Source organism: Indicator indicator, chromosome 34 (genome assembly GCF_027791375.1).
Source record: "Indicator indicator isolate 239-I01 chromosome 34, UM_Iind_1.1, whole genome shotgun sequence".
Lineage (NCBI taxonomy): Eukaryota > Metazoa > Chordata > Aves > Piciformes > Indicatoridae > Indicator > Indicator indicator.
The window spans coordinates 2757409-2824300 of NC_072043.1; the positions used below are offsets into that span (position 1 = coordinate 2757409).

The window sequence follows — 66892 nt, forward strand, 5'->3', positions numbered from 1 at the left end:
GTGATGCTCATTGGTTTATGTACATAGCTGCTGTTCTTTAAAAGCTGCTTGTACCTCAGGTTGTGTCTGATGTGCCAGAGCTGTCTGCATCTCTGCTCTTGGAGATCTCTGTTTTGTGTAACTGAAGCAATGAGCTTGACCTGTCTTGCCATTCCTGTCTGTTTCTGGACTGATGCCCTGTTCCTGTCTCTCCTGTATTCTTCCCTCTGTTGTACTGTACCGGTTTCTTTCAGTGCTCTGTGATTATCTAGGAGGATAAGGTTTTGGACTGATGCCTAGCTTGTGTCTCTTTGTATTTCTCTCCTTCTCTTTCTTCTGCTCTCTCCCCACCTTTCTCATCCAGGTCTCGTTCAGCGGTGTGTTGTTATCCAACGGGATGAGAACGGATTTGGGCTGACAGTCAGCGGAGACAATCCGGTCTTCGTGCAGTCCGTCAAGGAAGGTGAGCAGAGAGCAGCCTTTGCTAAGTGTGGTGCCAGGGAGCAGCCTGCACAGCTTTCATGGGAGTCCAAGAACCATGTGTGAGCTGGAGGAGAAAACTGCTCCTGCCTTCCTCACACATAGTGTGGCTAGAGCTCTAGGATAGATGTGCAAGCACAGTGTGCTGCGCTGCTGGGATGCAGTCATCTGGTGGATTTGGAAACTGACCTCTTGTGTCTGAGAGGAAGTCTTGTTTGGGACCTGGTGGGATTGTGGGTTGATGTAGCCACTGCAATATGAGAACAGAGCTGCTCTAGTCTAGATACTTAGAGATTTTTATCTGGTAGAAACAGAGGAAGCTTGAGCGAGTGCAGGAAGTAGCTTTGTGTGGAACTGCAGAAGTGCTTTAAACCATTTTTTTGCTTTGAATAGTTCTGTTGAAATTGGAACTAAATCATTTCTTGCTTCTCTAGATGGAGCAGCCATGCGGGCTGGAGTGCAAACGGGTGATAGAATTATCAAGGTAAGGGCATTCAAATCATCAGAGAAATAGATCCTTTGTATTGAATGCTGCCTTTCCCTGAAAGAGTGTCCTTGAGCTGTCTGCTGTGATGTTTGTATTTGCCTATGGGATAGGGGAAGGGGCTAAGTTTCCATGTTCAGGGGATCCCAGAACAGCAACCACTGAAAACCGACTGCTGAATGTTAGTTTTTGTTGTGGAGATCACTTTATGGGCAAGTTCAGCATCCTATAAAGTTCAGGTATTACACATAGAATAAATACAGAGGTGGGATGGGAGAGAAGGAGCAGAAATTTCTTGATAATTAGCTGTAAATCAGTAGTCTTTGGGGCTATATTTTTGTCCCCTAACTGCCCTCAGAGCTGTGTTCTCTCTTTCAAACAGCTAAGAAATCAAATCAGTAACTAAAGCCACAACTTGTCTGAACTATTGCTACAAAATGCTGTTGTGTTTTTGCAGCTGCTGACAGAGAAAGAGAATATATTTCAAGTAGGCATTTAAAGAAATGAATTTAAATAGCTACCCTCATTTTTTTTCCGCTCAATCAGAGGTGGATTGCTTTTTTGTGTCCATTTGCTTGGTTTCCTTTGGTCTGTTTGTATAGTTTTATTCTTTGCAGAGCTCTTCTCACCTAGATAAACTTAGAAGGAGCAAATGTTTATCTGAAAGACATGGTGATGGAGATGGAGGGGGAAGGATAATATTCCTCATGTGGTTATTCTTTAGTGTTTGGGTACCTTGGGTTGGAAATCAGGAGTAAACACTGTTAACTTTTGCTTCCTCCCTGTCCCCAGGTGAATGGCACTCTTGTAACACACTCAAACCATTTGGAGGTGGTAAAGCTGATCAAGTGTAAGTAAGGGCAGGTTACTATTTTTGTCACTGTGCTCCTTTAAAGCATGAAAGACATCATTTTAAAGGACCAGTGACCAATTCAGCAATCAAGTGACAACAATGAGGTTTAACCAGGGCCCATGCTGAGAGATAAAGGGTGTGTATGAAACAGTGAAGTGAAACTTCACTGACATCCCAACCTTGAGCTGACACATGCTTCTGGAGTTTCTCCTTAGCTTCATGTTTGAAGTCACCATCAAACCGTGCCTGTGTGTCTTCCCATCTTTTGATTCCACCATAGCTATTCAGACATTCTTAACGCAGGTTACTGTATGATGCTTGCAAAATGCTGGCATTCTTGGTTGATATTTTCTGTACCAAGAAGGTGGTAGTGGTGGTTCCATCCACCCTAGCTCAGTTTATTTTGTGGCATGAGCATGTGTGTACTGTAAAAACAACCTGATAGTTGTAACCTGATAGACTAGAAACTGCATTGCCTGCAAGGCTGATTCTAGGATCATAGCAAAGGATGAGTATAGAATCCTAGAATGGCTCAGCTTGGAAGGGACCTCAGAGATCATCTACTCCACCTCCCTACCATGGGATGGATACCTCTCAACTAGGCTTGGTTGCTCAAGGCCTCATCCAGCCTGGCTGTATTCAAGGCCAAGTTTTTGGATTACCTGAAATTTCAAGAGAGTTCTCTAAAACAGACCTGACAGTGTTCTCTGAAGAATGAATGGCTCAAGAATGGCCTGAGCTTTGTCTCTGGGATGAAAGGACAACCATAGAAATCTGTCAGTGTGTCTGAAGTGTGACTTCTTCTTCTCCTTCTCCCTGCAGCGGGCTCCTATGTAGCTCTCACCGTTCAGGGGCGCCCACCAGGGTCGCCTCAGATTCCATTAGTTGATTCTGAAGTGGATCTGGCAGCGTTTGGGCATATGTCTCCCATCATGACATCTCCCCATTCTCCTGGCACAGCAGGAAGTGCAGAAAGGATCACTAGCCCAGTGCTTGTGGGGGTAAGATTTAAAGCTCTTTGGAAAAAGAACCAATCTAGCAGTGGAAAAAATGTGGGCTTGGATCTCTTTTTTTTCTTGAATTGTTTTGCACAGCTCAACAAATTTGAATTGGAATATTTATCCTGCTACCCAGTGGGGGGAAAACCATTTTGCCAGTAAAAATATCCAGCCCCATCTGAGGTAACAGAAATACAGTTGAGGGGGTCAACCACAGGTTGTCTTGGACAGCATTTTGCATGATGTGAGGCTGTGTGTTGGTTTGGTCCGAGTCAGGCATGCTGAAACTTCTGTTAAAAAGTAGAGATAGCAAAGAAGAGTTGAGAAAGCAATTAAGCAAACACTTGTGGTCTGACTATTTTTATGTATTGATTTGTTTAATGTTGATAGCTGTGTTCCCAAATTAGGAAAGAATGCATAGGACAGGATTTGGAAACTTCAGTTGTTTCTTACAGGGCTTCAGAGCACAGATTAGGAAGTAGCTGAAAAGTTGAGCATATCCATTCCATTATCTTTAATTCCAGCTCCACCCAAATAACCCAACCCTTAATCTCTCCATGTTTTCTAGGAGGAAAATAATATTGTCCATAACCAGAAGGTGGAGATTTTGAGAAAGATGCTACAGAAAGAGCAGGAGCGGCTGCAGGTACTGGAGTTGCATGAGCTTAAGAGAGGTGGAGGAAAGCAGTGATGCACATACAAAGACTGATTGTTGAATCCCTGCTTAGCAGCACCTTCACCATGCTTTTGCAGAGCTTGTTGTTGCAGCTTAGCTTTTCTATATACTAGCCTAACACCAGAGATCTAGTCACACAAAGTCAGAGAATGACTTAGGTTGGAAGAGACCTTGGAGATCATCTATTCCAACCCCCCTGCCATGGGCAGGGATGCCTCTCAACTAGGCTCAGCTGCTCAAGGTCTCATCCAGCCTGGCATCCACAGGGAAGAGGCATCCACAACATCCCTGGGAAGCCCATTCCAGAGTCTCACCACCCTTACATATTGAAGAACTTCTTCCTCAGCTCCAGTCTAACCCTGCTGTCCCTCAGCCTCAAACCATTCCCCCTTGTCCTGTCTCTAGACACCCTATGAAAAGTCCCTCTGCAGCCTTCCTGTAGGATCCCTTCAGCTATTGCAAGGCAGCTCTAAGTTTTCCCCAGAGTCTTCTCTTTAGGCTGGCATCTACTTGCAAGGTGTGCTAATGTGCTGTTTATTGTTGAAAACGTGGAAATGGAATGCAGATTAGTAGTAGGTTGTAGTTTTCAGCTTTGATATTGAGGAGATACTGAGTTGAAAGCTCCTGAATTGTTTTTCAGTCTCTGCAAGAAGAGTACAGCCGGTCACATACCACAAGGCTGCTCAAGGAGATACAGGAAACAAAGAAACACATTCCCCAGCTGCAGGAGCAGCTGTCCAAAGCCACAGGCTCTGCTCAGGTAACAGAATGTGTCAGGCTGCTCTGTGCTGAGTTCCGGGTGAAAATTCCTGGGAGATGATGATGTTCTGGGCAACGAGGAGTTCCCTGCCCTGCTCTTCTCTGCTTCTACAGGCGAATTGCACCCTCTAGAGTTGAGTCTGGCAATTAGGCTTGCAGAGCTTGTCAGGCAATAAATACAGGGCAGTGTGTGGAGTAGACCTGACAGTGGACTTTCAGTTCTTAGTTTCATAGAATGGTTTGCATTGGAAGGAACCTTAAAGGTCTTTTAGATCCGAGCCCCCTGCCATGGCCAGGGACACCTTCCACTAGATGAAGTTGCTCAAGGCTTCTTCCAACCTGGCTTTGAACACCTCCAAGGAGGGAGCATCCACAACCTCCCTGGGCAACCTGTTCCAGTGTCTCCCTACCCACACTGTCAAGAATTTCTTCCTAATCTCCAGTCTAAATCTCCCCTCCTCCAACTTCAATCCATTCCCTCTCATCCTAACACTACAAACCCTTACATAAAAAATGTTTTACATGTAATCTGAACTACCTGGATTTGGAAACACCTAATGTTCAAGGATGTCTCCCAATATCTCCTAACCCCCTTTTTCTTTTTAGGATGGAGTCTTGTCCTCCAGGTCTGTTACGGAATCGCTGCAGATTAGCGAAGTGGAGGCAGAGAGCGGGGACTGTGTGAGCAAACTGGATTACAGTGGGGACAGCCCCTCCCGACCAAACAGTGACATTGCTGATGTGAGCTCCAGGACTTTGCTTAGATACCTTTTGGATTTGATTTTCTTCTGTAGATTCTTTGTTTCTGGTGCCCTGTGTGTCATCCATTGAGTCTCAGTAGCGCTGTGTATTGCTAGAACAGGCTTCTCTGTACGCATCCAAAATAGTTCCTGCAGAAGCACATTTTATTGTGCTTCCATTAGGGACTGGGAAAGAAATAATGAGGGGTTTGGGGTTTTTTTTTATCCAGATTTAGATTTTTCCTGGCACAATTCCTTTAACCAAACAAAGAAAGATTGATGCCAGCATCTTCTTCAGAACGTGGAGATGCCAATTAGAGCATCTTTTAAGAGTGTGGTAATGTTCTGGTGGTGGCAGCTGTGACTCAGATCCAGCCAGTGGGCAAACTGCCATCCATGTAAGTGGGGAAGAGCCTCACTTCTACCAACTCAGCTTCAATTATTGCCAACAGTAAAGCTCTTAGTCTGTTCACTCATTAGTTAGCAATCTGTGGGCTCATATGATTTCCCTATTGGAGTCTCTAGGCACCTAATCATTAGTGAAGTCATTATCTGATTAGCGCAGGGGAACGGAGACTCTCTGCTCTGGTTTTGGCCTAACTTTTTGTTTGAAGTTAAGCATGTAGGAGCTAAATTTTTGCTAGGAGGTGGAAGTGAAAGGGAGGTGGGTCAGATACACCTCCAGAATGTGAGCATACTTGGCTATTTTGAAGCCTTCCTCCTCCAGCTCTAAATCTGACTAGATAGCACTCGTGTTTGTGTATAAAATGCAGAACAAAATTCACAGCTCTCTTCCTGATAGAGTCATAGAATGGCTTGTTTTGGAAGGGGCCTCAGAGATCATCTGCTCCAGCTTCCCTGCCATGGGCAGGGATACCTTTCATCTGGACTTGGTTGCTCAAGGCCTCATCAAACCTGGCCTTGAACACCTCCAGGGAGGGGGCATCCACAATCACTCAGAGCAACCTATTGCAGTCCCACCACCCTCCTCCTTCCTAAGATCCAATCTAACCTACTCTCCCTCAGCTTCAAACTATTCCCCCTTGTCCTATTGCTAGACACCCTTATGAAAAGTCCCTCTGCAGCCTTCCTGTAGGCTGGAAATCAAGAGGCTGAGTTAGCAGCTGGCTGGGAAGACCCTGAGTGTTGTTGTGGATGCACTGAAGATGAACCAGCAGCACTTTGGTTTTGCACATCAAGCTGTGTCTACTGGGCCAAATGAGGAAGAGGTTGCCCAGCAGGTGGAGGGAAGTTACTGGCTTCTGCTATTCTGTCTCACTAGGGTTTTTGTTTTACCAAAACTGCTTCTGCATGTGGTTGGTTGGGGTGGGGTTTTTTGTGTTGGAAAGTGTGCATATGATGTGTTTTAGTTTGGTTGTTCATCCCTCAGCTATTTAGCAGTTCTCTCTGTGAGAAAGAAGTTTTGGCTATTGTGGCTGGCAAATTTCTTGTGCAGTTCTCATTTTCCTGCCTTTGCTGGCACTCACCAAAACTTCCTTCTTCCCCAGAGTCCTCGCAGTGGCTTGAAGGAACAGATTTATCCAGATGAGAGCCCAGAGAAGACTGAGGTTCAAGATACTGTGAGTACAAAACATAAAGTCTTACAACAGCATCTCCTGTAGTGCACTCATTAAAATCTTGCTGATTTCCCCCACTTCATAGATGGAGCATGCACAAACTTTGCTTTAGAAAATAAAATGCAATTATAGTTGTGCAAGGAAAGTTAATTAGCTGAGTAAATGTTTATGGAGCTTAAGAGCAGGCTCATTTAGAGGCAAGAAATACATAATCAGCAATAAAACAGCTGGACATAAAATAGGTAGAGCAGTTGTACACATTTTATTCCTTGAGGCCAGCAGTAAAGGAAAGAGCCTTTAGGATATTTTGTCATGAGGGATGGCTTCAAGATTAGGTAAAAGTGAAACACAGCAGAAAGTACAGACCAGTCTGAGTGTATTGTTTTCATCCTTAGGATGACTTCTAAAGTATTTTCCACCTCATCTGCTTGACTTCTCAAAGTCATAGTTCTCCTTTTGTAGTAAGATGGCATTTGTCATCTTAATGATGAAAACATGCCACATGCTTAGTATGCTTCTACCTGTGGGTGATGTGGTTGAGTTTGAGTGATCTGATTTAATGTTTCTGAATGCTTGCAACTTGGGAGAAGCATTTGTAAGGAATGCAGCTTGGGCACAGCTGCAGTTCACAACTGCAAACTTGGACAAGGCTGAGTAAAGACACATGGGTTTCCACTGAGGTTTGAGGAGGAGAAAAAAGCATAAAGTAACATCTCTAGCTTGGTGAAGGTTTACTGTGCCAAGAGAATAACAGCACTGTGCATTTCTTCCTTCCCTTCCTGCCCTTTCTCTTCCCTCACTTCCAACTCACCCCAGGATTGCCAGTCCGGTGTTGGAAGTCCTTTATCCCGAGTGGGGCCTCAGATCATTGGAGCAGAGGATGATGACTTTGACACTGAACAGGAGCAGGTGGGACTGTTTTAGCCTCAGCCACACCTTTTTCTTCCCTCAATCAGAATTCTGTTCCTCTGTGCCTGAACTGCATGTGCTTTATCACTTGTTTTTATTAAGCAGTTCTTGTGTGGTGAATGAGGAACTGGAGAATGTGATCCCTAGCGGTGCTGATTTTGCCAGATGAAATAATTTTGGGAATTTGTGGCAATATGTCATCTTTTGTTCTTTCTGATACTCTTTCTTCTCTTAATTTCAAGCTTTCTAGACATTCTTTTTGACTGATTTCATTTTCCTTAGCTTATTTATTTTCTATTAAGTTCATAGATTCATAGAATGGTTTGGATTGGAAGGAATCTTAAAGATCATCCAGTTCCAATCCTCCTGTCATGTGCAGGGACAGCTTCCCACTAGCCCAGGTTGCTCAAGGCCTCATCCAGCCTGGCCTTGAACACCTCTAGGCCAGGTTCTGTATTATTGCCACAGCAGTATAGCTACCATGGCTTTTGATTTATTAATCCTGTGTTATTTTAGCTGTCCTTTGCTGTTAATTGTGTTACATTACTTTGTGTTCAGGAGAATATTTTAAAGGAGTGTTATCTTTGTAAGCTCTTCCTGGGATGTTAGAATGGCATTGCAGAGGTTCTGGAATCGATAAGTTTTTATTCTAATTAAAGAAATGAGGAGCTAAGCTGTTGGAACAAAGCCTCTTGGTGGTTTGGTTGGGTTTTTGGTTTGTGTTTTTTTTGTTGTTGTTTTTTGTTTTGTTTTGTTTCTCACAGTAACTTTGTTGAATAATTCAAACAGTTTCTTTGCATCTCTGCAGATTAATGGACAGTGCAGCTGTTTCCAAAACATTGAGCTCCTCAAATCTCGCCCAGCTCACCTGGCTGTTCTTTTGCATCATGTGGTGTCCCAGTTTGACCCTGCAGCATTGGTAAGACGTTTTGGGGTTGTTTCCCTGGCCCAAATTGGTAGTCTTAACTGGAGTGTGTCAAGATCTCCTTGTTCTTGTGTAACTGGCAGTGCCATGGCTGGATTGGCAAGGAGAGAAATGCACATCCTGTGCAGGCATGAGGGTGTTTCAGACAGGTGAAGAGAAGCACACAGAGAACTGTCTCTTTGTGCTTACACTTCACTGTTGACAAACAAGTTCTTAGCTCTTGAAAGCATTTAATTCCACCTTGAGGGGATTAGTTGTCTGTGGAGAAGTTCTGATCTCTCTCTTCCTCCCCTCTCCCCAACCTCCCCTGCTTTCCCTTCACCTGGGCAGCCTAGCAGGGCAGTCTAGGTGGCTGAAGGTAGCTAAGAAGAATTTCAACTCAACAATGCTGAATTCCTTGAAATATTTGAAAGAAAACTTGGAGTTGGGATGTTAGAAGAGTTCTCTTGGTATCCTTTAATTTGTTGTCCTTTCTCCCACAGCTCTGCTACCTTTACACAGACTTGTACAAGCAAACCAACTCCAAAGAGACTCGGCGTGTCTTCCTTGAGTTTTATCAGTTCTTCTTGGACCGAGCTGCAGTAGGTTCCAGCCACTCCTCAGATTTCCAAGCATGTCCAGCAAGTTGACTTTCTCCACTCTCCTAAAGTGGAAAAAAAAAAAAAACCCACAAAGCAATTATTTAACTCCTCCAAAGCAAAAAGTTCCCAGTGACTATGGCAGAATGAATGGTGTATAGTCTGGGGTGCCTGGGTAACTCAATAAATCATGGGGAGTGCTTTATGTGATAGGAGAAATAATGTTGTGATCCATAAGCAAGCCCAAACTGTTACACATTGCCTTTTAGTTAATAATTGCTGCTATATTGATGTACTGGGAAACTTGATGTTTGAATACCTGAGAAACTTCCTCACTGTTATGTATTGGACTCTTAGGTGGTGTAGGAGAGGCTGGTACCACAGGTTTAGTTTAAATAAACCTTGGGTAATAAATATTCAGGGTGAGAGTCACCTCAGGTGTGTTCAGGTTGTGTGACTATGGCTATGGAGGGGATTTTCTTGTACTCTTTGTTTTATTGCAGGGCTGTCTGATGTGTATTTCTTTAGCATTTCTTTTCTTTTCTTTTGCAGAATCTAAAAGTTCCAGTTCCAGAAGAAATCTCCTTAGAACTAGGTAGGGTGCTCTTGCCTTGGGTATCTACTTCTGCAGTTTCTGCTCTCTGAAGCAGTCCAAGCAAGTTTGAAATGTGCTTGGAGTTAATTCAAGCACACACTGTCATGTGTTACAGGGAGAGACAAATAAATCTTAGTAGATTTCTTGAGGAGGACATAATGCATGCTCTGATGCATGTGTATCATAGAATGACTTAGGGTGGAAGGGAGCTCAGAGCTCATCTACTCCAAGCTCCCTGCCATGGGACAGGGACACCTCTCAACTAGATTTGGCTGCTCAAGGCCTCATCCAACCTGGCCTTGAATAATCTATTAACTTTTGTCTTGTGAATTACAGACAGAAGACGACCAGAACTCCTTCCTGAAGAGCTTCATCGTCAGTTTATTCAGACCATGCAAGATAAAGTTTGTCCAGAAGTTCAGAGGAATCTGGAAGACTTCAGGTAACAGCAGGGCCTGTCCTCAGTCAATGTCCAATACAGGGGAAGTCCAAACTTGAGGGGCAAAGTAATTAATCTTGGACTGAACAGGAAGATGCCCCTGGAGAGGGCCTCCTTGAATGTTTTTTGACAGTGTTCCAAGTAATCAATTGCAAGATTATTTTTAGAGTTTCAGTTCTTCATTCCTTGAAGCTGTTTGAGGCAGTTTCAGAATATGGTTTCTTAGGTGATGTCCTATAAATCCTTCTTACTAGTTGTGTTTATAATCAGCTTAGGTCTTTCTTTTTTTCCCTTTCTTTTTTCCTTCCCTTTCCCCTTCGGGCATGGAATAATCCACTTTAGAGAGCTGTCATGGGCATATAGTAGAATTTCATCATTAATATGCCCATTCATGTGAAGTCACAAGAGTTCTGTGCCAACATGAGATATTATATACCAAGACAAGTGTTCAGTAATGGACTTTTTCAGACCCCAGACTGTCTCAGTTCAAGGATGTTCTTCCAACATCCAACCTGGAATGCTGCTAAAACAGTAACTTCTTTTCCTTGACCCTCACAGTGGCTGCCTCTCTTGATAAATACCACACAGCTTTGTCCCTCCCAAGCCTGTCTTAGCTGTGCTTTGCAGGGATTGCAAATGTTACAGGGAAATGTTGTGACTGCTCTGTTTTCAAAGAAATAATGGAGGTTTCTTTTTCACACAGAATCATAGAATGTTAGGGCTTGGAAGGGACCTCAAAGATCAAGTCCAATTCCCTGCCAGAGCAGGATCACCTAGGACAGGTTACACAGGAACGCATCCAGGCAGGTTTGGAAGGAGACTCCACAACCTCTCTGGGCAGCCTGCTCCAGAGCTCTGTCACCATCACAGTAAAAAAGTTTTTCCTTCTGTTCCTATGGAACCTCCTCTGCTCCTGCTTGCCCCCAGTGCCCCTTGTCCTGTCATTAGACATCACTGAGCAGAGCCTGGCTCTATCCTCCCAGCACTGCCCTGCACATCTTTATCAACAGCAATGAGAGCATCCCTCAGGCTCCTCTGCTCCAAACTGAAGAGCTTCAGCTCCCTCAGACTTTCCTCAGCAGGGAGATGTTCCACTGCCTTCAGTGTCTTTGTTGCTCTATGCTGGACTCTTTCAAGCATTTCCCTTCTTGAATTGAGGGGCCCAGAACTGGACACAATATTCCAGATGCGGGGCAGAGTAGAGAAGAAGGAGAACCTCTCTTGACCTACTAACCACTCCCCTTCTAATCCACCCCAGGATGCCATTTGCCTGCGTGGCCACAAGGGCACATCGCTGGCTCGTGGTCATCCTGTTGTCCACCAGGACCCCTAGGTCCTTTTCCCCAGAGCTGTCAGTGTTCAGTATCAAATAATGCTTCCCTCTTCCCCTTTTCCAGGCAGAAACGGAGCATGGGGTTGACCCTGGCAGAAGGAGAGCTGAGCAGGCTGGATGCAGAACGAGTCCGTGACAGGAATGCAGTGGAGAAGGAAAGAGCATGTGCAGAACAGATTATTGCTAAAATTGAGGAAGTCTTGTGAGTATAACTGAGGGGGGAGGAGAGGGCTGGGAAAAGATCCCACCTTGAACCTGCCAACAGCAGAACAAGAAATTAGGAACTAGAAGCAATTTGCCATCACTGTGTTTGCATTGCTTCCCCTGTTTGCTGTCCATGTATGTTTGAGTAATGCTAGCCAGAAGTAAGCTGATAGGTAAAGCCCATAACAGCTTTTCAAGGAGACTGCTGTTCAAAGAGCAGAGGTGGTGCTTCCACATTGTTAGAGCAGAGTCCTTTTTATGGCTTGTAGAAACCTACAGGCTCAAAATCTATTTCTTCTTTTAGTGTGAGCTGAATCCAGTTTTCCAGGCTAAATCTTCAATTTGTTTCCTTTCTTATTTCTCTCCTGGGACTTTCTAACTTAAAGGACTGCTAATGCTCAGGGTGGATGTGACTGTGTGTTAATTGGGGTTTGAGTTTTGGTTTTGTATTCTTTCTTCTTTTTAGGATGACATCTCAGCCTTTGGAAGAAGAGAGGAGGTAATGGAATTTGTGTGGGCTTGCTTAGTTTGTGTAGAAGCCTACTGCTGGCTCTGTGCTGAGCAGAACCTGACAGCCCTCTGCTGGCTCTAACTCTCATTTCCTGAGTCCCTTGGCATCATTCATTTTAATTCAGAGCATCAACCTCTTGCTCTCAACCCTTGCTTATGCTGAAGTTTGTTGCATTTGTTTCAGATCTAAAAAAGTTGCTGTCACTTTGAGTTCATCTTACTTTTGGTTATGTTCTGTAGCCTTTTTAACCTGGTCTAATGCTTATTTTCTCTCTGTGCCTTGCCCTGTTCAGTTTGCATTTATACAACCATCTGGGCAGCTTTCGACTCTTTACAGCAACTGTACCTTTTACTCTTGCTTATTTTTTACCATAACTCAGAATTATGATGTGACTTGAAGTGAGTATTTAATACTATTCAAGATGGAGTCTCATGAGAGTAGAGTAAAGGGGATTCTTCCTCTTTACTCTGCTCTGCTGAGACCCCCACCTTAAACTGCATCCAGTTCTGCTGTCGCCATCGTAACAAGGACACAGCTGTTGGAGTGAGGCCAGAGGAGGCCACAAAGATGAGCCAAGGGCTGAAGCACCTCTGCTATGAGGACAGGCTGAGGGAGCTGGGGGTGTTCAGCCTGGAGAAGAGAAGATTCTTGGGGGACTTTAGAGCTGCCTTCCCATGCTTGAAGGGATCCTACAGGGAGGTTGGAGAGGGACTTTTCATGAGGGTGTCTAGAGAACAGGACAAGGGAGAATGGTTTGAAGCTGAGGGAGGGCAGGGTTAGGCTGGATCTTAGGAAGAAGTTCTTCAGTACAAGGATGATAAGACTCTGAAACAGATTGCCCAGGGAGGTGGGCAACACTCCCTGGAGGTGTTCAAGGCCAGGTTGGATAAGGCCTTGAGCAGCTGAGTCTAGTTGAGAGGTGTCCCTGCCCCTGGCACAGAGGTTGGTAGTAGCTGGTCTCAGGTCCTTTCCTGTGATTTTAGGACCTTATAGGTAGTTGTAAAAAACAAAAATCATAAATAAATTCCCTCCTAGGCTGGCACCTTTTATATACTCTTTACATATCTTTTATACACCCTTTATATCTTTTATGTAGTCTTTATATATCATCTTTTATATGTTCTTTGTATATCTTTTATATAGTCTTTCTATCTCTTTCATATACTCTTTGTATATCTTTTGTTCAGTCTTTCCCATTGCCTGTGATAGTTTGTTAAAAAAGTAAAAAGATCCCAAATTCTTTTAATCCAAAACAATAACTTCTCAATAAAACCTTTGCATTTTACTTTCTTAATTTTCTTGACGAAAGAATTTTGTATTTCCCCCAGTGCATTTCTCCTTCTTCTGTTTTGATGGGGGTTTTTTGTGTCTCTCTTCCCTTGGTTAGTTCCACAATGCAATATGTGATTCTTACTTACATGAAACACCTGGGAGTCAAAGTGAAGGAGCCTCGGAACCTGGAGCAGAAGCGTGGCCGTATTGGTTTCTTGCCAAAGATCAAGGTAATAATCTTGTGGCCAGAGTCTGTTTCTTCAAAGCTGCCCAGCATGGATACTTTGTCAGAATTCAGAATCCACTTTGGCCTGACACATTAGAATTTGGGGTGATTTTACAGTCTTTCTTGCTGCAGCAAGAGGATCTGGGATTCCTGAGTTGAACAGAAAACCTAAAGTTGAAATTGGGCTCTATGTAGGATTCCAAACATGAATTGGAACTGAGTTGCCTTCCTTCTTTCTCTGTTTATGTCCCTGAATTCTAACAGCTTGGTTTTCCCAATACTAGCTTCATTGAAACACTTCTTACTCCATGTTTTATGTATTACTACTGTGAATCACTTGAGGGTCTCATTAAGGCTGTACTGTACTTCAGTTTTCTTCTTGAGAAACTTGCCCAAACCCTCATGTTTCATGATGCAGGAGAGCTGCTCTTCCTGCCACCCACGCTTTCCTAGTTATATAATGAATTTTTCCACCAAAACTCCATCTCTGTGGGTGTGTTCAATTGTCTCCCACGCTCTGGGGGTGTATCTGGTCACAGCAGCTACTTATTTTTATGAGCATTCCAACTTCCTTTGAAATCTTGAGGCTGTTAGGAGCAGTTCTGCACAGACAGTGAAAGAAGGTTTGGTTAAGCACTCATAACCTTTTGGAAGTAGTACAAGAAGTTGTATTTCTCTCTCCCAGATGAGTCTGTATGCTTGTGGGAGGTTTGGAGGCACAAGATGTTGTACCTTAGAGAAAGGAAGTGCTACTGGTCACTGTAAATAGGTCTCTAACTCTAGGGAGGAGAGTGGTGTCCAACTCCTGCTAAGCTGAAAACAGGGTGTGGGTTTTTTTGCTTAGAACACATGAGACACTGGAACAGGTTGCCCAAGGAGGTTGTGGATGTCCCCTCCCTGGAGGTGTTCAGGCCTTGAGCAACCTGTGCTGGTGGAAGGTGTCCCTGCCCGTGACAGAGGGTTTGGAACTGGATGATCTGTAAGGTCCCTTTCAACCCAAACCATTCTGTGAATCTATGAACCTCCAAATGCGATGTGTCTCCATCACACACCACTCCTAGACTATCCATAGCTTGTCTTTGCCCCTGGTGCTCCAGAATGTTGACCTCTCAATAACTTGTTAGAAACAAAATTCTCACATACCAAACTCCTGCAATTTTAAAAAGTCTAAAACTGAATTTGAAGGAAGGAGTGATCTGTTGCTTTGCTTTTCTTACTTGTGTGTTAACTGCAGCAAAGTATCAAGAAGGAGAAAGAAGGAGAGGAAAAAGGAAAGAGAAGAGGCTTTCCTAATATTCTGGGCCCACCAAGGAGACCAAGTCGACACGATAGCAGTGCAAGTATGTCAGACAAGGAAATCGCTGGTCCCTAGCCAGATGAAGTTTTTCTTGGGAACACTCAGTCATGAAAACATGTTTTCAAACTTTATTTTGTCCTGAATTGCTTCTTCTCTTCATCACTGAGAAGAGGCAGAAGCTCTTTCAGCAAGGTAACAGCTGTGTGTTTGTTCAGTTGGCAGAGCCATGGAAATGCAGAAGCCACGCCATCCAAAGCACTTAACCACGGCAGCTTCTCTTAGCCCTGAGCCACCAGATCCTGGCAAGATGCGCCAGAGTGGCTCCTCCAGTGATGGAACAGATGCACCATACCCGCCAGCCAACCCAATGTCTCCTTTGGCAGTGGGTCCCTTCTCTTCTCCAGAGGGAAGCAAGGACAGTGAAGCAGGTAGGATGATGCTAGCAAAGAGGAATGGTGAAAGATTCTGAAGGGGATGTGCAAAGCACAGTTCTGATGCAACAAACCTGCCAAATTGGGAAATGTGTTGATGTCATTAGACATCATCTTCCTCACCTTAGTCATCTTTTCTGGTTCAAATCAGGAAATCTTATCGTGGCCAGAAGTTGTTGTTAGGTGGATTCTAGCGCTGTGGCATTTGATCATGTAACAGGGAAAAAAAAATGAGCTCAGCTGCCTGCTTTTGTAAGCACCAAGTCCATGTCAGCTGGAAGCTTTGTCACTGAGAGTTTTCTTACCAAGCTAGGAATTTGTTTCCTCTAGCCTTAAGCTGAAATGAGGCTGTGAATCAAGAAGTTGTAAAAAGGCTATGGAGTTCTCTCATGTAGTCTAATTTGGGATGGTTCTTGACTTTTTGGACTTGTTCTCTGTTTAGGTTTGAAGCAGCCTGGAGAAGCTCCACCTGCAAATGACTCTATGGATGGCACACCCCGCACACCTAATAATACCTTTGAATTCCCATCTCCTTTGGAGAACTTGCAGGAGGAGGAGGGAGAATCAGAGAGGTAACTATGGTGCCCTTGGCAGAAAGTGGATGTGACAGTGGCTGTTGAAGCTTAGTCCATAAAACCTGAGTGCCATCCTTGGTGTTGAACAGTGTGGGTAGAAGTAGGAAATGCTGATGTCTGTGCTGCCGTGGCAGTACTTGAAAACCATGCATCAGGAAGGGTTAGGCTGGCAGATTGACCACATCTTCTAGTTAGGAGGTTAGGCCTTACCTCTGAAGTTATGCTGAATGTGTGATGAAATTCTTGCAATTCTTCCCTAATAATTTCTTTCCTTCTTTGCAGGGTGGTTGACATGGGAACACCAAAGCCTTTTCGCAAGTGAGTAGACTTCTATGTGTTTGAACTTCACTGATCTTTGGTGAGACTTTGGCAGATCTGAAGTAGAACGAATGCTGCACTGCTTGTTGTTCTGAGCCAGGACAGTTGTGTAGTTCTGGTAGCTCTGTATCTGCAGGTAGATGGAGGAAAGAAATTGTAACCTGCCCTTTCACCAAGTTTTGTTTTACTTCAAGAGGATTATTTTATCTGAGTCATTAAAAGGAAGATGTGGAAGAGATTTGCTCTTAATTCATCTGTAAAAGGCAAAATGAGAAAAGATGCCTAGAGGTTAAGAGATGTTAACAGCCTCCAGCTGCTATGGAGAGCACATTGATAATGCTTTACACCTGATGTATAGACTTTGATTTTTCTCTTCTTTCATCTTTACACCCATGCCTAAGAAAGGGGGGAAGTATCTGACCTATTTTTCCATGTTAGGACGGACAGTGTTGGTTTCGCAGATGTGCAAAGTGAAGATGAGCTCTGTGATTTTGACATGGACATGGACCCTCCCAACTGGCAGCAACTTGTCAGCAGAGAAGTGTTGATGGGGCTCAAGCCCTACGAAATCAAGCGCCAGGAAGTCATTAATGGTGAGGTGGAGCTTTTTATCTTAGCTTTCCAAGTACAAAGTTGAAACCTGTCCTCTGAAGTTCTTGGTGTTTAAAACTAGATCTGTCTTCACTGATCTGCTCAAGCTGTAGGGGTTATCTCTTGCTTATGGTTTACAGAGTTAATGTTTGTTACTGAAAAGTATGCTGAGGTGAGACTGAACCAGTCCTTAGAGCAGGAATAAACAAGGTTTAGTGTTTGGACACTGAAAGGCCAGTTTGCAATGTCATGTTCTATAAAAGAATGCAAGAGGCCCTGTCTAGATCGTTGGAAATGCAAATGGAGGGCTCCTAGCAAGCTTCATCTCCCAAGCTTCATCTCCATTTCATGTTTTGCAGTCCTGCAGAACAGTGTCTGGCTGCATGAGCTGCTGAGAGCTCCCTGTGTGTTTGGGGTCAGTTAGGAGTTGCAAATCAATTGGCTGCTCTGTGCTTTCATACATGGAATTAGAGCGGAGCAGAGCTGGAACATGAGCCAGCAAAGGATGTGTTGAGGGGGGGAGGCTTTTGTAAGTTCATGCTTCTGATTTCTGTTAGTTTCATGTTTTGGATCCACCTTGCCACACCTCTTGGAGGAGGTGGTTACAGTCCTGCTTTCCCCTCTCTCTGCAGAGCTGTTTTACACCGAGAGAGCTCACGTCCGCACACTGAAGGTTCTGCACAATGTCTTCTATCAGCGAGTCACCCGGGAGGGCATCCTCAACTCCAGTGACAAAAGAAAAATCTTCTCCAATCTGGAGGATATCCTTGGGCTTCATGGTAGGAGCAGCTGAGGTGCCTTTTGGTTTTGTAGTCTTGGCTCTAATTCTAGACATCAGCATGTGAAAAATTCAAGCAGGTGCTCCTGAAACAAGAGGCAAACCTCTTACCACACTTTGGGAAATGTTCTGCCTCTTGCACACAGTTTTTCCGTTGCTGATTTACAAAGATGTTTGGATAAATAATTGCTGTGTTTCAGTTACTTGCTTTTTCTTATCTCTATACACAGCCTCTCCTGTGCTGATCCATGCTTTGATAAGAGGAGCAATGGTCTTTATGGGTTAAGGTTCTAAAATGTTACAGCTGTTGTTGAAGAGAATGTGAAACCCAGTCTGGAGGTGGTTTATAAAGGGTGACCCTCCCTAACTGTTTAGAGAAAGGACTCTTCAGAATCAGAATTTCAGCTCTGCCACTGAATTATCACTTCCATATTTTTGTGCAGTTGGCTTGAAATGTGTTCTATATTATTGCTGTGTTGGAAAGGGCAGTGATAATTGAGCCTCAGAAAAGATAAGGCTGGAAACGTTCTTAAGGGCCATTTGAAGACAAGGAGCCAGAAATGCAAAGGAGTCTCTAACATTGTCTTAGATATTCTGCTAAATGAAAAAAATAGTGAAGAATTTGAGCAGTATTAATAAAATCTACCTTTTTTTTTTTTCTTTTTTAAAGTTGCATTAAATGATCAGATGAAAGCTGTCCGGAAAAGGAACGAGACCTCTGTTATTGATGAGATTGGGGAAGATTTGCTCTCCTGGGTAAAATCCTTTTTGCTTTCTTGTACTTGGAAATAATGCTTCATAGAGTGACAGAGCCAGAGGTTAGTGAAGGAAGTTCTCAGCTAATAGGAACAGAAGGTCTTAGAGTTGTCACTTTTGTGGAGCCAACACACAGTCTTAGAGAATGAAGGTTGAGGGAAAGCAGGAAGAACTTTTAGGATTTTCATTTGGCTAAGAGTGATTTAAAGAAGGTAAAAAATAATTTCCTTATGGTGTGTCAGTAGAGAGACATAAAGGTGAGAATGAGAACAGGATTTTGGAAAAATATAATAGCACAATTTATTTCAGTAACACTGAAATATAAATCTTATGTTGCCCGTGGTGCAGTTAAAAGTTAAAATACTGGTTTCCAATCTTAGAATTTACATAACTGAACCTTTTCAGATTTACAGCACTGTTACAGGCTTCCTTTCTGAGCTCCAGATGACAGGAGCAGGAGTGATAAGCTCCTTAAAAAAATAAAATCAGTTCTCTCTCAGGAATCACCCAGTTTGTTTGCTTTCAAACCTGCTTAGTTTAGGACTGAAGATTGATCTGCTTATTCTTTTCAACCCTTCATGCAGAAGTCTCTTACAGGGTCTTTTTTTTATATATATATATATACCACTGTTTGTCTAGTACAGAAAAAAAGGAAGAAAATTAAAATCAGCTGTGACTGGTAAAGAAACACCTCCAACCCTTTCAGTTCTTATGTGTATTGTGGAGGAAAAAAAGAAGAAACTATCTGCTAGAGCAAGCTAGATCTTAAGCTAATAGTTTTATGCCCTTGGGTAATGCTTTGGCTAAGTGACTAAAACAACAAAAGACAGAATCCTGATCTCCAGAGTGAGTGTTCGAAGGAGTTACTGCATCACAGGCTGGGTAGCAGGAATGGGAAGAGTTGCAAGTAGCAGGAATGGGAACATTTGCAGTACCAGATGAGGGTAGCAGGAATGGGAGGAGTTGCAGTGCCAGATGAGGGGAGCAGGAATGGGAAGAGTTGCAGTAGCAGATGTACATTTTCTCATCTGCAGTACATTTCTCACTTCTGCTCATGGCTGTGCTATGGTTCTTGTTTAGGAAGTAAGCTATTGTGGTGTTTAAGCATGAGTGTCCCTGGGAGACAAACAAGGTACCTTTGCTGACCAGCAGTCTGGTAAAGAATCCTTTGGCATTCAGCTGAGAGCATTTTTTCTGCTCTCCTTATAGCTGACAGGGCAGACATGGCACTGTGTTCTCTCTCTGAATCAACAGTGTGTTTATGGAAAGAGTTGGATGTGCTAGGGCTGGAGGCAGGAGAACTGTAGAGTTTGATGAAAAGGGATTCCTCAGTAAGCTGGGAAGACAAGGCCTTAAAAACAGGGGGGAAATTGCTTCTCTTATTTTGCCACTAATTCTTTCTTGCCCAGCGAGGCCGCAGTCTGCTGCATGGCTCTGTGTCTGTTGAAAGTGGCACCTGCTGAACTGAAGTCTATCTAAACTGGACTTTCTTGGCTTTCTGACACAGTTTAGTGGACCAGCAGAGGAGAAGCTGAAACATGCAACTGCCACTTTCTGCAGTAACCAGCCCTTTGCTCTAGAGGTCATCAAGTCACGCCAGAAGAAGGATTCTCGCTTCCAGACTTTTGTGCAGGTGAATTTTATGCAAGACTCTTGAGTTGCCTGAGGATGTGGCTGGTGGCCAGCATAGCATAATGAAGGGTTGTAGATAAAGTTGTTATAATTAATGACGTCACATCTAACGTTGTCTTTAGATTGGGATCGTTTCCCATCCTGTATTTATCTCTTGCTAATCGTTTCTGGAGGGAGGAGCCTTTAATTCTGGGGAACACAGAATGTGCTGGTAGAGTGCAGGACAAGCATGTGCTGTCCAGGCAGGAGGTGGTACCTCACTTGAGGTGGGTGGTTCCCAAGGATGAGTACTTCAGTGGGGAAAACTGCTGGCCAGAAGACAGATGATAGACACCTGTTCTGCCTGCCAGGAAAGGGGCTTGTGGCATTTGGAGGAGAGATGATCATCTGCATTAGCACAGGCTGGGAAGAACTCAGTAATACAAGAGATGAGATTATGGTGAAAAATGTACTGGGCTTTTGCTGTAGTGCAAAAGCCTCAACTGATATCTTCCCTGTGTGGTGGTGACTGAGATTGATTGAAGATGGTACCAGGCCTCTGTGAAGTAATGAGAGAAGGAAGCTGCTGATTTTGTGATGAGCATTTGCTATATGAGTGCACATGGAGAGGGAATATGTTGTCTGAATGATAGATCTTGGCATTTCTTGTCTTGTATTTAATTACTGAGATTGAAGTAATAGATGTTTATGTGATGAATAGATGTTAACACCTTCAGGTAATTAAGGTCTTAATAAAAATGACAAATGCAGTTATTGTGGTGTTTAAATTCAGGATGCTGAGAGTAATCCCCTGTGCCGCCGGTTGCAGCTGAAGGATATCATTCCCAAAGAGATGCAGAGGTTGACTAAGTACCCTCTGCTGCTGGATAACATTGCTAAGTACACAGGTAAAGCCTTGCCACCAGGGTCTGTGCATTCATCTCAACAGGTTTTCTACACAAATGGGGTTTCAAAGCATGTGTTGAAGAGCAGCTCGATTTTATGGGTCCCTCTGTTTTCATTGTGCCCTCACTCTGCCTTCTGCACAGGAGGGCAGGTTAAAAAATAATGGGAAAAAAAATGTAAGCATAGAATGGCTTAGGTTGAAAAGGACCTCAGAGTTTATCTTCTCCAAACTCCCTGCTATGGGCAGGGAAGCCTCTCAACTAGCCCAGGTTGCTCAAGGCCTCATCCAACCTGTCCTTAAACACCTCCAGGGGAGGGGGCAACCACAACCTCCCTGAGCAGCCTGTTCCAGTGTCTCACAAACCTCTAGATGTTCAGCCTAAATCTCCCCTCTTCAGACTTCAATCCATTCCCCTTTGTCCTACCATTCCAAGCCCTTATAAAAAGTCCCTCCCAAGCTTTCCTGCAGCCCCCTTCAGGTACTGGAAGGCTGCTCTAAGGCCTCAGGGCCTGCAGGGCAGTCTGCATTATCTCCTGTCACAAATTGGGGTTTGTCATTTCATTTTTGAACCACAGTGCTTTTGCTGACAGGCTGCTCTGTGAATTGCAAATCTCTTTCTCAAATTTTCAGGCAGCAAGCTGCACTAGATCCCTGACTTTTTGAACCTTTATTGGAAAGCATTACTGCATTTTCTTTGTTTTCCTCTCGCAGAACTTCCTGAAGAGAAAGAGAAAGTGAAGAAAGCAGCAGATCATTGTCGTCAGATCCTTAACCATGTGAACCAGGCTGTCAAAGAGTCTGAGAACAAGCAGGTAGGAGATGAACAGAGTGAACAGCAAGGGTGAGGGAGAAGAGAGCTGAAGGCCAGCAAGCTGTTTAAGACATCTGGAGTGCCTCTGCTAGTGACTGTGTAGTGTTTCAAAGATCTTTTGTGGCAAAAGTGTTCCTGTGAGAGGAGGAATCCCAGGCATTTGGGAATGTGTGGCAGGATTCATGACTGCCTGCACTCTGGCACTAGTGAGTTCTGCTCATCAGTGACCATCTGCCTTCTGTTTTCTGCAGCATTTAGAGGACTATCAGCGTCGTCTTGACCTCTCCTACTTGAAGCAATCTGAGGATCCCATGATGGATGAGTTCAGGGTGAGTGGCACCATTAAAGCAATCTCTGTGTAAGCAGTGACTGCAGCCTTGCTTAGTTCGTGCCTCAGTTTCTGGATGATCACAGAAGCTTAGAGTGGTGGTGGTTGAAAGGGACCTCTGAAGATTTACACATTCACAGATTGCATCAGGGTGGAAGGGACCCTCAAAGGGCATTTTGTCCAACCTCCTTGCCAGACAGCAGGGACACCTCCAACTAGATCAGGCTGCCCAGGGTTACATCAAGTCTGATCTTGAATGTCTCCAGGGGGCCTCAATCACATCCCTGGGCAACCTGTTCCAGGGTTTTACCACCCTCACTGAAGAACGTCCTCCAAATGTCCAACCTAAAGCTCCAAACTTTTCTTTCTTTTTGCAAATAGGTGTTCCAGTAGGTTCCCAGGAGGTGGTCAAGGCCAGGTTGGATGAAGCCTTGAGCAATCAAGTCTAGTTGAGAGGCATCCCTGCCCATGGCAGGGAGGTTGGAGAAGATGATCTCTAAGGTCCCTTCCAACCTAAGCCATTCTAGGATTCCATGAAATAGCTTCTGCACAGGGACACTTCCCCCTTTTGTTCCTGCATCTTTTCCTCGTGATTTGGTCTTTAATTTTGATCACTGCCTGTGCCTGTGTTTTGTATAGATTCTCTGTTACTTATTTATCACTCCCCTGTCTTCCCCAACACCAGTGGGTATCCAAAGAATTTTGTATGAAGGCTTTTCTATAAAAGTGTGTCATGTATCCTCCCACAAATAAACTTGCAGGCATGTAGTTAGGAAAGGAAGAACTTGCTGGGAGTTATGAAATCCTGCTGTCTTGATTGTAGACTCTGGGACTTGGAAGGAATGACTTGTGAAAACTGTGGCTGCTGCTTGCCTGCAGATCTAAATGTCACAGGCACTGAAATGACTGAAGAATCCATTGACATTCTAAAGTCCATCAGATCAGTGGAATGATTTGTATATCAGCATAGCATTTGGTGGGCACACTTGACTTGCAAATCAACTAATGAAGCATTAACCACTTGTAATCTTAGAACTGCAAACTTTCTATGGGATATTGGAAAAACTCCAAGAAAACATCCTAATGCCTTGGTAGGGAAATTCTCTACCCTGTGACCTCCAGCATCTACCAAAGAGCAGTGACAGAGGAAGAGTAATAATAAACACAGATTCACAGGTTGCAATGGGTTGGAAGGGACCCTCAAAGGTCATCTTGTCCTACCTCCCTGCAGTCAGTAGGGACACTTCCAACTAGATGTGGCTGCCCAGTGCCACATCAAGGCTGATCCAGGAATTCTTCAGGGATGGGGCCTCAACCACATTCCAGTATTTCACCACTCTCATTGTGCAGAACTTCCTCCTGATGTCCAACCTAAACCTCTCCTGCTCCCATTTCAAACCATTGCTCCTCATCCTATCACTGCAAGCCCTTCTAAACAGTCCCTCCCCAGCCTTCCTGTAGGCACCCTTCAGGTATTGAAACATAGTTCTAAGGTGTCCCACAAACATCTCTCATGAGATTTGGTTTATATGCACAACCTAATCCTGCTTCAGGTTTCTTTTTGCAGACTGGGTTCATCCTCTCACCTCCAAACTGCAGTACCCATCCTAGCCCTCCCCTGACATTCCCATACCTTCCTCTTACTTGCATCCACAGAAATTTCAAATGCTGCTTGTTTTTTGTTTGGTTTTTTTTTCTTTTCCCTGATGCCAGAACTTGGACCTAACAAAGAGAAAAATGCTTCATGAAGGACCTCTAACTTGGAAGGTTAATCGTGACAAAACTATTGGTGAGTCTCATTCCATCAACTGCCTTAGTTTTGTGTGTGTTTGCTGAGCAGAGAGAGAGCATTTCTGCAGTTCCCAATTACAATTCTTCCTGCCACCTAGAATAATGCCTGTGTGTTTCTAAGAGCTGATGAAATTATTCTTGTCATTTCTGAATTGGTGCTGGAGTGTCATTAAGGCCATGCAGGGACACAGCAGTCAGTCATGAGATGATCCAATTCCATCTGTAGCTTTCTGCTGTAGTTTTGATGGGGAGGATTTGCAAGCATTGCCTAGAATGGCAGAGCCCTGATTACTGCCTCTGCATGAGTAATCAAAAATGCAGCTTTTTTTTCTTTCTTCAGGAGTGTGATACAAAACTATGAATCTTTTAACTCATTCTGGCTTCTTTTTGCACTCTGTGCAGATCTCTACACTCTGCTTCTGGAGGACATTCTGGTGCTGTTGCAGAAACAAGATGATAAACTGGTTCTGAAGTGTCACAGTAAAATCTTGGCATCAACAGCTGACAGCAAACACACCTTCAGCCCTATCATCAAGCTCAACACAGTTCTGGTTCGTCAGGTGGCAACAGGTCAGTGCAACCAATTGAAAAAGCAACAGAGGAACCCCAAAATGCAGATTGGATCAGTTGAAGGTAGATGGGTTTTTGTCTAGAGTTCCAGAGTAGAAGATGGAAAAAATGTGTGGGCTTAATTCTTGGTTGTCCAACATCTTGCTTTGTATGTATGAGCTGTTTAACTTCTTTGCATCAGTAATAAGCACAGCTTGAGTTTTAAATAGATTTCTAAATTAAAGTGCTCTGATTGTATTAGATGAAAGGTACTCAGAAATTATTAGGAGAGAGAAGAGAAGAAAAATTGTTTGGGTTGGAAAAAAAACACTAAGATCAAGTCCAACCTTCAACCCAACACCACCATGGCCACAGGTTTCTTGAACACCTCCAGGGATGGGGACTCCACCACCTCCCTGGGCAGCCTGTTCCAATCCCTGACCACTCTTGCAGCAAGGAAATTGTTCCTAATCTCCAACCTAACCCTCCCCTGGCACAACTTCAGGCCATTTCCTCTCCTATCACCTGATACTAGGGAGAAGAGACCAAGCCCCACCTCACTCCAACCTCCTCTTAGAGCGTTGTAGACAGCAATGAGGTCTCCCCTCAGCCTCCTTTTTGTCCAGACTAAATACCCCCAGTTTCCTCAGCTGTTCCTCTCCAGCCCTGTTCTCCAGTCCCTTCAACAGCTTCCTTGCCCTTCTCTGGACATGCTCCAACCCCTCAGTGTTTGGGCAGTAATGATCCTTTTCTTTCAGGACTATCAGAGAAATTCCTGGATATAGGGAGATATGGATCTTTGTATATTAGAGCACTGGAAGGTTGTCTCATCAACTCTTCTCTCATTGCTTCTGGTGGGGGTTATGCCTAGCTTTAGGAATTTTCAGAAAGCTCTGTGGGACAGGGCATGCAGTGAAACTCCTCTCTCCTGGTGTTGTTCCAGATAACAAAGCTTTCTTTGTCATCTCCATGTCGGAAAACGGAGCTCATATTTATGAACTGGTGGCACAGACTGTGTCAGAAAAGAATGTGTAAGTGTTTGCTTCAGCTTCATCTGCTCTTGCTTTGCTTGTACTTGGGAGAGCTTTCACATCTGCTTGCCTGTAGTTAACTGTGCAGGTGTCCACGAGTTTCTTCTCTAAGCTTAGCTGAAAAGAAAGCTCCATTGGCCTGTGTAGGAAGTAGCCAAGGTTAGTCTCCCTCTGCTTATGGAAAGCACAAATGTTACTGAGCATATGTGCACACACAGAGGTATGAAAACAAACACCCCATAGGCACACTCAATGCTTCCAATCTTCTTTGCTGTCCGGGTCACCCCAGACTCTGTTTTGACCTCAACAATGCTTTTATTTACCCCTCCAATCCTGATCTTATGCAGCTGACTACCAGATAAATAACTTAAATCCTGCATCTTCATGCAGAACCAGCTAAGCTTTGCCAGTCATTGATGCTGGAAAGCACCCCAATGCATGAATTTGGTTCCCTAGCTGAAGGCTTTGTTGCCTCCTGGGTAGAAATGCTTTTCTTCTGAAGTACAAGCAGGGCATAGACTTATTTGTATGATTCATAGCAACTCTTCTACTGTGTCATGCACAAAACTCTTCAGCAACATGTGAAATTTATATATAAAATAACTGCCTCACCTGACAGCTCCTGCTAAAGCCCTGCCATTCATTTCTTTCTGCTTAAGAGTATGCTGGGGAGGTGAGCATTATGCTGTGATGCTTCACTTGTGCTTGCAAGGTGTTAGTGAGGAATTGAATGTCACAGCATTAACATTAAATAAAGGAGAAGGTATTTCTGTTGATAAGAAAAGCAGTAATACTATTAACTGCATTGAAGAGGTGTTAAGCAGAGAAGGATTCATTCCACTTCATGTCTTGCCTGGTTTTATTTGATGTTTCTATTGCAGGTGGCAGGACCTTATAGCTCAGATGGCAGGGACTGTAAAAATGGGGAGCAGCAGAAGAGTGATTCCATTACCGCAGTCAGGACCTGGCGAGTAAGTAGCTGGAGGAGGAAGGGCTGCTCTTCCCTTTTCCAGTACACTTCCTCCTGCTCAAAGACTGCCAGCCAAAGCAGGGATTCTCATGCAGCAGGTCAGATAGATGTGACTGCAAGAACATGTTCATTCTTTTCTTCCCTGCAGAGAAGAACGTGAAGAAGAGGAGCAACAGAAGCTCAAGGAGCAGCACGACATTCCTACCAGCAGTCTACAAAGTCCAGGTGAAACAGCAGTCCAGGGAACTGATGACAGTAGATTTGCTTCATGGAGTGCCAATGTGCCAAGCCACATTCCTTGGGGCCTGGGGATCCTTTCATAGCTTTGACTTTTTTTTCTGGAAAAGAATAACTTCCTTGTAATTCATATAGAGAGGTGATACTGAACCTCTTGGAAATATACCTCTCACTGTTTTGCTTTAGAAATTGCTGGGAAATACTATTTTTTTATTTTCCCTGGGAAGAATTGCCCTTTCATCAAGCCCCAAGAACTGTAATTTTTAGTGTTTTCATACATTTCAGTGTGAGGCAGAACTTTCTGCAGTTTATAATCACCTCTGACATGGTTGTTTAACCTGAGTGTCTGGTTTTTGTTTACTAGATAAAGATTTGGGCCTCGAATCTCCCTTAATACTGAATGCTCAGTCTTCTTCACCCATCATGTCTGAGAAGTCCAAGGTAGAAAGTCTTCTAGTGTCAGAAAGACAGTTTGATAAAGTGCAGCAGGCAGACCTGACACTTAAAGATCCTTCTGCATGCTTTGAGCACACAGCCAGCAGTTTGCCTTCGGTAGCAGAAGGGCAGTGGGCATTGGATGCATTAAGGAACTGTGAGTATCTGTGGGCAGTGTCTGGTGGGATGTGGAGGTGGAATTTGTTAGGTCGATCACCTAAATCAATGAGTTAGAATAAAATCTAAAGCCCATTTCTATACTGTAGATGAGAGCAAAATGAAATGGATCTGACAGCAGAGAATTCTGAGTTCTGACTTCATCCATTGATGGTTGGTCTCAATGATCTTAAAAGCCTTTTCCAACCAAAATGATTTTATGATTCTTTATTCTGGCCCTTTCTTTAGCTTTAGGCATCTCAGTGTTTTTCTATGGGTTTTGCATGTATAAAATGATTCATGGAATGGTCTGGGTTGGAGGGGACCCCAAAGATCATCCAGCTCAAACCCCCCCTGTGTGCAGGGATACCTTCCACTAGGCCAGGTTGCTCAAGGCCTCATCCAACCTGGCCTTGAACACCTCTAGAGACAGAACATCCACAGCCTCCCTGGGCAACCTGTTGCAGTGTCACCATCCTCACTGTAAATGATGGTGGTGATGAATTATTCTTTCCTGTCCATGAGGTGGTTTGATGACAAAACTGTATTGCAGAGCTCAGCACAGTGCTGCACGGTGCCATTGCTAGGCAGTGGCTTTCAAAAAGACAATGCAGTTAACCTGTGGACTTCTTTTCATGGCACTGAATTAGATTGAGCTGCAGAATAATGGCTTTGCCTGGTTTTTGGTAAAACCCTGCAATGAGATTTGATCTGTGAACTTGGCAAGGTCTAGGATGTTCTGAGGACTTGGGAGGTGGTTGGGTAGAATTACTCACAGATTCATAGAATGGTTTGGGTTGGAAGGAACCTTGAAGATCATCTAGTTCCAACCCCCCTGGCACTGGCAGTGGCACTTCCACCAGCCCAGGTGTGGCTCAAGGCCTCATCCAGCCTGGCTTCCCTAAACAAGGTGGAACTCATGCTGACATCTTTGCTTTTGCTTGTAAGGTAAAATATGGAGTAAGGCTTCAGGCCAGGGTGTTTCTGTTTATCCCTGGGTTTATCCCTGTGATAGGACAAGGGATAATGGATATAAACTACAACACAGGAGGTTCCACCTCAACATGAGGAGGAACTTCTTGACTGTGAGGGTCATGGAGCACTGGAACAGGCTCCAGAGAGGGGTTGTGGAGTCTCCTTCTCTGGAGACTTGCAAGCCCCATCTGGATGCATTCCTGCACAACCTGCCCTGGATTCCTGCTCTGGCAGGAGGGTTGGACTCGATGATCTCTGGAGGTCCCTTCCAACCCCTAACCTCCTGTGATCCTGTGGTTTCCTACCAAGAGCAAAGAGGCTGCTGTGAGACACTCCCTTTAGCAAAGGTGGCCTTTGTGTCTGCCTGAGCTGCTGCTAGGGAGGTCCTGGTGAGTGAAGTGCTGTTGCCTCCTCTTGCAGTGGGCCTGCTGAAGCAGCTGTTGGTGCAGCAGTTTGGCTTCGCTGAGAAGGGCACCCATGAAGACTGGCAGCGCTTTCCCAGGTTCAGGACCGTTTCTCAAGAAGCCCAAACAGAGAGTGGGAACGAGCCTGGACTGCAGCACTCTGACAACAACAAACTTCATCAGCCTGGAGCAGACAGAACGCTGCCAAGAACCGGCACTAACGGGGCCACAGCTGCCTATGGCCTCCGGACTTCCGCCGACTCGCCAGCTCCAGGGGATGCCATGCAGCTGGTGGGGAGGGAGCCCACACCAGGCAGTACCTTGGCAATAGACCACATGAGTCTGAACCTGGAGATGGCGACCACAGAGCTGGAAGGGGTGGGTGCTGATGAGAGTGGGGAGCATTTCTTTGACGCTCGAGAAGCTCACAGTGATGAAAACCCCTCTGAAAGTGAACTGATGGAAAGGAAGGAGGAAGAGGATGTGCAAATCCGGATCTCAGGTGAGCATGTTTCATTGGCTTCTTGAACCATAATCCCTGTAGATGCATTATTAGAGACTTCCTCTCTTGCTTATAGGACATTTGAAGTCAACTCTCAGACCTTGGTGGTCGTTTTAGCCTTGAAAAGGGCTGTGCAAACACGGACCTAATGAATTCTCTATTCTGTGAAAGGAGAAGCTGAAGTACCGTGGGATTACTGTGACAGTCTGTAATTACAGAGGCATCAGGCACAATGCAAACTCATGATTGCCTTTGCCACTGGGCTGCTTTATCTCTCAACTGACTGTTGGGACATTTTCCCTGAAGGCAAAGCACTTCCTTAGTGTGACACACAGAGCCCCCTATGACTTGTGCTGTTTTGTAGATTACGGTGATGGCTTTGCCTAATGGAGCCTGAAATTGTGCTCGATTAGGGGAAGTTTAGGTTGGAGATTAGGAAAAGAACTCTTCCCTGCAAGAGTTGTCAGGCATTGGAACAGGCTGCCCAGGTTGGTGGTGGAGTCAGCATCCCTGGAGGTGTTCAAGAAGCCTGTGGGTATGACACCTGGAGACATGGTGTAATGACCATGGTGGTGTTGAATGATGGTTGGACTGGATGATCTTAGAGGTCTTTTCCAACCAAAACAATTCTCTCATTCTAAGCATCAGAAAATAAACTTCAAGTATAGCTTTGCACTGTATTTGTCTCCTGCAACCTTACCTTAGTCTGAAGCTCCTAAAAGCTTCAGATTTCTGTTGTTCCTGTTATTATTGCTACATATTGTAACTTTGGCAGTTACCTGAGCAGTATCTCAAAGTATATCTTCTCGAGCCTTCAAGAAAGTTGCAGAGCTATCAACTCATCAGAAAACCAGCTCCAAGACAGCAGCTGTGAGCACTTTGAGGGGACTTTGCACACTTTGTGTTTGGAAGATCCTGTGAATTTGCTTAGCCAGCATGGTGCCACTGCAATGCATTTAGCACAAGAGTTGAGGTTTGTCTCACACGTGCCTGTTGTGGTAGAAGTAGCCCCTACTAGGTAGCCTCCATTTGACTATTTGCCTTTAAATTGCTTAGCCATAAATATCCTTGCATTGAAAAAATGAAAAATTCTGTTCATTGTGAAGAAGCCAATTTGTGCCTGTCTGAATGCTGCCTCCCAACTGCATATTGAAAAGACTTTTTTTTTTTCTTTCCATGAATTACAGAGACATTTTAAATTATTAAAACTGAGCCAACAACTTGAAGCATCTTAATTTATTTGTCACCTCTTATGCTGTTTACTTTCTTAACTGTGCAGGGATATCAAAATTAGATTGGCTTGGGTTTAGTTGCTAGCTCTGCTCTAGCACTGTGAAGAAAATTATTTAATGCAACCCTATTGCTAGGTGCAGGTTCTGAAAGAATTTCTGTCTCTGATTGTTGTAGCTTGCTGCTGATATGTTTAAAGCTAAGTTTTCAAGCTAACCAATCTAAAAGCATCCTCAGTACTACAGCTAGTAAGTGGATGTTGGAAATGGAGCAGCCTGAGTTGTTAGGTGGCATTAATAAGTGCAGAGTTTTCAGACATGGTCATGGAAACATGGATTTGGGGCAAAGAGGAAGGTAGGTGATGAGCTCATCTAATAGTGTCCTTCTCAAGCTGCAGTCCAAAACCAGCCATGATCTCTGAAGCCTAATTCAGAACCAAATGGGTCTGGTCTGCTACAATCACTGCTCTGGGTGGTGTTCACAAATGCTTTTCCTTACCCATTTTCAAGTGTCTCAGGTGATGGACCTCTCATCACTCATCTTTCTTAAAGCCTGTTCAAGCTGCCTACAGCTCAGTGCTTCTTGGTGATTACTGAGCTGGACCTGGTAGTAAAAAGCTCTTCCCTTCCTAGGAAATTATTTGATCCTTGATGGATATGGAACGGTGCAGGAGAGCTCGACAGACGAGGAGGTGTCCTCTCTAGTTCTCCAGTGCACTGCAGGTGGCCACAGCTCTTTGGACTCTGCACAGCAGCAGCCACTTTCCCCACGGGACACCCAGTCTGATGGAGGAAGCTCCCCTTTTGCTGAGGAGATGATGGCCTCACGCTGGGGCGGGGTGGAAGAGTCCTGTTCCTTTGTAGCAAGCCCTCACTTCTCTCTGGAGTCACGCCTGCAGATGATGCAGTACATCCAGAAGATAGAGGATGACCTTGAAAAGTTAAAGGTATGGCTTGTGTCTGTTGGCATGCAGCAAGGTTTGCATCTTCCTTAGGTTTGTCTCTTAGAGAAGAGCTTGAAAATCATTTTGAGCAGGAAGAAAGGCAGCTGCGCCTCTTTGTGCCTTTGCCTCTCATCTCTGGAAGCTTTTGAAGTCAAAGTCTGGTGCTGTTTTGCTTGCATGGAGTTGTGGGTTGGGAGAGGCAAGCAGTTCTGCTAGAGCTAGCAGGGACATAAGCCTGCTTTGATTGGAATTTGGAGAGGTTCCTCAGGGATAGGACAAAACTGATGCAAGTCTGCAGCAGTGGACTTCTGAAGGGGCCACTGGCCTAAGGAATATGAATTGCTGACATGAAAACCTCAGCTGCTGCTCGTGTCAATGAAGGTGCTGAGTTGCAGTAGATCCAGTAGCAAGGTGTTCAGCCTGTGTTCAAAATGACCTTTTGTATGTGGTGAGGATTCCCTGTACGTAACAGCCACTGCTGTGGAAGGTTTCTAGTGTCTTGCCATATGAGGCTCACCAAAATCCTGAGTCAGCAGCCAGCCTTGAATTTAACTGAAGTCTGGAAAGAAAGTGGAATATTGCATGCCAATGGAAGGTCTGACAGAGATGCTGATAAAGGAACTGAGAGCCAGTGTGGGGCACTGTGTAGCAGAGGTGTTTCCAGGCCACTCAGCTGTAGTCAAACTTCTCTTCAAAGCCCTCTTTAGTAAATGAGGAAAGTCTGCCCCTCTGCTCTCCTCCACTCTGCTGAGACCCTACCTGGGGCACTGTGTCCAGTTCTGGTGTCCCCAGCACAAGAAGCAAATGGAACTGCTGGAGGGGGTCCAGAGGACTCCATAATGATGATCAGAGAGCTGGAGAACCTCCCCTATGGGGACAGGCTGAGGCTGCTGTGGCTGTTCAGCCTGGAGAAGAGAAGGCTCCAGAGAGATCTTAGAGCTGCCTTCCACTAACTGGAGGAGGCTACAGGAGAGCTGGGGAGGGACTTTTGACAAGGGCTTGGTAGTGATAGGATGAGAGGGAATGGATTGAACCTGGAAGAGGGGAAATTTAGACTTTGAGATTAGGACAAAATTCTTGACAGTGAGGGTGGAGAGACACTGGAACAGGTTGCCCAGGGAGGTCGTGGATGGCCCCTCCCTGGAGGTGTTCAAGGCCAGATCGGATGAAGCCTTGAGCAGCCTGGGCTGGTGGCACGTGGATTGGAACTGGATGATCTTTAAGATCCCTTCCAAACCAAACCATTCTGTGATGCAGTAGAGAAAGCCACTTGAATTTTGGGGTTGGTTTTGTTTTTCAGGAGGTTGAGGAAGACTACACCATTCTCCGACGCCAAGGGCTGGCTGGATCAGCCTCCACAGGAGAGCACTCAGGTATGCAGCCAGACTGTGGGTAATTGGTAGCTGGCACCACACTAGCTTCAAACATTAAACAAAGAGCACAAAGTCAATTTTTAATGTTTCTCACACATCCAAAACGTTTCACCTACCCTAGCAGCTCTCTAAGGGCTGAGCCCATGCTGATTCCAGCAAAGGTCAGCTGAATCCATTGAGGCTCACATGTGCAGAGGAGCTTGTGCCTTCTTCTACAAATGTTGTTTGCAAGCTGTCTCACCCCTTCCTGCCAAAGACCTCCAGCTCAAGATGTACAACTTCTCTTTGAAAGAAGCCTGGATTGATGTAAAGTCCCAAAGGGAGGGTTTTGGAATGTGTGAAACGATTATAATCTGTCTTGTCTTTCTCTGAGGTGTCTCTGATGCTGAGTAAAGTGGTTGCCATGGGTCCCTTTTAAATTTGCCTTAGGCATCCTAGAGATCCTAGATAATTGCTGGAATTACTAGCAGAGGTCCTAGGGTTAAGTGGATGTGCTGTCTCTCACATAGCACACTGCCTCTGCTCAGAGATGTTGGACATTCATCCTTCATTGCACTCCTCCTCTTTCTCACCAACCTCTTCATTTTTTTTTTCTCCCTTCTCCTTCAGACTAAAGCTGGTCAGGTTTTCAGGAGTGGCTGAAGATTGGATGAAGGACACAGCACCTGTTGTCCTCCTCGTGGACTCTGAGCTAAGAGGGTTTGGATCATCCAGACATGAACCATACTTTATTCTGCTTCTCTCCTTGCTACCAGAATTTCTTTTTTTTTTTTTTCAGAACAGGAGGAAAAAAAAACAACAACAAAACAAAAACATAAAAAAACCAAACCAAATGTACAGAGCTTTGGGTGTAGGATATAAAAAAAAAAAAAGTTATTTAGACATTAAAAAAAAAAATCAATGTATTTATTTGACTTCATTCCGTGTATCAAAAGCACATTTTAATTTTTTAATCTGCTTTTTTTTTGATGTTGTTCTATTTTAATTGGGTAGTGACAGTTCTAGCCCTTTGCATACAGGACACCCTTGCCTGCCACTGCTCCTGAACCCCAAAGGTCAGGCCTGAGGGGAGAGAGTGTCCTCCCTGTGCAGCTGTCTCTTTACTTCACTGGACTGGACTCTGCACTCCCTGCTGGCATTCAAACTGCCACATGAAGAGCTACTTCTGAAGGTGTTAGGATGGCTTGTGGCTGGAACCATCTGTACTCAACAATTGCATGGGAACTGCTCCTCTCACCACATCTGTAACAAGACTTTTCTCCATGCACTAAACTGCCAGGCACTTGAGATGGGCAAATTTTCCTTCTCCTCTCCCATTTGGAGTCTCCTTTGTTGATGTGCAAGATTAGACTGGGAGAGGAGAAAGATAGGTTGCATTATTTTTTTTGTTTGTTTGTTTCTTGACTTTTGTTGGCTTTGATCATTGTCTCCTTTGTAAAGCGATAAAAATACTTGGACCTGCAGCACTTTTGTTACTCTCCTCTGGATCAAAAAAGAGAAAAAAAAGAGAAAAATGCAAACCCAGAAGTGTTTCAAAGATGTGGGGCAGAAGTGCCCCTGATTCACTACTGAATGAATAAGGGCTGCCATTTGAGTTAGCCACAGGTACTGCTGATTAATGGGCCAGTAAGTTACAGTACCTGGAAGTATGTCTTGCTGAGGGCTTGGGGGAGGGTTTGAGGGTGGCTTTTTGGGGAGAGGTGGGGCTGGGTTGATCTTTTGTTTCAGGTGACTGTTCTGGGGTTTGTTTCTTTCTAAGGAAATCTGATTTGTGCCAGCCAGTGTTGTTCTCACTGAAACAGAGGTGTGCAAAACAAAGAAGGCTGAAACAGCTAAGTGCTTCCTTAGGCCTGGTCTAATGAGTTTTGCTGTTGGAATTCCTTCCAGTCTGGGAGCAAGATGGTCAATATCAGGCTACCAGCAGAACTAACACTGGACAACCTAAGCTGGCTGTGCCTCTGCTCTGAAATTGGTCCTAGGGCGGATGGTTGCTGCTTGACATAGGATGGGTGAAGCTGTCCCCATGAATGGGACTGCTCATGGGAGGTGTGCAAGACAGATTCTCCTTTGTAGCCTCTTCCCAGGCTTTAAACTCTGCAACTAAACAGCATGCCAAGCCTGTAAACCCCATGGACAGGTCAGAACTGCAATGTTTGCAGCACTGCTTGCAGCATGAAGTGCTGGCAGTCTGGCTTTGGTCAGCATAGAGATACTTCTCCCTGCTCCTTTCACACAAACCTTTAGGTGCTGACAAGGAATCAGATCTGTCCTGATTCAGGGGGAAAAAAAAAGAGTTCTGGTTCTCCCTGTTAGAAATATGCAAGGGGTAGGCTCTGTGAAGGTTGACAGAGGTTCAGCAGGGGTGATGTGAAGGTTGGAGCCATGAACCCTTCTAGAGCAGGGAGGGATTTCTCTTGCTTTAAGAGCCAGTTGCACAAGCTGCTGTTTTTCACCAGCAGAGCATTACACTGCCAACACAAGCTTGAAGGTTCTCCTCCAGGCTGGCAGCAGCTTCCTCTTCCTTGGCACCCACCAAGGGCTGTCCTGTTGCACCTCTCTGAGTTTTCTGTCAGTATTATCTGAGTGGTTCCATTCTTGGTGGGTGGGATCTTCCCTCCTCACCTCAGCCATACAGTTCCTTTGGTTAGAAACATCCAGGCTTCTGCTGCCTCATGCTGGTGGGGCATCCTTTAGCTAATCCTGCCAGGAAGAGTACTGGGCTACAGCCAGACTTCATGTTTAAGGCCTTTTCTCCCCCTCAGAGCCCTGGCATGATGCTTGCCTGGCTCTACACACTCCAGAAACAGGAGCAGTTATTCTGACTGTAGCTGTCTAAATGTTTTCCAGCAGGCTTCTGTGGCTGATTAAAAATTCCCACCGAAGTCTATCAGGGAGAGATTTTCAGGAGCACGCTGGAAGACCAGCAAAGATGGGACCTGTGAAGGCCTGGTTGCTTAATGCTTTTTCTTTGTGACTGAAGACAAAATCCTTGGTTCTCAGGTTTTCTCCAAGTTGCATGAATTTGATGGTTCGTGGTGAGCAGCATGTAGCTGTTTGGATGGGCCATGAGGGAGCAACCTGCCCATGCTGCCTCTGGCCTTGTCACCTTTGCATAAGCTTTTTGTGGCATCATCCATCACTCTGTTGTTCCATCTTTATTAGGTGTAGCAGCAGTGCAGAAGCTGGGAATGCAGAGAATTTGTGGTGGTTTCATCCTTAAGTTTCTGCCTCTGGAGCTGCTGGAGTGGAATATTCCCCCAGGGTCCTCTAATGCTACCTTGGCCATAATCCATTGGAAGGACAGGAGCAGTTCTGCCCCTGTCACCTCCCAAGATGTGTAAGGGGAAGCACCCCCACTTTGTGCCAGGCTGAATGTTGATGGCAGAGAAGTCTTTGTGCTGGGCAAAACAGTTTGCAGGCCAGGAGGTGGCAGGGGCTGTTAGAGAAGAGCAGCCCATCTGAAGCAATGCAGATGGCACACTGAGCTCTGTCCTGGTTGGGTTCTGTTTCAGCTGGCCACCTTCTGCTGCACTGATCATCCCTGCCAACAGGGCATTACTCCTCTAGAGTGTGGTCAGGGACCCATTATCTTCTGAGAGCAGCAACCTGGCATGGTGAGGATCCCTTCTTCCCCTCTAGCACATCTATTCCATAGCAGACCTCAGACCATGTCTCACTGTGTGGATGGAGCTGGAACCAAAATGCACTATTCAGGATTCTCACTTCCCCCCACCCCCTCTTTAAGCCATAAAATGACCCTGGTTTAAATTTAGTTTCCAGTGCAAGGAACCATTTTAGTTTGCCCCTGATAGGTGATTGATTGGTGGTGCATTCCCTTCTTCAGCCTGGCTAGCAGAGCAGGACAATATTCTCTGGTTTCTTTGCACCCAGCCCTTCCTCCCCACTGTTTAGATTCCTTTTTTCTATTTATTGCCCCTCTTCCCCTCCCTCCCCCCCCAATGAAAGATGAGCAAGAATTTCTTACCTTGGGAACAAAGATGTAGTATAGCAACCAAGCTAGTATAGCAACCATGCTTTCCTGTGCTCCTGAGAAGTGATTTCCCTTCTGCTGCTAAGGGACAAGCAAAACAAGTCAGATGGATGCTTGCTGGAAAGGGGAATTTCCTTCTCCTGGAAAAGGATAGAAGAGCAAAAAGCTCTTGTGGTGTGGGGAAGCTGGTGCCTGCTCACTGCAGTTTCTCACACATCCCTTGTCTGGAGGGAGAGGAGATTTATTTGACATCAGAAAGAAGGCTGAGGAGTGCACACCTCAAGAGCCAAGAAGCCTGGCTGGATTTGCTCAGCTCTCAGACAGCACCATGGCCTATTTCCAGGGTTTTCATTCAGCTTCCATATTCTGCTGTCCCTGTTCCTAGAGGGTGGGGTCTGATGCTTCAGCAGGTGACCCTTGGTTTGAATCTCAGTGCTGGTGGTGTTTTCTCCCTGTTGCCCAAAGAAATCCCTTCCTTCCCTTCCCTGCCCCTACCTCCCAAAGGTGCCAACTGACAAGCAGATGTACTGCAAAAGGGATACTGCAGCCAAAACCCTGCTGTTTTCTTTTGAAACAAGTCTTGTGGAGCTCTCTTCATGCTAGAATATTTTTTTTTTCTTTGTACAACATACAATCATGTACTCTTAACAGAGATTTTACTTTAAAGAGGCAAAAAAAAAAAAAAAGGATAAAAATAAATCTGGAAGTTATACTTTAAAAAAAGAAAACCTACACAAAAAATCTTTATTAATAATCCTGTATTTTTACTGATCATGTTTGAATGTCTAAAAAAAGGAAAAGACTTTATTGTTCTAATTATCCAGATGTATGTTTGTAAAATAGCTCTTTTATGACTTAGCTGATAAGGTTGTATGTTTCTGGAATTAAATATTGGTCACTTAAAAAAAAATAAATAAAAAAAAAAATTTAAAAAAATCTGTTTTCAAGGAGCTGGGAAATAGAAGATTTAAGCGTTTCAAATATCATTAAATAAGCTTAAAGGAAATCAGTTTTGGCTGGTGGATTGTTTGGGGGGTGGTGGTGTTTTGCTTTACCTGCCTGGGGAATTTGGCAGTGCAAACCCATCTTGATCAGCAAGGCTGCAGAATGACCTTTCAGAATCTTTTGGTGCTGTTGGTGGAGTTGTTTTGGTTGGAAAAGTCCTCTTGAGCTCATCGAATCCAACCACCAACCCAGCACCAACCACCATGGCCACCAAACCATGTCCCCAGGTGCCATGGCCACACCTTTCTTGAATGCCTCCAGGGATGGTGACTTCTCCACCTCCCTGGGCAGCCTGTGCCCATCCCTGACCACTCAGTTGCAAATGCAGGAGCCCCAATTCTGCCAGCTGACACAGCTCTTGTTGATCAGTTCCTTTCAGAGAGGGAACCTCCTGCCAGTGGCAGAGGAGATGCCCTCCTGTGTCCAGCTGACTGGCAGTGTGAGCAAAAATGCTGCTTTGGTTGCCTGCTCAAGGTAAAAGGCTGCTGTAGTTTCAAGCACTCTCTGTTGCCTCTCCTGCTTTGCTGTCTCCTGTTACTTTCAGAGGAAATATTTGGGCCACTTGAGCAATTTTGGTTCTAGTTGAAGAGTTCACTGTAACCATGCATATCCCATCCTCAACTTCCAACTAGATCAGGCTGCCCAAGGGCCACATCCTGAGTGTCTCAACGGATGGGGCCTCAACCACATCCCTAGGCAGCCTGTTCCAGTGTTTCACCACTCTCACTGTGCAGAAATTCTTCCTGATGTCCAACCTAAATCTGACCTGCTCCTATTTCAAACCATTGCCCCTCATCCTATCACTCCAAATCTCTCCCCAGCTGTCCTGTAGGTGCCCTTCAGGTACTGAAATGCAGCCCTAAGGTCTCCCTTGAGCCTTCTGCAGGCTGAACAGTCCCAGTTCGTTCAGCCTGTCCCCATAGGGGAGGTTCTCCAGCCCTCTGATCATCTTTGTGGCCTCCTCTGGACCCACTCCATCAGGTCCTTTTCTCTCTTGTGTTGGGGGTTTCAGAGATGGGGACAGCACTGCAGGTGAGGTCTCAGCAGAGAAGAGGAGCAGAATTACCTTTCTCCATCCCCTGGCCACACTGGTTTTGATGCAGCCCAGGATGTGATTTAATATAACAAATACTGCTCAAAACCAGGGCAGAAGAAAGCTCACAAAATAAACAAACAGCAGAAAAGTGCTTGTTGGAGAGCTGCCTTTTAGAAGATGGTGGTGGTTGGTTCCTTGCCAGATGCAATCTTTGCTGTGCAGGGGAAAATGTCTTCTGTTTAGCATGGACCAGGAAGAAGGAATTAGCAGACTGCAAGAAACCAAACAAATCTGTCACTTAATCTAAGCTGAGAATGATACTGCAGGACATCCCCCATGGTAAGTAAGACCTTGGTTGTGTTTTGCACAGCTTGCAGTGCACCTGTGGCCACGATGGGTAAGATTCTGCAATTGCTAGATGTGATCTGGAAGTGGAATTTTGCTCTTGAGGCTGAATTTCCTACATGGGTCCAACCCCCACCAGTGCATTCTCTGGAATGCTTTTTGTTTGCTGCTATTTAACTCTCTGTCACTACCAGCAGTTTAATGAACACATAAAGTCCACCATAGCTGTCACCATTTGCTGTGGCTGAGCTGATCATGTTTGACAACGGAAGCTGAGCAGTGAGCTTTGCTTTCTATTTCAAGTCAGTTTTGTGTTTCCATGCTCCAGCACCTTACCTGCTGCAGGGTTTGCTTTTCAGTTTCTGGCACTGCAGTTTCAAATCCATCCAGAACCATTACACGATGAAATTAAGGGTGATGATAATTTTATTAACCATAAGCTTACTTTTAAAACAGAATCTCTTTCCAGTACTTGAAAGGGACCTACAAGAAAGCCAGCAAGGGACATTTTACAAGAGTTTCTTGTGATAGGATGAGAGGGAATGGATTGAAGCTTGAGAAGGGCAGATTCAGACTGGAGATTAGGGAGAAATTGACAGTGAGGGTGAGGAGACACTGGAACAGGTTGCCCATGGAGGTTGTGGATGTCCTCTCCCTGGAGGTGTTCAAGACCAGGCTGGATGAGGCCTTGAGCAACCTGGGCTGGTAGGAGGTGTCCCTGCCCATGGCACGGGGGGTTGGAACTGGATGATCTTTAAGGTCCCTTCCAACCCAACCCATTCTGAGACTATCAATTGTCACTATGTAGGTTTCAACATGAAGCTACAGCTGAGTATCTTGCAAACTGTTGTCATTTAAGTCTTGCTGGACTAATTTTATCTCTGGAGCATAACTGCAAGCATTTGCTGTTTGACTAAGAGGCTGCAGCTTTCTCGTAAGTGAGAGCCAGAGCCCTTTGGGCTTAATGATTAGTTTGCTTGAGTTCTTTAAAGTGAATCTTCTTCCTCGTGGATGTCTTTTGGTTTTGAAGTTAATGCCTCCCACTAATTTTGGTTTCTTCCAACAAGTTCTTTCTGAGGCTGCTCTCTCTGGAGTGTTCACACAGATGCTGAAGTGATGTGTGCAGCAGAGCAAGGCATTAGTTGTTTATTTTTTTTTCCCTCAAAACTGCTCTACCCAGTTTGAGTTTCTAGAAGGTGAAACTTCACCCTGGAACTTGGCAGCCCTTGCCTACTCCTCACAAGACATGGGGTTGAGTCTCTATGGGTTGAGTCACATAACAGAAGCCCTGAGCAGCAGTGCAGGGGAGCTCTTGAGCCTTTTCATTCCCATTCTTTTGCTGGGTGTCTTTCTCCCCACTAGGATCACACAGAAATTTGAAAGAGAAATGGAATTGAAATTTGCTGTTGAGGGAACTTGCAAAATTTTTTTAATGGGGAACATCTGTGCTGAGAGTTTTGTGCCAAGGCCTCTGTTTTGTTGTGTTATCTTCAGAGGGTGCTTTACCCAAATCCCTGTCATTTAGTGATATTCCTATCTTTTGACTTCCCTGGCAAGTGAATCAGTCACATCTCTGATAGACAAGCTGATAAAATTAAAGGAATCAAAAATCCCAAGCCCCAAAACAGAAAACAAACCAAATCAGCAACATTTCTGAATATTTAAAGTCTTCCCCCCTCCTCCAACACCTCTGCAGTGTCTGAAGCTCCTTGAGAGATTACTTTATTATAATTGGTAATCTGAGCTCCATTATGCTTTCCTAATGATGCTGCTTGTGTTTTGCCTGTTCAAATGTTATTTTATATATTCCCTTTACTGTGCTGCTGTAAATAAATGACTCAAAATAAACAGTGCAGAAAAACTTGAGCCTTCTGTTTCCTCCTGCAGCCTGTGCCCTTGAATCCCACTTAGGGCTGGGAGAGAACTGCACTGCATCAGTTAGGATTCATTCAGGGAATTCATCTCTCCCTTGCTGCCTGCCATAGATAGGGATGGAAGACACAAGAGAGGATTCAAAAGTGTAGATGGGTTTTTGTCATTCCTGGGTTATGTTGTTGAAAAGATTTTGGTCATGCAGCATAGCTCCCAGGAATGTTGTTGTGTTTGGTAACACTCATTCAGAGATTCAGAGAATGGGTTGGGTTGGAAGGGACATTAAACACCACCCAGTCCAACTCCCCTGCCATGAGCAGGGACACCTCCCACCAGCCCAGGCTGCTCAAGGCCTCATCCAGCCTGGCTTTGAACACCTCCAGGGAGGGGACATCCACAGCCTCCCTAGCAACTTGTTCCAGTGTCTCCCCACCCTCACTGGAAAGAATTTTTTCCTCATCTCCAGTCTCAATCTCTCCTCCTCCTTCTATCCATTTCCCCTCATCGTATCACTACAAGCCCTTGCCTGTGAATGTACCTAGCATGGTAATGTCTGACATGAGGACTTCACTGTGCCACCCACTTCCCAAGACCAATTTCAGGGTCAGCATGAGGCTGCAGCAGGCTTTGGAATCCTGAGCTGCAAGCAGTGCTACACGTGCAGAGCATCTCCTCAGCTCCCACTCTTTTGTGTGAAGTTTCTCCTAGGTCTAGGGGTATTCACCTAGAGGTCCTGGCCACTGTTGCTCACACACTTAGTGATGCCAGGGTCTTTCTGAGCAATCAGGATGCCACCACCACCCCACCACCCCACCCCCCAAAACTGCAAAAATTAACTCTTTGTTCCATTTTGTTCCAGGAAACCTCTTTTGGCAAGGGTGGCTTTGGTTATTTGCTGAGGAGTGTCTATAAATTACTCTTTGTTTTCATCAGTGAGCCAATGGATTCCAGACTATTGCTGCTGTTGTTTTCCTCCTCTTGAAATATTTGTGAGCATTGGCATCAAACGGAAGCTGTCCAGTCCCTGGCATGTATTCTTTGCCAGTTGGTCTGATTATGATGAGGGGAAATGATTCACCAGAGAAATGGACCCAGGCAGGGCACAGCTCACACAAAAATGAGAGCTTGGATGAGTTTGCTTTCAGCATGATCCAACACTTGGATGGGCAGCACTATGGGATTGATCCCCAGCATATGGCTGTGTTAAGATGTTGGCTTAACAAACCTTCAGAACTTTTTAGACACCTGTGATTAAAAAAAAAAAAAAAAAAAAAAAAGAAAGGAGGCTCAAGGTAGTTTTAGAAGGCAGCCAACTTCCAGCTCTCCACTGGAAAGGTTGGAGTATTGCTGCCTAAACCAATGCAACCAAGTAGGAAATGATGGCTGCTGCTATGGGAGAGCCTGCAGAGCCATTCTGCAGAGCTGGAAGTGTTGCCAAGGGGATTTCCATCCCCAGGAACTGATTGGATCACTGCTTGGCAAATAATTCTGGGAGAAGCGTGTTCCTTGCTTGACAGTGAGGGTGGGGAGACACTGGAACAGGTTGCCCAGGGAGGTTGTGGATGGCCCATCCCTGGAGGTGTTCAAGGCCAGGCTGGATGAGGCTTTGAGCAACCTGGGCTGGTGGGAGGTGTCCCTGCCCATGGCAGGGGGGTTGGAACTGGATGATCTTGAAGATCCCTTCCAACCCAACCCATTCTCTGAATCTCTGACTGTGCAAGTCCCTCCTGCATTTCTCCATATCACAACCCCAAACCCAAACCACAGGGTTTCCTTCTTCAGTCAGGGAGCATCTGTCCCTCCCCTGATTCCTCTCCAGATGGGAGATTACAGCTGTGAATCATCAGCTGGGCTTTTGGCAAAATAAGATGCCCAAAATATCTCTGCTGCTTTCTTGCACCAGTTTGTTTGTTTGTTTCCAGATGTCTGCAGCTTATTCAATGTGAAGTATTTTCCCTGATCAATATTTTAACCTTCTTGTTGATATTTACTCAGTGCTTCTGAATAAGCTGTATTAAGTGAAGCTCCATGGATGAGAGAGGAAATCTCCATTTCTATCAGCTCTCTGGGGGTTTGAAATAATTCATATTCTCTGAGATTATTGTTATAGCAGGATATTAATGAGCACATCTTCTCTGTCCTCCTGTCTCTTGAAACTTCAATCCAGATCCAACTGCTGGTGCAAAAGCAACATCTCAGTACTGAATTAGCATGGAAAGGAGAAAGCTTTGTCTTCACTTCTTGTTGTCTCCAGCTTGAAAGAACCACTTCCCTTTAGCTTTACAAAGTTGGCCTGGAGAAAAGAAGGCTCCAAGGAGACAAGAAAGCTAGGGAGGGACTTTTTGCAAGGGCTTGTAGTGACAGGATGAGAGGGAATGGATTGAAGCTTGAGGAGGGGAGATTCAGACAGCAGATTGGGAAGAAATTCCTTCCAGTGAGGGTGGGGAGACACTGGAACAGGTTGCACAGAGAGGTCTTGGGTGCCCCCTCCCTGGAGGTGTTCAAGGCCAGGCTGGATGAGGCCTTGAGCAACCTGGTGGGAGGTGTCCATGGCAGGGGGGCTGGAACTGGATGATCTTGAAGGTCCCTTCCAACCCAACCCATTCTCTCAATCTATGCATTTGGTGTAACTCCATCTGTTTCCCTTTGACCTTTGTGGTGAAGAGGAGATTAAACCCCTCTCTGTGGGTCTGCATTGTGTTTTTAAATCCTGATGGAGGTTTCTGCTCCTTCTCCCATCTCCTTTTAAAACTCTCATTAGACAGCAGTGAGCAGAAGAGATGCCCTCCCTTTTCTCCAGCAGTTCTGCTGCTGGTTCACTCATTTGACACAGGAACTTGATTATAGAACTGCTTGTTCTGTGTTCTGCTCTGCATGCCCTTTACCTCGCTTTTCACCTCCAAATACTGACAATTAGCTTCTCTTTCCTTCTGTAACTTCTGTCCTGGAAGAAACAAGTTCACAGCCTTTTCAGATGAAGTCCCCCTGACCCCATTCATCATCATCATTTTGGTGGATGCATGCAGCACAAGTCAAATAGCCTCAATTGTATCTTATATTGAACTCATCTTTTTTCCCCTCTGAAATTTCTTTATTCTGCTATAATAAAACTGTCCCCTGTCACTACTGAGCTATTGCTCATCTGTCTCTCTCCCTGGAAGATGGGCTCTGTGTCTGGGCTGGAGTTGGCAAAAAGGAAATGCTGGTGGGAGGCTGGACAGCATCAGGCCACTTTAGCAACAAAAAAACCCCAACAGAACAAAACCAAACCCACAAAAACTAAACAACAAATAAACAAACCCCAAAACAGCTCCCAAAAGTATTTCTTCCATTCTGCTACTGCTGCTACTGGAGGGGCAGTGACTGTGGATGTCCCCCATCAGTCACAGCCAGAGGAGGGCTCTTAGTAGCTTAGCCAGTATGAGGGTGGGGAGACACTGGAACAGGTTGCTCAGGGAGGTTGTGGATGCTTCCTCCCTGGAGGTGTTTGAGGTCAGGTTGGATGAAGCCTTGAGCAACCTGGGCTGGTGGGAGGTGTCCCTGTCCATGGCAGGGGGGTTGGATCCAGATGATCCTTGAGATCACTTCCAACCCTGACAATTCTGTGATTCAGTGTTAGGAAAGGAGCAGGGAAAGACTCCATTCTTGGCTTCTCTTTCCTCTTGATAACCTGATCCTCCTTCAGCACCTCTGTTCCTGCATCAGAGGGCTGTGCTGGGCTGGCTGCCTGGTTTCAGCTGATCCTCAGGGACTCTGCTCTATGCTTAGGCTTAGGAGACTTGAGGGTTGTATTCTCAGCTGGTCCAAGTCTAATTTCAGGTGACTGTACTGATGCAGACCATCCTAGTCCTGAACCTTTGCATTAACTCTCCACAGAAGTATTAGTGCTGGAAAATATCCTGCTTTGTGCCCATGAGAAAAATCTGAATGGGATGCCCAGGGCTCAGCTCAGCTCAACATTTACTGACTTAAGACAGGTCTGGCCAACCCTGAGAGCCAAGTGAGCCTGGGGCATTGATGGTTCCTTTGGAAAGTGGAGCAATAAAAGGAGCTTCTATATCCCTGAACACTTTCCCTGAGCACCAGAGGCTTTATAAACTGGTGGAGATTTAGGGGCAGACTAATTTGCCTCAGAGTGAGACATAGACAGAGCAGAGACTCCAGGGCTGGAGTTCCCTGAACCTGTTGCCAAGATGGGGAAGGTGCAATGCTGCTCCCAGGCTCAGAAAATTTGTCAGTTGCTGTCAGAGCCCAGCTCAGCCAGCATCTCTTCCTCTCCAAGCTGTGTACTTAGTCCCTGGACTAACCTGCTGATGAGAGACCTCTCAAGTCAGTTTCTTTCTTCATTACTCCCTTTGCTTAGTTATTTCTCACCTGAAGGTCTCTTAATCTTTTGCTTTGACCACATTTCAAAGAGAGAGAAGTTTTGTGGTTGGTTTTGTTGGGGTGGGGTTTGGGTTTTTTTGGTTTGTTTTTTTTTTTGTGAGGGTTTTCTATTGCCTTGCTTTTTAAATGACTTCTTTGGTGTGGGAATGGAATACATGAAGGAGAAAACATCCTTTGATGGCAGTAATTACAACAAAGAGAAGACCAACAAACAAGGAAAAGTGAGATGCAAGTGAAGACAAACATTTTGCAAACAGTCCAATATTTATTGGTATCTGAAGAGAACAGATCTCCTTCTGAAAGCACAGGGCTGTGGCTAGAAGTGCTTGAGTTTAATTCTGAGATTTGCCTCTCAAACCCAGTGTGACCCTACTAGAAACTGTGGCATTGTTCCAACCCTGTTTCCCCTCTCTAGCTTCTCTGAACCTTATTTAAATGCTCTGATCTCCCAGGAGTGTTTCACTGTGTGTGCACCACCTGAGGGGGGATGGAATCAATCTCTTTTGGAAGCATTAGGCACTAACTGCACAGGGATAAGTCTACATATTAGGGAGATTAAATGGTAGTTAAAAGTAATGGGTTGATTTCAAAACTGGGAATGAGCAGAAGTGTGAGAGCAGAGGCTGTTAACAGGTGAGACATGGCCTAGACAGGACCTGAGACTGAGCACCCAGCTCTTGGTTGAAGTCCAATGGTGCTAGCCAGGGGTTTTCAGTGAATGGGGGCAAATGAATGCATTTCAGAAAAAATGATCTTTGTGCTTGTGGCAGGAGCTGCTGAAAGGTTGGTGATGCCAGGGTGCTAGCAGGACTCCCCCATCTCTGGGAAGCAGGCCTGGAAGGCAAGCCATCATCACCCAGAGCGCCTGGGAAATGGACATGCCTGGCTGCAGAACAACAAAGCAGCAAAATGTCAGTGGTGGCCTCCAGATTTCATATTTCACATCTCCTGGATCTGCAGCTGCCTCTGGACCTGCTGCATGTCAGTGTCCTGAAGGATCTGGTGACAATGTGCACTGGCAGCCCAGAAACCAACTCTGTCCTGGGCTGCATCAAAAGCTGGGGAGACCTTAGAGAAGCCTTCCAGTACTTGAAGGGGGCTACAGGAGAGCTGGGAAGGGACTTTGTACAAGGGCTTGTTGTGAGAAGGAATGGATTGAAGCTTGAGGAGGGAGATTTTGACTGGAGATTGGGAAGAAATTCTTTCCAGTGAGGGTGGGGAGACACTGGAACAGGGAGTTTGTGGATGCCTTCTCTCTGGAGGTGTTCCAGGCCAGGCTGGATGAAGTCTTGAGCACCCTGGGCTGGTGGGAGGTGTCCCTGACCATGGCAGGTGCTTGGAACTGGATGATCTTGAAGGTCCCTTCCAACCCAAACCATTCTTTGGTTCTATGACACACCCTCACCCTGTGAAAAGCTTTACACCTTCACATGCATCAGGCTTGGAGCTGAGTTACATGAGATGGGTGTGGAGCAGCCTCTCCAGCTGCAGCTTCCAGTATCCCCCCAGTCTTGCATCAGGACTGCAGCTGCTGCTTCTGACTTCAGCTCCCTGAAATCCACATGCATTTTCCTTTTGCCTGAAAGAGACAGCAAACAAACTGCTCCACAAAATGTTCCTTATTTATCCAACTCATCCTACTAACTTCTTGGAGCCATCTAAATATATATACATGTAATTAGATGGGCTTTTTTATGTAACTACCACCAGTTACTTACCCTGCTAGCTGGTTCCTTCAAAGCTGTTCTTATCCTGGAAATTATCTAATTTGGATGTGTTCTATTACCAATAGAAAGTTGTTATGAACATTGAAGGGGGGGGGGGGGGAGGAACCCAACCCTGGCACATATAGATTTTATTTTTTTTATAGCTATTTCAGTCAGATGGGAAATTTTTGCCTTTTGCAATGTCTTTTATCCCCAGAAATCTCTCTCAGTGCTTCATGCAGTTGCCTGCCACTGTTCTACAGTGGCACTGTTATTTACTCTTCTGCTGAAATACAGCCACCTATGAAGATAAATGGAGCAGTTGTTTAAATGAGCCAGAGCTCAGCTCCATGTCTCTTCAGAGATCAGAGCCCCTCATGGTGCAGCTGAGAGGGAAGAGCTAATTTAATTGCTTAGATATATAATATGCCATGAATAAGCAGCGTGGGTACTGATGGTGGCTACTTCCCCCCAGATGTTTGGATCTGGAGGTGGTAGATGGTTGGGTGGAACCAGCAGCCTCTCGGCAGGGAGAACAGGAGCAGGCTGAGCCACACACAGCCCTGCAGGCTTTCTGCCACTCAGCGTGGGCACAGCCCTCAAGCTGCTGCTGGGGAAAGCAGGTTTGGGGCTGGACTGAGCTGGACCTGCAGTGGCCTAGAGAAGAGAAGACTCTGGGGGCATCTTAGAGCTGCCTTCCAATATCTGAAGAGATCCTCCAGGAAGGCTGCAGAGAGGTTGTTCACGAGGGTGTCTAAAGACAGGACAAGAGTGAATGGTTTCAAGCTGAGGAAGAGCAGGGTTAGACTGGAGCTGAGGAAGAAGTTCTTCTGTATCAGAGTGGTGAGATTGGACTGGGTTGCCCAAGGAGGTTGTGGCTGCCTCCCCCCTGGAGGTGTTCAAGGCCAGGTTGGATGAGCAACCTTGAGCAGCTGAGTCTAGTTGAGAAGTGTCCCTGAGCATGGCAAGGGGGTTGGAGTGAATGATCTTTAAGTTCCCTTCCAATCCAAGCCATTCTGATTCTATGGCACAACTGTTATACTGAGCTCCTGTTTTGGACAACTAACTTGTTTCCTGAGACCTTTTGATTTCCCCTCTCTGCCTTGCTGACCTTAAAGTCCCTTTCAACCCAAACCATTCCATGAAGCTATGAATCTTAGCAGATTCCTAACTCAGAGAAGGAGTTCTCAGGGTTGTGTGTTGCAGATGAGACCAAGGGACCAGTGCTCTGCCCTGAACACCCTGGAGGGTCCTTTGTTTCTGATTCCCTGGGAAAGAGGCTGCCTTTCAGGTGTCAGTGGCTGTTCCCTGCCTTTCTGTGCCCCTGAGTGTAAGCAGGGTCCCAAACTCTCCATAATCTTTGTATTTGTAGTCTTACAATGACAACAGTTCCTTCCACAAACAGGATTTTTCTAGGTCACCAAACTCCTTTGCTTGTTGCAGGCAACTGTGCCAGATAAGCTCATTCATGAAATGACCAAACTCTATTTTAAAACTAGTTGGATGGTTTCCCTCCCCCTCCTTTACTCACATAACACTTCCTATCAGAAGGCAGTTTCAAAAACCTCTCTCTTATGGTTAGGATCCTTTATTTCCAAACCAAGCCAGATTTATTTGCAAACAGTTTCTATCCCATTTGTTCCCTTGCTAAATTATCTTCAGCATAAAAAAAAAAAATCCCAAAAGGTTTTAAATAAAACACAACTGTCTCAGAAACCGGAGAGAGCAAATTAAGCTGGAAATAATTGGAATCCAGCTAGCATTGCTGAGACTTGGTGGGGAGGACTGCATCAGGAGAGCCTGAGCTCTTCAAGAGCAGGGGAGGAAGAAACCAAGCAGGGGAAAGGATCAGAACTGAGCTCAGCTGTGCTGTTCTTCACTCTGTCTTGCAGGAGTCATAGGTTGGGAACAGTCCTGATGATGTGGTGAGGGAGGGTTACGTTCGGCTGGAGGTTTGTTTGCCCATCACAGCTGAGGTGGAAGGAAGGCTTTTCACTGCCCAACTGGACAGCAGGGACAGGCAGCACATCTGCCTTCTGCTTGCCAAGTACCTGGTGACAACTCTGGACAGCTGTCCCCTCCATATTGCCTTCTCTGAGTTAGGTCTCAGCTGCTGGTGGCTGACAAGGGTGCCCTAACTTCTGTGATGCTGCACTGATTTGTGCTGTGCCAGAGGATGGCTCATGGAGCTGTTGAGGTCAAGGCTTTGTACCAGCTTTCTAGGCTTTATGTTACCCTCTCAGAGTGCAACAGCAAGGCTGAGGCTCCAATAATTGCATGAAGGGCATGCAGAGATACTTGCACTATGCCAAAGGTGTCTAAAAGGAAGCAGTGCAGACAAGAGGCAGTGGGCACAAAGCTGAACATAGGAAGTTCCATCTAAACATGAGGAGGAACTTCTTTACTTTGAGGGTGGCAGAGCACTGGAACAGGCTGCCCAGAGAGGTGATGGAGTCTCTGTCTGTGGAGGCATTCAAGGCTCATGTGGATGTGTTCCTGTGTGATCTGCTTCGGGTGATTCTGCTCTGGCAGGTGGTTGATGATCTTCAGAGGCTCCTTCCAACACCTCCCGTGCTGTAATTCTGTGAGGCAGCATGTGGTGGCATCATGCCTGTGAGGGCTGTGCTGGGGAAGCCTCACCTGACTCAGGTGTGGGCTCTGCATCTCCCACTTCTTGAGTCTGCAGAGGTGCTGTGCTCTGTCTGGAAGCAATCCCAGCTCTGCCAGCCAGGCTACGTCTTCCCAGCCCCAGGCACCACAGCCAGCTGCTCTGCCTGCACTCAGACAGCAGCAGGAAGCTCCCTGCAGGGCTGAGCTGCAGCCCAGACAGGGAATCTGGACCTTGAGGGCCACAATCATAAATGAAAAGCAAACAAAGCCCCGAGGTGAGGAAATGCTCTTCAGTTCTGAGAATAATGAATGCTTGGAAGGGCTTGTTGGGCAGGGTCACTGGTGCAAAGGCCCAGGGATCACTCAAAGCAATTGACTGGTAGCTGTGGGCCTGGGGGAAATGATGTGTGAAAGGGATGAGCTCAAAGCCCCTGTGCCTGTTACCTATGTCTTTTATGAATAATTTGTCTCTGAAGCAGAGGCAGGTTGTTGTTTTTTTTGTAGATTTTTGGTTGGTTTTGTTTTGCTTTTTTTCCCCCTGTGAAGCTGGTTCTTTTCCTCCAGCTTATTTCTTCTCAGCAGGAGGAGAAGATGAATTTCTGTCAAATAATAGTTCATTGCTCCTAATGCAAGAGTCCAATTAATTGATGGTTTAAAAGCTTTCTTTTTCTCACTGTTGAAAACAAACAGGAAAATAAAACTGCAGTGGAGCAGAGAAGGCTGGAGGGTTACAAGGCTACAGGGACTCCACAGCTTAGGAAACTGACCGTCTGGTGCTGCATCCCTCAGCCTTGCACTGCAGGATTGGTCCAGTTCGTGCCACTCCTGCCAGTTTCCCAGTGCTAGATGAGGTCTCTTGCCCAGCATGCACTACTGTTCAGGGCCCAAGAAGGATTTTAGGAGCTGGGGGCAAAAGTCTCTCACCCTGCATCCTCCTCAGACAGCATAGCAGGGGAGGACATGTAGGAAGAGCTAATAGCACAGAGCCTCAAAGCAGTTAAGGATTCGGGATGTGTAGGGAGAAAGCACAGCTTTTCCAAACGTCCCTCCCAGGAATGCTCAGTCTGGGCTTAGCGAAACTGCTCCATTCTAGAAACAACAGTTCCAGTGCCCCACTGCTCCCTCTCTCCCTTCTCGATCCTGTTCCCTCCGAGTATCCTAGCTCCCCGCCCTCCCGCCATCCCGGCTTCTGCTCTTCTTCCCCTCTCCATTTTCGAGCCCCTACCTCCCCAGCCCCCTGCCTCTCCGGCATCCCTCCACCCTCCCCTGTTTTCCTTCCATCCTCGACTCCGTCCCTGGTCCCCTGCCCTCCCGGCTGCCTCCTTCGCGACTCTCCGCGCTCCCTATCTCCGCCGCCGCATCCCTGCCCGGCGCTGCCCCGCACGCCCACGGGAGGGCTCCCGCGCCCGGCAGCCCCTACCCGCGGCGCGGCCCCGCGGCGCCGTGCCCCGCCAGTCGCCCCCCGCCCCTTGCAGTTCCCCCGCTCGCCGCCGGGGACCTGCCGCTGCCGCTGCCGGAGCGGGGCCGGAGCAGCCGCGGGCAGAGCCGCGCCGCCCAGCCCAGGTAAGAGCCGCCCGGGGACCACCGCAGGGAGAGGGCTGAGCATCCCCGCGTCCTGCCGGAGGGAGCGTGGGGAAGGGGCAGAGGGGTCCCGCTGCCCGGCGTCGTATCCCGCCCCCCACCCCTCCCCAAAAGCGGCAGTGCCACTCGCGGGGTGGGGGCGGAAGCACCGGCCGGTGTCCCCCGCGGGATGCTCGCCCCAGCCCCGCCGGCCGCTTCGGTCCCCAGGGAGAGCCGCTGGCCCACCGCAGAGCTCCGAGCAGCCTCGGCCGCCGGCAGCGAGGTGAGAGCGGGAGCCGCGATGTGCCAGGCTGGCGATGGTTGCCCGCAGCAGTAGCCCCCGTTCGCCCGCTCCCAGGGCAGCCTTTGCTAAAGGACTTTGCTGCCAGCCCTTTGCGGGGGTTGGTGGCGGACGCAGCCTTCTCAGTGTTGAAGAGTTGCAAAACGTCACACTCCGGCTTTCAGGAGAGCTGAAGTTCAAAGAGTGCGGGGAGGGGGGGGGACCGTATGGCTACAGCGGCTGTGGATAACCTGGGGGCGATTCCCGGGATGTCCGCAGCATGTGGAAGTGTGCGGTGGGCATCTATGGGAGGAGAGGAGCGAGGCTGGCTGGGCTGGATGCTCCCCGGCTGCACTTGCATGCTGCTGTGTTCCCAGGATGCGTGCCACAGTTGCAGGCAGTGAGGAAAATGATGTTTAACAGATATTTTTCTCGGGCTTTGGACTGGAAAGGAAAGGTTCCTTGTTCTGGAATGCATTTCGGTGGAGTTGTGCTGGTGAATAATTTCTCTTAGGATAAATGAGGTGCTCCCTGTGGGTGCAGATGTGCAGCTTTGGTGCTGGCAGGGACTCCTGTGCTGAACACGCAGCCTGGATTCTGGGCAGTGGGGGAAAACTCCACGCAGAAACCCCCTTCCTAGGCCCAACTTTATTCTGTGTTATTTACACATCAGCTCCGGCACAGCCTGCAGCCCTGCCTGGGGGCTCTGCATAGGTGAGAGATGCTGCAAGTGCTGGTCAGCTCTCATCATCTGTCAGGCTTCTTTCTCGCCCAGCCGGGTAGGCTTGAGACCTCCAGGCTGTGACCCTCAGGAAAGTTCACCTAAGGATGGATGAGGTTTGCTTGCCTCTCACATGTACCTCTGTGGCAGCGAGGTGCTGGAGGATCTGGGGGCCCTGCCTCCCTGGGGGCCTTCTGCTAGCAGGAGACGCTGAGGGGCGGCTGGCACTGGCACTGCCGCTGCATCCTGGGCAGCCTCGCTGGTACGCACCCGTGCCCCACGCCGCGGCAGTGGGAGGATCCTCTGCTTGCCCCCAGCAGGAACCAGTCCCTTTGTCTCTCCGAGGCAGACAGCCCTGTCTCGGAGCAGACGTTCAGCAGCCATATCCTGGCTGGATGTGCCCGATGCGGTTAGCCAGGAGCAGAGCATTCCCAGCCGCTCTGGACCGGGAACTGAGGATCTAGAGCACCGGAGGGCGAGCGAGTGTCCCCATGGAGTGGCTGTGCTTCTGTAGACCTTCCAGCAGCAGCCAGCTGCTGCTCCTGTGGCCGGTCCCTGGGTGTTAGGACGAAGGAGCTCACAGGTAGGAGGTGGCTGCTAACTGTGCTCCGTGCTTCTCTGCCATGTCTTCATTTCACAGAGGGGTAGAAGTGTGCTCCCTGACAGCAATCTGCAGTGAGGCTCCCACAGTGCCAAGGCATTTTTAAACTGTCTTGATGTAAGTCTGCTGTAGTATTTATGCATATTAGGCTGTATATTTGAAGGGAACCATCTGGGGAGGGATGGTAAGGAGCTGAACCTTTCCCTGTCGGTTTCCATTTCAGGGTTGGGCTTGATTAGCAAAGGCAGAAGTTGGGAAAGTTGCTGTGTGGCTCTCTCTGGTCTGCAGGTGCTGCTTTGCCCCATGGCTGGCACGAATGAATGCCCTGAGATGAAGAGACTTTTACCTGGGATGTGGGGAAGAGAAAGCTGAGAGGTTGTGCTGAGCAGAAAGAGAGCTTTAGAGTGTCTACACAGCAAAGAATGCTCTTTTGGGTTGGTTGGTTGGTTTTTTTGCTTTAAATGGCCATTTCTCTTAACCCTTTGTGGGCTGTCTCCTGGGATGATGATGCCTCTGCTCTTGATGATAGGGACACAGTGCCTGACAAATGTGAACCCTGAAATGAATGGTTGTGGATGAAGGCAGGCCAATGTGCCTCCCAGAGTCCTGCCTGGAGGAGGGGGAAGGGTAGGGAGCAAGGCTGATAAAGGCATCAACAACTGCCTGAGAAGTCAGCTGTGAAAGATTGGCTCTAAACGGAGACTTCAAAGCAGCTGCCTGCAGCTCTGAGAGGGGCACAGAGACGGCGTTGCTGCTGGCTCTAAGTTTCTTGCTGGAGATTTCTTTCTGCAAAATGTGCAAGGAAAAGAAGCCAAAATGTCATGTGGGCTGGCAAAGGCCTAAACACCCAAATGCCAAGGAGCGTGCAGCAACCTGTGGGTGAATGGCAAATGATTCGAGGGAGCTGGTCTTCAGAGAGCTCATCAAAGGAAGAGCAAGGCAGGTATGTGCAGTGCTGCCTCCACACTATCTGTTCTGAAAGCTAAAGTGTGTCAGGAAATCCCATCTCCACTGCATGTGTGCGTGCTCATGCTGGTCTCTTTGCTTGATGGGAAAGCAGTGAGTGAACTTAAAACTCACCCAGGACTTGGGGGAGATCCTCAGCTAGATGCTGGCTGATTGCCTGAGTTCCAATGGGAAATCATCTGACTGTAAGGTAAGATCTCTGCTTTCCACCAAGACTGTGTTGGTTTAGGTTCCTCTTTCTCTGGGAGAAGCAGCTGGTTTTGCATGTGTTGGAGCCAGGAAAGGCCTTCAGCTGGAAGAGGAGCTGGGTGGCCTTGCTGGGTGTACACAGAGAGTAGGCAGTGCTGGAGCCCATGTGGGGCTGAGTGCCTGTGTGGGTTCAGAGATGGGCTTTGGTGTCAATGGAGGAAGAGAAAAGAGGGAAAATCAGGGGAAAGGAGGTGCAGGGGGTGACAGAGGTGATGAAGGACTGGGAAGGAATCAGACATTCCCGGGCCCTACAGACAGAACTCCTTCATCCAAGAAACTTCTTTTTCTTTGAAGATGGTTTAAGCTTTATTCTGTATTCAGCTGGGACTAAGCATGTGCAGATGGTCAGTGTCTTGCCCTTTGTAATGGTGTGCTGATGTTCCTGGTTTGTGGGTATTGATTCTCACTGACTTTGGAGTGGTTGAAATCTTCCACGAGGACCAGGGCTTGTGAATGCAAAACTTCTCCTATTTATACAAGTCCTCATCCACTCAGCCTTCTTGATTAGGAGGCCTGTGCAGACCCCCACTATGATGTCACTTTCCTTTGCTCTCCTTTTAGTCCTCACCCATAAACTCTGTCACCTCTTCTAACCCCAGGTGGATCCTCATGGACTCCAGTAAGCCCTTGGTAAGCAGCACACCTCTCTAGCTTGTAGGTTGGGATGGCAAATGAGTGCCTCTGTACCTCTCAGCAGTTTCCCACTGCTATCACCTGTTGCCTTTTCTCTGTGGCTGAAGTAGTTACACAAAGGGAGCTGACCTGGCTGTCCTGCTGGGGTCTGTGGACCTACCAGATGCAGGCTCCTTGTCCTCCTCTGTCTGCAGAGCCATGATTCAGTTCTGCAGGGTCACCTCAGACTCTGATGGAGGTTTCTTCTTCCTGATAGTCCTAGTCCTTGCAATTTGCCATTGCCCACCCCTGCTGGCTTTCCCTGTTTCTGGCTGTGCTGCTGGAGGAGTTTAGGGCTGTTTGGTGCCAGGCTGTGTGTCCAGTGAAGACTGCACTTGAATCCAGTTGTCTATCTTCATTTCTGCCTCTCTTATACCACACAACCTTTTCGACTGTCTTGTGCCTCAGCCACCTGCTGCAGGAGGTCCTGTACCTCAGCACACCTTTTGCAGGCAACTTTGTCCCCCATCTCCACCCCAGGAGAGGGGTCGAGGTACTGCCCACAGCCCAAGGGCTGCTCAGCTGCTTCTACCTCCAGCAGCTCCCCGCGAGTGGAGCCATCGGTCCTCACCGGGGGCAAGCGGTGCCTATTCGGCTTTCAGGGATGCAACCCTCGCCCGCCGTGCTGCCCAAGGTGTGGCTTAGGACTGATCTGGAGAGCTGGGAGAGACTTTCCCCTGCTCGCAGGAGCTGCCGCACGAACGGCCGCGCCGCACCCCTGCTGCCCCCGCCGGCCCCGCGCAGGTCCCGCGGCTGCTCCCCGCGATCTTCCTCTCGCCCCTTCCGGAACGCTGGCTCCTTCAGGTGTAAAATACAGAAATGCAATGGAGGACTGCTGATCAGAGCACAGACAGGACGTTATGTGAAGGTCTCTCACTGAGGCTAGGCTTATTTATTACCTTTAATGACTGGGAAGGGGAAGTGGATCAGAGTGTGCCAGCAGAAAGGGTTTGCTCTTGCTGCTAAGCATTCGGCAGAATTCAGAGGCAAGGAATTGCCTCTGGATTTGCTGGATTTGAGCGTGCCGGTGCCACTGTAGCAGCTGAGTGTATCTTGGGCTTGAGTTTTAGCTGCATGTGAAGAAGGAAACCCCTGAGTGAATGTTTCCCATATGATGTAGCCAGGGTGCTGCCAGGAGAACATGCAGGAGCATGAAGTGGTGTTTGTGAGCAGCTGCCAAGGCCTCATGGCTGTGTGGACAAGCTGCAGGTGAAGGGGAGCCCCAGGAGATGCTCTGGTCTGGCAAACAGTGCTCTCCATCTTGGGCATCGTGTGGCCTAGGGGCTCTGTGGAGAGAGGTGTCTGCAGCCGTAGAGCAGTGACAACTCTCACCAAAGCCTCTCACATCCAACCAGGGATTCATTGCTGCTGGAGCCAGCGTGCTGCTTTGGCTGGAGCAGGGGCTGTGGGCATCCAGACTGTGCTGGCATCCAGCTGGGCTGGTTGGCTTTAAATGACTCCAGGGGATCGTTGCTGAGTCCTGGTGAGTTCCTCCTTGATTGTCTGGTGGGAATCCCCCCTGTGTTTTCAATGAGGATAGATACCACATATGGATGTATCATGGCAGAAACCAAGACATAAGCTGTGCCTCCAGGGGTGGTTTCCTACCCAGACCCTCAGTGCCTCCTACTCAGAGACTTGGGAGGTATTTGCAGTGTTTGAAAGGGAGAGTTACTCTTAAATGCCTGAAGTGCAGTTGTAAAAGAGGTTGTGGTCTCTCACAGTTGTAGGAAAGAGATTAGAGAGCCCAGAGGCTTTGTGTTTCTGCTTTATTGCAAATCCCTGAGCCAGGTCTCAGTCAGGTGGCAGGGTAACAATATTTATTCTGGCCATCCTTTGCATGGAAGCACCAATGTCTCAAGTGAGCACCCAGTGAGCCATCCAGCACAAGGGGATTTTCCATCTCTGCTGAGACCTCCTGCTCTTGAAGTCTGCAGAATGTATTTGCATCCTTCATCAGACAGCAAGCCAGGCACAGTTTTGTTCCTTAAGCCTCCCTGCTCCTTTCCCCCTTCTCCACTCACTTTTCACTTTGTTTATTTGGTTAGCTCAGCGTCAGCACAATGATGTGGAAATAAAGCAGAGGAGCTTCATCTTGGCCTTATTGTATATGCACAAATGAGAGGAATAGATCATGCTGGCAATCCCCAGCCAGGCTACAGTTAATGGAAATTCTTCTGTGACCTTATCAACCCTGCTTTGCAAGAGTTTATAATGAGTCTGCAAAAATTCATTCAGGGCACAAACAAGTCATCTGAGGTCTTGGACCCTGTGAGCACAAAGTAATAATAATACTAATTTCCCACCCACTCAGGCATGTGCTCAGCTCCTTATAGGTTTTGCTTTTTTTTTTTTTTTAGAAGACAAGTTTTTACTTCTGAAACTGTCATGGGGGATGGGGGGAGGCCGACTGGTGGGGAATAGCTCTTTCTGTGCAGCTTCTCCCCTGGGAGAATCCCACTGTGGATTCTTCCCCTGGCTCCACCTGAAGCAGTTAACATCATTAACATTGCAGCCTGATGAGCTGTGTGATTGCACCTCAGCAGAGAACTGTTCTCTCTACAGGATTGTGGCTCTGCTCCCTGCTCTCTCCTTCCCACATGGACATCTGACATTGAGTTGCTGGAGTGTGTCCAGAGAAGCTGGGGAAGGGTCTGGAGAACAGGGCTGGGGAGGAGCAGCTGAGGGAACTGCAGGTGGTTAGTCTGGAGAAGAAGAGGCTGAGGGGAGACTTCATTGCTCTCTACAGCTCCCTGAAAGGAGGTTGCAGTGAGGTGGGGGTTGGTCTGCTCTCTCTAGTCTCAGGTGATAGGATGAGAGGCACTGGCCTGAAATTGTGCCAGGGAGTGTTAGGTTGGAGATGAGGAAAAAATTCTTTGCTGCAAGAGTGGTCAGGGATTGGAACAGACTGCTCAGGGAGGTGGTGGAGTCCCCATCCCTGTGGGTGTTCAAGAAATGTGTGGCCATGGCACTCAGGACATGGTTTAGTGGCCATGGTGGTGTTGGGTTGATGGCTGGACTCTATGATCTTAGAGGTCTCTTCCAAGCAAAATGATTCTGTGAGTTTCCGGGCCTGCTCAGGGGGGAATGGATTGTTAAAAATCCCTGGAAGATTTGGTTCAGCCTTAACTTTGATCTTTTTGCTGAAAACTCAGGAGTTTTTGGTTTAATGACAGAAGTTGACATTTTTCTGAAGAATGCATTTCAGTTTGATAGAGGGCAGGGGTTTAATGGCTCTCTGGCCCTGCTTGGAGCCAGAGGGATTGCAAGGATGGTTGTCACTGATGTTTGAGTCTGTAGTGGGATTCATGTTGGGCACCAGCCCTGTGCTTTCCCTCTGCAGACAGCAATGAAGAAGCAAATTGCTGTGTTTGATAGAGTTGCTCTTGATGTGGCTCATCTTGAGTGATGTGGCAGGGCTGGGAAGCAATAGAGCCACAGGCACAGGCTGGCTGCAAACACTTTAGTGCAGTACAGCCCTTCTGCTGCACAGCTCATTGAAACTAGAGCTGATCTGCAAACTTACATGAGCCAAAACTGCCCTGTTTTTGTTTTTTTTTTTTTTTTTAAACCTAAAAAAGGTTGATCAAGCTATATTGTACTCTACCCCCACTCATTGCTTGCCTTTGCTGTTTTCTCCTTTGATCTCTACTTGCATTCCAGTTTTGCTCCACCTTGTGTGTGATCTGGTAACATCTGGTGTTAAAAGATTGCATGTGTGCCTGGACAGCTTTGAAAGCAGGCTATCACATCTCTTTTTAGACTGAAAAATGTTTGGGGCAGGGACTCTGCTAATGTTCACAGAGCACCTGGTCTTCTCCAGGACCAATTCATCACTGTCTTGCAGTATGCATTATTGTTCACACCAAGGGAAAGTGGGTGTGAAGGTGGAATAATAATGTTTCACACTTGCTTTGCATTGGGTTTGATATCCATGTTAACCCATCAGGAAAGGCATAAAGAAATGGAGTCTTTGGGAGCTTGAAAACACAGTTTACAAGTAGCATGTTAATTACCCCTGCTGAGAAAATGACCACTGTGCTCAATCCTAAATCAATGGCAAATTTCAAATCCTGAGGGGATTTTTAAATTCTGGCTGCAGGGTTGAAATCAGCACAGAGGAATTAGTGGATGAGGGCAGCAGCAGAGGTCAGTGCAATGGCTCCCCCAGCTTCAGCCTTCTCATGTGCCCAGTTCTGGGCTCCCCACTTCAGGAGGGTCAGCAATAGACTAGAGAGTGTCCAACAGAGGCTACGAGGATGGTGAAGGGTCTGGAACATCTGTATGAAAAGGAGGGGCTGATAGACCTGGGGCTGTTCAGCCTGGAAAAGAGAAGACTGAGAGGGGATCTTATTAAAGTGTATAGATATCTGTGGGGTGGGAGTCAAGAAGAAGGGGCCAGGCTCTTTTCAGTGGTGTCCTGGGATAGAACAAGGAGCAATGGATACAAACTGGAACCCAGGGAGGTCCACCTCAACATGAGGAAGAACTTCTTTACTTTTAGGCTGCCCAGAGAGGTGGTGGAGTCTCCTTCTCTGGAGACTTTCCAGTCCCATCTGGATGCATTCCTGTGCGACCTGCCCTGGGTGCTCCTGCTTTGGCACAGGGGGTTGGACTCGATCTCCAGAGGTCTCTTCCAACCCCTATCATTCTATGATTTTATGCCACACAGGTCTTCCAAACCTGACTCCAGCACTGCTGGACAGCAGCAACGTTTTCCTGAGTCTTCAGAGAGCCCTGAGCAGTATTTCTGAAGTCTCATGTGCCTTGTTCATTTAAAAATGGGTTCATGGGAATACCAGGCATTGAATTTTGGATGTCAGCCTGGAAGTTTCTTTGATGAAACCTAATGGCATAAAGGTGAGAAGAATGTGATGTCTGTGTGGTGTATCTGAAGTTGGGAACCAGGACCTTTTGGTTTTAGGGTGGTTGGACTTGCCAAGGGTCTTTAAGGAGGCCTGTCCTATGGTGGTTTGGACTGAGAAGCCTTTTGTTCTGCCCCTGTTGAGTGTTAAAGAAGATTTAAATCTCCTCAGTCACTATTTAGTCATTGAAGAACATCACAGCCAACGTGAATGCAAACAAAACTGTCTGGGTGTTTGTTTATGCAAGAGATCATCAGAAAAATCTGTAGGAAAAGGGGGGAAGAAAAAAGTGTTCTGGTCTGTTAGCTAATTAATCTGCATTTTAAGGATTGTCTAAAGACATCTTTGCAAGCTAGTCCATTGAGCTGCTGCTCATCTAGTCAATAATCCCCTTATTTAATAGTCCCTAAGAATGTATTGCCATAATGTGCTGTGAACAGTTGAGAAATCTGCATCATTTTTGTCTTAAGATGTCAGTGCTTGCACATTTTCTGTGACAATTTTTTTTTTTCTGACTGTTGGTGGAAAAAAAAAATCCCTAAATGTTAGCTTCCAACTGGTAAGGCTGGGAGAAAGCTTCTTAAAGCAAATCCCTGGGTCTAGATCCCTTCAAACGCTGGATGAGTTTGCAATTTCCATCTGGCATCAGATGCCAGTGCTGTGGAGTGAGTCTGCAATGTGCTGGCAGTCTTGCCCAAAATGCACCTCCTGGCTAGTGGGTGTGGGGAGGGAGGCTCTCTTGGCTCTTGAAGGCCCCAGCTCCTTATCCTCTTGGTGTCTGAGAAGCAGCAGCATGTCTCTGGAAGGAGGATCTGAGGTATGCCTTGAGCTGCATCTGAAGGAGCTGTGTGTTGTAGGGGTAGATGTGTTGGGAGGGCTGTGAAATGCTGTAGCCTAGTGTGGCAGATTTATTTTGGCAGGAGTCTGGAGCACAGCTCTGCTGCCACTGCTTGGCTTTGGCTGCTGGAGCTTGGTTGGCTCCTGGGAGCTGCCTTCACTGCAGTAGCACAAAGCATGGGACCTGCAGCTGTGTCTGGGCAATGCATGCCCTGCTTCTGCCTGGGGTCCTGACAGTGGACAAGGTCACTGGTGGGCAGTGGACAAGATGACCTTTGGGGGTTCCTTCTAACCCAAGGCAATCTGTGAAGCTGGTTTGGGGTGTTTGCAGCATAACCAGCTACCTGTCTCATTGGAGCCAAGGTAACCTGTGCTTCCATACTGTGAGAGGTGGGAGAACGTGCATGAAGTTGAGTCAAGTCATCTTGCATTTATAGCAGGCAAAGGGAAACTGCCCAGGCAGCTCCTGCAGGCATGTGGTAACTTAGTAATCCACCCTAACGAGAGCAGGGAGTCAAACCCACACTTGGAGACGGGAACCCCTGGGAGTCAAGGTGAGAAGCAGGAGCTTAATTTCATTATCTCATCAATAACTAGCTGGTCTTGCAGTGTGCTGGGAATTCTCAGGAGTGGTAATGCTATCTTTGGCTGTCTAAGCAAAGAAATAATGAATACAAGTAGGAGAAGCATTCTGTGCAGTCATGGTATCTATACCTTAAAAATGATGTTGGCAAACTGGCAGGAGATAAGAAGAGAGCTACAAGGATGATGTGAAGCCTGTAAAGCATGCTGGAGAGAGAGACTGAAGCTTGATCTGTTTCTTCTAACAAAGAGGAGGTTAAGGGTGATTTCATTACTGGCTGTAAGTACTCCACCAGGGGAAGAGGCTTCTGCTAGCCCAAGGCACAAAGGCAGGACATGGCTCCATGGCTGGATGCTCAAGCTGGATAAATTCAGGTGATGAAAAAACATCTTTTATTTTTGCACAGCCTTACACTGAAGCACAGGAGCAAATTACACAGGGCTTGGTACATTTGCTGCTTTTACATGGGAATGATAACATCTTGCAGAGTTCTTTTAGGTCACCTGCAGGCTGTGGGTAACCACAGCATGAATCAAAGCAGGAAAACAAGATTTTCAAAGTGGTCATTACTGTCCCTCAAATCTTTCACTTTTGTTATGAATCCCTTGTTTGCTTTCTTCTGCAAGATCCAGCAGGGCTTTGGGCTGGGATTTCCTTGGTGTCAGCTGAGCTCATTTCTGGGTCTTGGCCAGAAGCTCATAATGGCACAGTGCACTATGTGCTAAGCTGTCACCCTTGCTGAGCTTTTGCTTCTGAGGATGACTGCTTTGTAAGACCAACAGTTAAAGACTCCTTTCTTCCTACTGCTGTTAGGACAGGAACAGGCAGCATAAGCTTTGTCCATGTTTCTAGCATGACCTTACAGCAGGGGCTTGAAATGTCTTGGCCAGAGCTGCTCCCTATGGAGGGCAGGAGGTGACTGGAAATGTGCAGTAACCCTTGCAGGGGACTCACTGTGAACAGAGTCTTGTATTGGCTGAACGAGGCAGAGAAGTTCTGCTCCTCATGGACAATGATCCCAGAGAGCAGCTCCAGAGTTTCCTGTGCATTAAATTTCAATGCAGTTCTTTCATCCCTACTGCCTTCCTTCCCCATCTGACTTCTCCAGCAAGCTCCCACCCTTTCCCTCTGCCCTTCCCCTGGTTTTCTTCTCTTTGGGAAAGCTGTCTCTTGGATGTGCTCATGGTGGTTGTAGGGCTCCTGCTTTCATCAGACCTCTTCCATGAGACATATCAACCCTCAAAGCTTCCAGCCTCTGCCTGCAAAGACAAAGGAAGCTGCAACCACAAATCCCTTATGCCACCACCTGGGACATGTTGAGCAAACTCAGGGAGAAAGACAAAGAGGCATCACTACCATGCAGTGGGTGGCTGTGGTGTTAACCTAGTGCACATGGCATGTTCCAGAGGGTTACTTTCACTGATACCTAGCTCCTTGCCATCCTTAGAGCTGTAAAGTGGAAAAGGAGCAATGGCAGGAAAATGCAGTGAGATGTTGCACCTTGAAAGGGATTGGGGCAGGGAGGTGCTGAATCTCGTCCTCCAGGATTGTAGGATTCTGCTGCCTGCCCCTTCTAGATGGAAGGTGTTGCTGGCTGGTCAGCCTGCAGCCTTGCCTTAGCTCCTTTCACCCCTCTGACCTGACTCTGTGGAATCAAAAGGTATTTCCTTTCAGATGGTGCCATCCAATTTTTCTCCCTCCCCCCCCTTTCAATATTTGATGCTGACTGCGTTGAAGACAATTGAATTAGGCTTTTGTCAGCAGAAGGGAGAGGTTGCCTTTGCAAAAACACATTTTGCTTAAGTTAGTAATATTGTAACTGTTAAATGATTGTTCATTGATTGCCTGTCACAGCCCTGATGCAATCTGTTCTCCTTTCAGGTGGATGTTCCACCACTGATTAAATGCAGAGCTGCTTTTGCACCACTTCCCTGTCTTTACTGTTTATATTTTCTCTCCTCCAGTGGTTCCATTTTACCAGTGGTGTAATTAGCACCCTCTCTTCCTCTTTGGAGTGATCTCAGCCTGTTTGCTGTCCTTGTTCTCTCCCAAGTACCTCTAATGAACCTAATACTTCAAGGTCTTTAAGTGGCCTGAGACAAGGATTTGAGCAGGGGATGCGTTTTTGAGCACAGCCCAGGAGCTGCTGTCTGTGTGGATTTAGGGTCTGAGTTTCACCAGGAATTGCTTCATTTGTTTGAGGTCCTTTGCTGCTGAAGGTTCAATTATGCAAGTGAAGAGTGCTTTATGGGCATGGGTAGGGGGAAAGAGCAAACCAAACCCCAGATCTTTCGTAGCATCTTTCATGTAAATGGCTCCACGCCCAGGTGATTATGGACAAGTTGTTTGGGCCATTGGGTATGTAGCAATTGGACTATGTGTTGTGTGCTCCCCTCCTGCTTCCTGCTGGAGACTTGTCAAAGCCTTTCCCAGCACTTCAGTGCAGCTTTCAGGCTCCCTGGGGAGGTTGTGAGTGCACAGATGTGGGAAGATTCCTGTGCAGGGTGCACAGCTGGTGAGCAAAGGCCAGGGTTGGTGCAGGAGCTTGGCTGAGCCCTTTTGCAACAGGGCCAGGGGGATGCAGCAGGCTTGGAGAGCAGGAGGGTTTGATGTGGCACCGGGATCCAAAAGTCCTCGAGTTCTCCAAGTGCTTCTGTAAGAGGAGCTGAGGAGCTGGCAGCACATTGCAGTAATCCCCTGCACTAAACCATGCTCCTCTTCTGAACCCACTGCATGATCCAACAGGGCTGAGGGAATTGCATTTGTCCTCAAAGAATGAGGCTCATGGCACACTGTGGTGTGGGGGTTGCACAGTCAAGTGTTTCCTCTCTGCCAAATGTTGCAGGAAATCTTTTCAAATTTGCAGTGGCTTTTCCTGAAGCCATGGGCAGGTCTGTCAGATCTGCCTGCTGGGTGTGTGTGGTGGGCTCAAGCATTTTATTTTGGAAAGATTAATTAGCTCCAAGTGAGAGACTGGGATTTAACATTTACACAAGGTAGGGTGGGGGGAGAGAAATTGAGATTCTGTCTTCCAGGCTGAGTATGTTTTAAACTTCTGCTTTCAGCTTGTCTTGACTTGGAATATCTTCTAACTGGTACAAAGGATAGAACAATTTATTGTAGATGATGAGTTAGGAGAATATTGCTCATAGATCCAGAACATGACATCTTCAATCACATCTTCATTGCATGGGGAAGAAAAAAATGATTTTTGTGTCATGATGTGTTTATCCTTTGGAGGCCGAGTCAATTATTTTATTGTACAAGAATTTGCTCTATAGCTTTGTAGGTCTCTGAGGGTATTATCATGTCAAGGGGTTGGGTTTATTCCAGCTGTTAGAAAGTTGGGAGGATAGCTCCAGTTAAGAGATGTCTACAGGTGGCACTCAGGAGTAGGAATGGGATTTAATAAAGCTGTGCTGTTGAAAGATGTAAGCTAGGGTCCATGAAGATCTATGGAAAAGCTTTCATGGGGAAGCAAACTTGTCCTTAAGTACTTTTTGGGTTTAGCCTGCTTTAGTTTCCTGAGTAGAGCCCTAGGTGAGTGTTGGGAAGAGCTGTGGCAGCAGGATGTGAGGGGACAGGGCTGGGCTGAGCTGGCCCTAGCATGGGGAAGGCAGATAGAGCAGTGCATGAGCATGGTGAGCTTGGCAAGCCTGGGAAGAAACCTGTGCCAGGGAGGTTAAAGCTCCAAAAAGAAGAGAGTGGCAGTTTTTGTTGTTGCTCCTCTGGGTTTATTTTTCATTTTGCCCATTCAGTTTCTGGCCCTGTGCAGCCTTAAACTTTGCTTCAGGGCCGCAAGAACCAAAGAATTTCCATCAGCTTGTTGAAAGGAAGGTGGAGACTCTCTTGCAAACTCTTGAGCTGGATATCTGGGGGTTTTAGCAATGCATCAGAAAGCATGAGGTGAATGATCGAATCAGCTTTGGCTTGAAGCTCTTGCTAGCCCTTTGCTGAGGTAGTTGATGGAATCTGTGATTGCTAGCAGTGGTCTGCAGGGTTCATCCTGCTGCAAATCACAGCAGTTGGAGCTGATCTCCTCTCTGTGCTGGTCAAGTTGCTGGTTGGTTGGTGAGAGGCACCACACTGGAAAGCCTCTCTTTGCTTCCCTCTGCATGCAAAGCATGGACAAGGCTGTGCTCCTGCAATGTGGCAGATTAAAATTAGATGGACCACTCAGAGCAATTTTCTCCTTGATTGTATGCTGAGCAAACTTCCAGTTAAAGCAACACACAAACGTCTGAGTCCCATTTGCAGCCCTTGGTGTTGATAGAGTGCAGCTGATATGCTCCATTTGCTCACATAAATGCATCTTTTAAAGCTGTCACATATGCTAGATGGAGTCACTGCCCCTCACCTGCTCCTTGGAATGGCCATGGTGAGAAGGGATCCCAAGGTGATGGGGCTGATGCTTGTGTCTCTGCACTTGTGCATGTGCCAGGACTGGAGAGCCACCATTTCCAAGCTGCTGTGGAGAGCAGCACTTCAGAGGAACTGCTCAAAATGCAGTTATCCAGCTGGAATTTTTGAGCTATGTACCTTGGCTCAAGCACTCCTCTTTCTGTAGCTTTGTTTACGTGGAGGTTCTGTGCTGGGGTTTGATTTTCCCATTATTGAGGTTGTTATGTTTTTATAGTGTTGCATTACTCATTGGTTCCTTTTATTCCTTTCAAGTTTGCCAGCCATGACTAATGAAGAGTTTTGCTGCAGCCCTTTTATGGAGTGGAGACTCAAGCTGGGTTAAGGAGGGCTTGGTTGGTTGTTGGTTTTTTTTTTTTTTTTTTTCTCCCTTTCCAACCAGTGAGATTTGGTGCTGAGGAGTTGGTGCTTTCAGTGGGAGCCTGCAATCAGAGGTCTGGCAGCCCTGCCATATGAGCAAAGCCTGAGAGCTGGGTTTGTTTAGCCTGGAGAAGAGAAGGCTTAGGGGAAACCTCATTGCCATGGACCAGTACATAAAGGGTGGCTGCCAGGAGGATGGAGACTCCCTTCTGACAAGGAGTCCCATGGAAAAGACAAGGGGGGATGGTGACAGGTTACTGCTGGAGAGATTCCCATTGGACTCCAGGAGAAAATGCTTCCCCATGAGCACAGTCAGTTGTTGGAATCATCTCCCAGTTGCTGACAGGTTCAGTGCTTCAGATTTTCACTTGCAAAAAAACTTCACCCCTTTACCCAGAAAGAGAACTCTTTTCTGTACCAGCTCATCATTAACACCCCAGGAATGGAAATAAGGTAAACCAGAACCCTTATTGCCACTGCTCCAGGAAAAAGTAGCACAGCCCTGCCATCCATCATGGGTTCCCATAAAACAGAGCTTTCACTCAGGCAGGGACTCCCAGGATATCACATGGGGACAGTACGTTCTCAGGGATGAGCTAGCCTGGTGTGATGGTTTGAAACTGTCTTTTTAATTTTTCCTTGCAAAGTTCAGAACAGAGAAAGTGAAAGAATGTAAATAAGTCACTATTGGGTGTAAGAAAGCAAAATAACGATTGTTCTAAACACTTCCATTGGATAGATAGAAATGTTTAAGAACTATTACCCAAAACAAAGTAGGCACTCTGCACATTCTGCGTTCGGCAGTGGGGGCAGTTGCTGGGCTGTCTGGCTGCTGTTTCTTCTTCTCTTCTGGCTGAAGATAACACACACTGACCTTGGCAGCTAAGTTAACAACTTTCTGCTTAACTAACTCTGCTTCTCTGTCCAGGGGGGTCGGGGGGGAAGCTCCTGAGAGAGAGAGGCCCCTTTGGGAGGGTCCCCTTGGGGGGAAGCAAAGGGAGATCGGTTGTGCTTTTCTGTTGATTGTATATATTTGTGAATGTTGTGAATTTTGTATATTTGTACATATTCATTGCATTTCATTGTAGATTTTAGACTCTGCTTGTAAATACAGCTTTTCATTTGCTTCCAGACTGAGCTAGCCTGGTTATTGTTGGTGGGGGGGGGGAATTTCAGCTCACACCGACACACCTGGCCAGAAAAACCAGCCCACAGCTTGCTCCATCCACACTGGGGACACCACAGCAGCACTTCTAAATTATCCCTTCCTGGGCTGGCTCTGTGGGGAGAA

At 46.7% G+C, this 66892-nt stretch overlaps 1 protein-coding gene across 1 annotated transcript; it reads left to right on the forward strand.

The window, feature by feature from the left end:
- Positions 1–893: 893 nt before the first annotated feature.
- Positions 894–33385, forward strand: ARHGEF12 (Rho guanine nucleotide exchange factor 12). Its single transcript, XM_054395699.1, has 36 exons — positions 894–943; positions 1736–1793; positions 2619–2797; positions 3363–3440; positions 4111–4230; positions 4836–4970; positions 6478–6549; positions 7363–7455; positions 8264–8374; positions 8863–8961; positions 9511–9553; positions 9890–9995; positions 11390–11527; positions 11996–12028; positions 13428–13542; positions 14773–14878; positions 15051–15263; positions 15709–15838; positions 16124–16159; positions 16598–16752; positions 17383–17529; positions 18199–18284; positions 19792–19917; positions 20689–20803; positions 21514–21614; positions 21865–21942; positions 23655–23730; positions 24135–24302; positions 25225–25312; positions 26194–26283; positions 26431–26507; positions 26884–27111; positions 28506–28991; positions 30854–31167; positions 32465–32537; positions 33147–33385. The coding sequence occupies exons 1-36, from the start codon at positions 905–907 to the stop codon at positions 33149–33151; spliced, it is 4317 nt and encodes a 1438-aa protein (XP_054251674.1). The 5' UTR covers positions 894–904; the 3' UTR covers positions 33152–33385.
- Positions 33386–66892: the final 33507 nt, after the last annotated feature.

Coding starts and splice junctions, on each gene's coding strand:
- ARHGEF12 (XM_054395699.1), top strand. CDS start 905: ATGCGGGCTGGAGTGCAAACGGGTGATAGAATTATCAAG. Junction 9,996..11,389: donor AGGAATCTGGAAGACTTCAG/GTAACAGCAGGG, acceptor CCCCTTTTCCAG/GCAGAAACGGAGCATGGGGT. Junction 26,508..26,883: donor CAGCAGTCTACAAAGTCCAG/GTGAAACAGCAG, acceptor TTTGTTTACTAG/ATAAAGATTTGGGCCTCGAA.